At 38.9% G+C, this 67417-nt stretch overlaps 11 protein-coding genes across 27 annotated transcripts in view; 2 read left to right on the top strand and 9 right to left on the bottom strand.

Annotated features, from left to right (window-relative positions):
* Positions 1-16670: 16670 nt before the first annotated feature.
* On the bottom strand, positions 16671-17622 carry LOC121999825 (homeobox-leucine zipper protein HAT14-like). The gene is made up of 3 exons (XM_042554458.1): positions 17278-17622; positions 17123-17202; positions 16671-17043 (listed from the first exon to the last, which is right to left on the bottom strand). Exons 1-3 carry the CDS (start codon positions 17551-17553, stop codon positions 16764-16766), a joined length of 636 nt encoding a protein of 211 aa, XP_042410392.1. The 5' UTR covers positions 17554-17622; the 3' UTR covers positions 16671-16763.
* Positions 17623-18718: 1096 nt separating this feature from the next.
* On the bottom strand, positions 18719-21425 carry LOC122000651 (glutaredoxin-C8-like). Its single transcript, XM_042555050.1, has 4 exons — positions 21148-21425; positions 19905-19978; positions 19128-19226; positions 18719-19036 (listed from the first exon to the last, which is right to left on the bottom strand). The coding sequence occupies exons 1-4, from the start codon at positions 21306-21308 to the stop codon at positions 18963-18965; spliced, it is 408 nt and encodes a 135-aa protein (XP_042410984.1). The 5' UTR covers positions 21309-21425; the 3' UTR covers positions 18719-18962.
* A 3165-nt stretch (positions 21426-24590) lies between these two features.
* LOC122000650 (transmembrane protein 230-like) lies at positions 24591-26059 on the bottom strand. Of its 3 annotated transcripts, none has more exons than XM_042555047.1 (3): positions 25788-26059; positions 25530-25691; positions 24591-24809 (listed from the first exon to the last, which is right to left on the bottom strand). In XM_042555047.1, exons 1-2 carry the CDS (start codon positions 25978-25980, stop codon positions 25570-25572), a joined length of 315 nt encoding a protein of 104 aa, XP_042410981.1. In that variant the 5' UTR covers positions 25981-26059; the 3' UTR covers positions 24591-24809; positions 25530-25569. The 3 variants fall into 3 exon arrangements, with proteins under 3 accessions (XP_042410981.1, XP_042410982.1, XP_042410980.1); XM_042555048.1 differs by having other exon boundaries at positions 25568-25691; XM_042555046.1 differs by lacking the exon at positions 24591-24809 and having other exon boundaries at positions 25301-25691.
* A 2651-nt stretch (positions 26060-28710) lies between these two features.
* LOC122000649 (FCS-Like Zinc finger 13-like) lies at positions 28711-34666 on the bottom strand. Its single transcript, XM_042555045.1, has 4 exons — positions 34540-34666; positions 33149-33674; positions 32087-32917; positions 28711-29133 (listed from the first exon to the last, which is right to left on the bottom strand). Exons 2-3 carry the CDS (start codon positions 33631-33633, stop codon positions 32794-32796), a joined length of 609 nt encoding a protein of 202 aa, XP_042410979.1. The 5' UTR covers positions 33634-33674; positions 34540-34666; the 3' UTR covers positions 28711-29133; positions 32087-32793.
* Positions 31953-32456, bottom strand: LOC122001901. The gene is made up of 2 exons (XM_042556884.1): positions 32087-32456; positions 31953-31984 (listed from the first exon to the last, which is right to left on the bottom strand). The coding sequence occupies exons 1-2, from the start codon at positions 32454-32456 to the stop codon at positions 31953-31955; spliced, it is 402 nt and encodes a 133-aa protein (XP_042412818.1).
* Positions 34667-34692: 26 nt separating the features above from the next.
* Positions 34693-40245, bottom strand: LOC122000647 (RNA polymerase sigma factor sigB-like). Of its 6 annotated transcripts, none has more exons than XM_042555039.1 (7): positions 40046-40245; positions 37412-37486; positions 36660-37294; positions 35951-36181; positions 35543-35683; positions 35152-35352; positions 34693-35077 (listed from the first exon to the last, which is right to left on the bottom strand). In XM_042555039.1, the coding sequence occupies exons 1-7, from the start codon at positions 40107-40109 to the stop codon at positions 34796-34798; spliced, it is 1629 nt and encodes a 542-aa protein (XP_042410973.1). In that variant the 5' UTR covers positions 40110-40245; the 3' UTR covers positions 34693-34795. The 6 variants fall into 6 exon arrangements, with proteins under 6 accessions (XP_042410973.1, XP_042410972.1, XP_042410975.1 ...); XM_042555038.1 differs by lacking the exon at positions 37412-37486 and adding an exon at positions 38803-38969 and having other exon boundaries at positions 36660-37250; positions 40046-40244; XM_042555041.1 differs by lacking the exon at positions 40046-40245 and adding an exon at positions 38803-38936.
* A 2763-nt stretch (positions 40246-43008) lies between these two features.
* LOC121999824 (trihelix transcription factor GT-3b-like) lies at positions 43009-44812 on the bottom strand. 2 transcript variants are annotated; one of them, XR_006116809.1, is made up of 3 exons: positions 44292-44803; positions 43337-43955; positions 43009-43235 (listed from the first exon to the last, which is right to left on the bottom strand). XR_006116809.1 is itself a non-coding variant. In XM_042554457.1 (2 exons), the coding sequence occupies exons 1-2, from the start codon at positions 44640-44642 to the stop codon at positions 43392-43394; spliced, it is 915 nt and encodes a 304-aa protein (XP_042410391.1). In that variant the 5' UTR covers positions 44643-44812; the 3' UTR covers positions 43009-43391. The 2 variants fall into 2 exon arrangements, 1 of the variants encoding a protein (XP_042410391.1); XM_042554457.1 differs by having other exon boundaries at positions 43009-43955; positions 44292-44812.
* Positions 44813-46291: 1479 nt separating this feature from the next.
* On the top strand, positions 46292-50674 carry LOC122000646 (growth-regulating factor 5-like). 2 transcript variants are annotated; one of them, XM_042555036.1, is made up of 5 exons: positions 46292-46754; positions 47185-47343; positions 47784-48153; positions 49949-50382; positions 50464-50674. In XM_042555036.1, exons 1-5 carry the CDS (start codon positions 46478-46480, stop codon positions 50469-50471), a joined length of 1248 nt encoding a protein of 415 aa, XP_042410970.1. In that variant the 5' UTR covers positions 46292-46477; the 3' UTR covers positions 50472-50674. The 2 variants fall into 2 exon arrangements, with proteins under 2 accessions (XP_042410970.1, XP_042410971.1); XM_042555037.1 differs by lacking the exon at positions 47185-47343.
* A 7986-nt stretch (positions 50675-58660) lies between these two features.
* Positions 58661-61067, top strand: LOC122000642 (protein MODIFYING WALL LIGNIN-1-like). The gene is made up of 3 exons (XM_042555025.1): positions 58661-58978; positions 59681-59883; positions 60571-61067. Exons 1-3 carry the CDS (start codon positions 58883-58885, stop codon positions 60887-60889), a joined length of 618 nt encoding a protein of 205 aa, XP_042410959.1. The 5' UTR covers positions 58661-58882; the 3' UTR covers positions 60890-61067.
* A 101-nt stretch (positions 61068-61168) lies between these two features.
* Positions 61169-62536, bottom strand: LOC122000643. Its single transcript, XM_042555026.1, has 4 exons — positions 62282-62536; positions 62122-62188; positions 61738-61812; positions 61169-61464 (listed from the first exon to the last, which is right to left on the bottom strand). Exons 1-4 carry the CDS (start codon positions 62441-62443, stop codon positions 61397-61399), a joined length of 372 nt encoding a protein of 123 aa, XP_042410960.1. The 5' UTR covers positions 62444-62536; the 3' UTR covers positions 61169-61396.
* Positions 62537-64119: 1583 nt separating this feature from the next.
* LOC122000644 (protein LSD1) overlaps positions 64120-67417 on the bottom strand; it is a 7575-nt gene continuing 4277 nt past the window's right edge. Inside the window, exons 2-8 of one of the 8 annotated variants that reach the window (XM_042555029.1) lie at positions 66462-66574; positions 66148-66350; positions 65920-66068; positions 65310-65423; positions 64915-65028; positions 64542-64651; positions 64120-64456 (exon numbers count right to left, since the gene is read on the bottom strand). In XM_042555029.1, coding sequence (XP_042410963.1) covers positions 64427-64456; positions 64542-64651; positions 64915-65028; positions 65310-65423; positions 65920-65974 — 423 coding nt within the window. In that variant the 5' untranslated portion in view covers positions 65975-66068; positions 66148-66350; positions 66462-66574 and the 3' untranslated portion in view covers positions 64120-64426. Of the gene's footprint in view, positions 64457-64541; positions 64652-64914; positions 65029-65309; positions 65424-65919; positions 66069-66147; positions 66575-67417 lie in introns of all 8 variants that reach the window. The other 7 variants (XM_042555027.1, XM_042555028.1, XM_042555031.1 and 4 more) reach the window with 7 other exon arrangements.

The following is a 67417-nucleotide window of genomic DNA, read 5'->3' as shown; positions in this document are numbered from 1 at the left end:
TTTATTATGGCCGACCCTCTCTAGCTTGGGTTCAAGCTAGGGTCGGCCACCCATAAACCAAGCTTAGGCTGGCCCTAGCTTGATTCCCAAGCTAGCTTGGCCGACCCCCTTTAGGTGGGTATAGAAGGTGGGTATAGGTGGGTATAGTACTCTATAAATAAGAGGCTACGATAGGGACCGAGAGGAGGAATTGGTTTTGGTCTCTCGATAAATTTAAGCATCCCGTGTTCGCCCCGAACACACAACTTAATTTTATCAATAATAATTCATTCCACTAGAGAACTATTATTGAACTACCGCACCAATCCCAAATTATATTTTTAGGCTCCTTCTTATTATGAGTGTGTTAGTCTCCCTGTGTTTAAGATATCGAATGTCCACTAATTAAGTGAGTTACTGACAACTCATTTAATTAATATCTTAGTCCAAGAGTAGTACCACTCAACCTTATCGTCATGTCGGACTAAATCCACCTGCAGGGTTTAACATGACAATCCTTATAAGCTCCTCTTGGGGACATTATCAACCTAGTATCTCTAGGACACAGTTTCCTTCTATAATCAATAACACACACTATAAGTGATATCATTTCCCAACTTATCGGGCTTATTGATTTATCGAACTAAATCTCACCCATTGATAAATTAAAGAAATAAATATCAAATATATGTGCTTGTTATTATATTAGGATTAAGAGCACACACTTTCATAATAATTAATAACTGAGGTCTTTGTTCCTTTATAAAGTCAGTATAAAAGAAACGACATCAAATGGTCCTACTCAATACACTCTAAGTGTACTAGTGTAATTATATAGTTAAGATAAACTAATACCTAATTACACTACGACCTTCCAATGGTTTGTTCCTTTCCATCTTGGTCGTGAGCTACTGTTTATAATTTATAAGAAACCGATAACATGATCTTCTGTATGTGACACCACACACCATGTTATCTACAATATAAATTAATTGAACAATTACATTTATCATAAATGTAGACATTTGACTAATGTGATTCTTATTTCTAGATAAATGTTTATACCAAAAGCTAGGCTTTTAGTATACATCCTAACAGTATCGGCAACGAATGAAGCAAAATTACAACAGGTGAGTAATCCCCAGAGCATTCCAGGTTTATGACCTAGTGTGGAACAAGGTGAAGTCGGTCGGCGACGTGAGCAAGCTAGAGGCTCCCTGGGCGGGACCCTTCAGGGTCATCGAGAAGCTCTGAACGGACGCCTTCTACCTGGAAGATGAAGACGGATGACAGCTAGAACGACCATGGAGCGCTATCTACCTCCAGCCGTACCAGGCTGGGTAAAAGGTGTGCCAATGTAATCATTTATGTATTTTTCATTTTGTTGTACCCTTTGGTTGCAGGAAAGAAATCATAAAACACAAGGGTATACAAATTTTCGCAGAACGGCAGAACCCCATCAGACCGTCGAACAACGACGTTAAACTCTAGAGTCGAACCGGCGACTATAAACCCCCCGGCCTGAAGACCGTCGAGCGGCGACGTTAAACTCTAGAGTTGAACCGGTGACTATAAACCCCCCGGCCTGAAGACCGTCGAGCGGCGACGTTAAAATCTAGAGTCGAACTGGCGATTATAAACCCCCCAACCTGAAGACCTTCGAGCGGCGACATTAAACTCTAGAGTCGAACCGGCGACTATAAATCCCTCGGCCTGAAGATCTTCGAGCGGCGACGTTAAACTCTAGAGTCGAAACCGGCGACTATAAACCCCCCGGCTAAAAGACCGTCGAGCGGCGACGTTAAACTCTAGAGCCGAACCGACGACTATTAAAAATCCGGCTCGAAGTTTGCCGATAGGCAACTATAAAATTCAGCCTCGGCATCGCTTAAACTTAGCAAGACTCAAATGGTCTTGTGCTCGATTACCGAGCGGCAGCTCGAAGATCAAAAGATGAAGGCTCTCACGAATTCAGTAACGATCAAGGGAACAGATAACTTGCCCAAATACACACAGCAATAGAGCAAGCAGACGAGGAAAATTCATTAATCAAAATAAGCCGAGCGGCTAGTACACAAAATGAAATAGGCCGAACGACCAGTACACAACCGCGACTTCACTCTAAGTAACCAAAAATCTCATCCGAAATCGTGGTTAGAAGATCAGCATGATCACGGACAGGAATAATGAAATCCTCAGGAAGCCGACCCTTCGTCTTCAGGTAGTCAACCGTAGCAGTGATGGCCAGCTCGAACGCGTGGACCAGCCGAGCACAGGTTTTCTCTACAAATTTCTCCGAACGGATGTAGTTCTGCTGCATGACCGTGACTCGGCTAGGCTCGGCCTCTTGATATTCTTTGAAGGTGACTCGGAAGGCCTCCAGCGTGTCTTGGAAGGTCTTCATATCAACTTGGAGGGCGGCCACCTCCGCCAAGTGGCCAGTCTTCTCAGCGGTGAGAAGATTAGTCAACTCCTTTACCTTCAGCTTGAGCGCTCAAGCCTCAACATTCTTCGCCTCCAGGTCGGTGATGGCTTGATTCTTCCTAGTCGTGGCCAAACTGATTTTCCTATCATAGGTCTTGACCAGTTTCTCAAGCTGGTCCACCCTAGTCTGCAGGCCCAAAGATTTATATTGCTCGGCCTCTAACAGTTTCTGGGTCTTATCCAGGTCAGCCCTCAACTCGTCATAAGAAGGGCCCTGAGGGGGAGCCCCACCAGAGATCTTGAGCTTTTTGAACTCCTCTTCAAGGAGCGCCAAGCGGTTGCATACCGCAATGCTTTCCACCAATATTGTAACCAGATCAGAAGAGAAATAGTTAGTACCGAATGGAAAGAAAAAATGAAAGCTTATGATAAAAATTACCCCGGTGGCTTGTTGTAGGTGGTTGTTGGCCAGCAAACCCGAGGGCATCACAGCGATACGTGCACGAGCGTCCTCCTAGACCTTCGCCCAGCGGTCCCAGGATGGTTATCTGGTGTACCGGGCTCATCAGTCGATCGACCGCCTGTAGATATTCCTCCGTCGAAAGGTGAAGGATGGCCTTGATCGTCCTGCGTCCGCTCGGTGCAGATTGTGCAGACGCTGAAGGGGCAGAGGACTGGCCGACCAGCTCAGAGCGAATAAGAGTTCACCTGATTGTCCGTGGAGCCGGAGGGAGCGAGCCGAGGGTCTGAGCAGCGACGGGGTCGGAAGGCCAATCCCCTTGAGATGGGGTCCGGTCAGAAGATAGAGCTTCCACCGTAGCTGGAGCTGGTGGGAGGTGATCGCCCATCTGATCGGACAAGTGTATGGCTGAGGCTGCTGAGCGGATTGGTGTGCCCGTTCGGCGGCGTTAGCGTCCCACCAACGGAAGTTCGTCACCCGAAGACTCAGCTTCCTCGGGCTGAGTGGCCGGTTGAATCCCCGACGGATCAGTCTCTCCCGCTGCATCGATAGTAACGGTCCGAGCAGCAGACGCATCGCCTGCCGTATGTGCCTCTTCGCTCTCGCCTTCATGATAGCCGACCGGGGCGATGCCAAGTCTTTCCGCCTCCTGCGCCGCAGCTGCCTTTATCTCGGCAGCCTTGCGTCTTAGCATGCCAAGCGTCACTGATTTCATCATGGTCGTGGCTGCAAGAAAGAGAAAGGAAATCAGTTAGACCCAAAAGAAAATGAGAGAAAGTTATTTCTTACCAGGGTTGTTCGGAAGCCGTGTTCGGATCGGGCTTAATCCAAACAAATACAACATCCCTTCGGGCAGCAGCTTGTGGATGTCCAGCTTCAGCACGGCTAGCAGGTTAGCCGCGTGTAGAAACGCATGCTCAGTCCTATACCTCTTCAGGTCGGGGGGAGGTGGCAAAGCAGTTTGCCATCGGGTTCGGAAATGTGGCGACTCGGGAAGACTCAAAAAGAAAAAAATATGCTTTCCAGTGTTTGTTAGAGGTAGGCATCTTATCAAAGAAAACCAAGCCGATCCGAGATTGAAACAAGAAAGTGCCTATCTCAGATTGCTTGAGATAGTAAAAATAATGAAAAATCTCAGGCTTGAGAGGGATGTTGTGCACTCAGAAGAGCACAACTACGCCGCACAGTAGCCTAAAGGAGTTGGGCACGAGCTGACCGAGCGGAATGCGAAAATTGTTACACACTTCAGTGATAAATGGGTGAATAGGAAACCTAAGGCCAGCTACGAATTGGTCACGGAAAAAAGTAACCGTGCCGATCGGCGGGTCATGGGGTCGGTCAGACGGCTCGACCAGGATAAGATTGTGGTCGACAGGGATACCATAGGCATTAACCAGATTATAGGCATCCTCCGAGTCGAACCGACTCTCCATGGCTTGATACAAGAGGCCAGGGGAAGCGTCAAAAGAGCTGGCCATGATCGGAAAATGAAAACGCAGAAGCTTCGCCGGAAAATTGACGGAAAGAACAACGAAAGAGCGACGCCAAGGAAAGCAAGGAGAAGCAAACGCGAAAACGAAAGAGGATCAGAGAGCTTACAAAAGGAAACATAGGAGAAGAGGGTGGAAGATCGTCGGAGCACTGAAAGCCGAGGAAGTCGATGGAACACGCGGAAGTAGCAACAATGGAATAGTTGTCGGTGCTGGTGCTTTATAAAAATCGGTCTCGGCCAACCCTAGCCGTCCGATCCAGGTCACGGGATTCAAGAAGCAGATCTAACCATTGAATTCGAACGGCCAAAGGTCACATCGGCCCTGGCAACGCGTGTAGGCAGTGACAGCTGCATGGACATGTGGCATCAACTCATGGGACGCATTTAAGGGTCTCCATTACGCAAGTATGGTCGTGTGTTCAGGATTAATGGCGAGAATTTGTACGAATTCCGAGGAAATCCTAAGGACGTCAGCATTGACCGGCGTTGGGTCAACAAGGCGATCAGCGGCAAGCAAAACTTTTCCAAGTTCTAGCGGGCATGTTGCTGAGCGACCATTGTACCTACATAGTGCCTGATCGGATAAACATTCACATTAGGCATCAGAGCGGACGCCGTGTCATCTGGCTAATGGTCCAGTCAGTCGGACTTGCAACTTCCTTCGATTAGACTTGAGGGGGAGGTACGTGATCCGGTAGTAAAAACGGAGTCCCGTACGGAATAGAGCCCAATGACACGTGGAGGTCAAAGCCAAGATAGTCAGCATAAAGGTATGACCGATCGGAAGGCCACCTGGCTGATCGGCCACGACGGCGCCCGGAACGGCGTAGAAACAACTCGACCACGGATCGTGTTTCCGACGCTCATGAGTCCAAGAAAGTTGAGGTGCCGAGCGACCTATTCGCTCGGACGAGCTGCGGATCAACGAAGACGACATTCCCGTCCAAGTATGTGGCCGAGCGGCCTTCTCGCTTGACCCAATACATGTCCCCTCCCGGACAGCAGTGGGTCCAAGCATCCCTCCCGCTCGGGCTAGTAACAGACAAAAGGTTCAAAAGAGGACGGAGGGGACAACTGGTGATATCCTTCTCGAGACATGTGTCGCCGACGAACAACATGGTCGGCGACTAGACCGGACAGATAATCGTACGATGGAAGTTTCCACTATCATGTCATAGATATGCTCGGACGGTTGCGGTATGACGTCAGACGTACTTTCCTGATACATCCATTTTGAGGTATGTCTTGGGAAGCGTGCACACCTCGAGAAGCATGCACGCGCCTCCCAGGGGTCTTATATAAGGACCCCCAGACTTCGATGGAGGTATGCATTCTCATCTACTGTAGCTCTTTGCCTCGTTATTCTGCTTCGATTTCTTCTCGCCTGACTTGAGCGTCGGATGGTCGTCGCCGGGATCCCCTCCCCGGCTTGGTTTTGTTGCAGGTTCACCGAAGTCCACGCCATCCCAGAGTCTACGCGGAGCCAGCAGAGAGCGCCACGTCCCCAGTGTCCGTCGACTCGACTCTCGGACAGGATCAATACTCAAACTCATACTCATTCCCATTCTATAATACTATGATATCTATTTTTAAAAATAATATCCAAATTCATACTTATATCCATTTAATAATACTATGAGGGTTAATTCTTAGTTTAGTCCCTCGTTATTTAACGTGGTGCTGATTTCATCCCTAATTTTTCAATTGACCAAATTTAATCCTCCAATTTTTGAATGTTTTCCCAAATTGATCCTTCCATCTAAATCTCTGTTAAAATAAATGGGAAGACTTGTTTAACCAGTGGAAGTGACCTATGTCTTGCTGGATAATTCCTAATTTAGTCCCTCATTATTTAACGTAGTACCGATTTCGTCCCTAATTTTCCAATTAATCAAATTTAATCCTCTAATTTTTAAACGTTTTCCCAAATCAATCCTTCCGTCCAAATCCCAATTAAAATAGACGGGAAGACTTATTTAACCAGTGGAAATGATCAGTTGCTTTTATTCTTGCGTTATTTCCCTAATCCTGACATTGATTAAGTTCGAGATTTAGAAACTTGTTTCCTTTGTTGGTTTATAAGCTGCAAAGAAGAAGCACTGACCGTATCGAAGTCTTTGTTGATTGTTATGAGAAAATGATCGGAAGGATTGCGCAGAGAAGGGCAGGCGAAACCGTTGGAAGCAAAGAACTGGAGAAAAGTTTGAGCAAGGCTGAATTTCCATAGGTCGAAAGAGAGAATTCAAGTCTTAATTGAGCTTTGAGATTGAGTTGGTACCTCGGCAGCCACCGGAGTAGGGTCGAAGAAGATGGTGCTGCCATAGGCGAGGAGACAGAGGCGATCGAAGAGGTCGAACACCTCGCTGTCGGGCTAGTGGACAGTGACGTCGACCGTCATCCTCTCACGGCGGGTGAGGCGCGTGATCCGGTGGACGACGTGATAGGCGGTGGCGCTGTCGAGGCTGCTGGTGGGCTCATCGAGGAAGAGGAGCAGCGGCCGGGGTGAGGAGCTTGACGCAGATGCTGACGCGCCGCCGTTGATGCCTTTGACGTGCCACCCGCCGATTCTAGTGTCCATGGCGGCCGCCAATCCCATCTCCCTCATCGTCGCCTCTGCCCTTGCCCGCTTCACAGGCGTCGACATGGAGTCCGGCAGTTGGAGCTGCGCCGAGTAGACCTCCATTTTAAAACTATCCTTGGACGAAATCGGGACTACGTCAAATAATGAGGGACTAAATTAGGAATTGTCCAACAAGACATAGGTCACTTCCACCGGTTAAACAAGTCTTCCCGTTTATTTTAACGGGGATTTAGACGGAAGGATCAATTTGGGAAAACGTTCGAAAATTGAAAGATTAAATTTAGTCAATTAAAAAATTAGAGACAAAATCAGCACCATGTTAAATAACAAGAGACTAATTAAATTGAGAATTAACCCATACTATGATAACCGTTTTAATTTCATTCCATATGGTTTAATCGGTTTTTGAATTTCAAAATTTTGACTGAATCAAATATATTAAAATAATTGAGATTTAAAAAACAAATCTCAAATAAACTGAATTGAACTTCCGAATTAGATCGATTTGACGATTAATTAAATTCAGCCGATATTTTGTTGACCGCCGGATATAATCGAAATGATTGATGATCTAAACATAAACATAACTGAACAGAGATTAACAAAAATTAAATAGTGATTGATTATGATTGATACCTGTTTGGTTTGGTAAGAAGTTCCCTTTATAAATCATACTTTGTATTAAATAAATATGATAATTGAAGGGGAATAAAAAGGATCGATTGTTATCCCTATTTATTAATATTTGAAATACTACTTGAACACCAAACTTCTTCTTTAGATGATGTTATTATTGTTGAAAGGATGTGTATCCCTAAATGTCATTATTTATAGGGAACTCATTGCTATCATTTAGTCAATAAAAGATATGATAAACATATTAGGATAAAATTTTGATTAATTATACACATTTAAATCTTATAATATATGATCTCTTAATTAGGATAAAAAATTATATATAATTAAAATCTTAACAGATATATATTACTAAGATATATTTAATTTGTAACCAAAATAAAATATTGTACTAGATTTTCCTTGACTACTTCGTGCTTTGCTAGTAGACTTTCAACTCGATACTCTCTTCCTTTTTATCGAGTTTGAGATTCTTCAGTGGCGGACAAATTCGGCCATCTTAACTGAGTCTTTCAATTCCATTGAAGTGCAGATTTGAATTTATATATATATATATATTATTATTTTTAAATTTTTTTAATTGACATTAGATAATACTAATAAATGATCAATCTAACCCCACATATAGTAGTTTAGATTCTCTATCCCGAAATTTCTTTATCCCCGTATCTTTTTATTGATTGGATGGATCAGATTACATCTTAAGGATATTTTACATATCACGAGGATACTGTACACATCTTAAGGATATCACGATATCTTAAGTGTAATTTGATTTATCCGATCGATAAAAACATATGGAGACAAAAAAAAATTCAGGATAGAGTATCCAAACTTCACGGATTGCATTGTTACTCTGTTGAACATTGAGCAGGCCTAATTAATTTGTCTGATCTTTCTTTCTAGAACATGTCCCTCCCCTCTGGTCAAGAGGAAAGAGGCTTAGGTTTGGCCTTCAGCGTCGTTAGCCTTGGAAACTTGGGACAAAAGCAAGGACGTATTCAGACGATCATTAAATTCCGGCCATCTATTTATTATTTATTATTTATTTATTTAGGATAAATTTTATTGGTTAGAATCTGGGTAAATTTCATCCTGTCTATACAGACAATGTCCCAACCTCTCACAATAAGAGGATAGGATCCACTACTTAAGTGTGGGTCCCACCATCCTAGTGTGAGAGGTTGGGACACTACCTATACAAGTAAGATCGAATTAATTAATCTGGACAGTTAAAAATTTTTATCTCCCAATTATAATATATACATATATATATATATATACACATATAATTAATATCTACATATAATATTATTAAAATGTTCATATATATATATATATATATATATATTAATGATCAGACTTATTATTTAGTATTACCTATTTATTTATTACTGTGTTGTCATCATAATTATTTTTCCGGTGACAAAGGTACATTGATTTTTGGTGCCGGAGCATTGATTAGGTCGCTTTGGTTTTTAGCAGCCAAAGTTCTTTCAGCAAAAGTCTTTGCATTACGAACGAAACGGCTTTTAGCCTACAGGTTGCCTTTAATGCTTGCCGTGGTCAATATAGTCAGATTTTCTTAATATTTAAAATGTATATTTAGATTTTTTATATTTATCGAAATACATATATAATTTTGTAATATTTCATTTTTTTTAATTAATAGTCGATTAGCCATATCTCATCCACACGGTTACATTTTTTATACTGATCCTGTTATCATATAATGTCTAATAAGCTCGTAATAAAATACTTTAAAGCAGCTCTGGTCCTTTTACCGAGGAGATCCGAAACGAAAAAAAAATCTAAAATAAATTTAGGCTCCAACTACTCAAGGTCCCAATTACATGTCTAAAAAGATAAAAGTAAAAGATAATATTAAAAGATTCTGAAATATGAATTTAGACCCAACTATTCAAGACCCCAATTACATATCTATAATATATAATACTAAAAAAAAAAAATTGAACCCTCTCGAATCATGGGTCCAGAGTCATCGCCCAGTGTCACCCTCCTCCAAGACCGGCCCTGCTTTAAAGTCATATCGATTTCAAAAAAAAAACTCATAACTCTCTACTTATGTTATAAAATTCATGTACGAAGATACGATTATACCTGGCATAGTTGATAATTACATATGTGGTTATTTAAATAAATTTTTGGATTGATTCTTACTGGGTGCAAAAATTTTATATTGATTGGATGTTGACCCACTTCGTATAAAGGATTATTGTATTAAGATAAAAATAACCTTGTAATTTATTTATTTATATTTAGTTAGAGAATTGATTATATTAGACGGCCTGGAGTGAGCATTATCAAATTTGTTATTATACTCAGGATGATGTAAAAAATATAATAAATTTAATTTTAAGAATTTTTTGAAAAAACATATGGTTATTGGTGAATTCTGATCTAAACTGATTGATGATCTTAAAAGTTACATGCCCTTAGATTTGACTTCCACAATCTAAATTAAAAGCTATGCAGTTTTAGAATCTTTACATCTCAAAATAATTTGAACAAGCTAATTTTATTAAAAAGTCCAGGTTTATCATATTTAATTACACGTCAACACCATTAAACGCCATTAACTAAGAAGTCCTTTGATTATTATCATACCTAGCTTTTAAAATTTTAGATACTATTAGACTATCAATTAATGTTGATCAAAACTCACAAAAAAAACTTAGAAATCTCATAATCACTTCGAATTAAGTTATACTCCTTAAAACCTTATGAGTATAATCATATACTCAGACATAGATTCTATCGTCTAAATTAAGAACTATACATTTTTAAAATATTCACAATCTCAACACATGTTGGCATAAACTATTTACACATTGATGCGGTGATGAAGATGACCCTATCAGTGGATTAAAATAGAAAAAAAAAGTAACGAACATGGAGGTCAAAGTCAGAGCAGTCAAAGTCCTAGGCCCATGAAGCAAACCAATTAAGCTGAGCGGTGACATCGTCTGTTCGGCCGAGCGTGACCACTTGGTCGACCGAAATTGTGTTCGGACGGCCACTCTCGGAAAGTCCGCGATTAAGGCTAATAACCAAGTAGGAACTTCCCCGGACCACTACCCCAAACAAGAGGTATGTCCGGTTAGACAAAGGGCAACCCTCCGACAATAATACGACCGAACGAAAAGCAGGGCAATAACTTTGTTCATTACGTCTAGGCTAGGACTACTTGGCCGAGCAGCGGCTGGTCAGCCGCGTATGGGCTCACTAGCTATCTTGTCATGTCTTTTTGGGAGTTTGTGTTGTTGATAGTAGAACATATCTAACAGACAAATCGTATTTTAAAAGCTTCTAGACTATCACATCATAGAGTTGTATGGTTGTTTAAGGAATGGTATCAAGGATACTTTTTGACTTGTCTTTTCCTAGGATGCCTATGAAAATGTGTCTACCCTTTGAGATGCGTGCATGAACACTATAGTGGCACTATAAAAGAAGGTTCCTATCTACAGGCAGAGGTATGTACAATTTCGTTTTCTGCATGCTTTTGCTATAATTCTCCATTTTTCCACTCACCGAAAACTAACTTAAGCTTCGAAGGGTCATCACCGATAACCCCTTCCCGAATCGGCACTAACGCCTCTTGTGTTGCAAGTCTACAAGGAGTCCTCACCTCATCAACTTTCCAGCCACATCCCCAGCTTGCAATTATCTCCGTTTTCAACATGATCATATTTAGCGTAGTATAGAATTGATATCCCATGAGCCCTCTCCTCCCCTTCTTTTATAATACTTGTCTAAGGCAAATAAGGAAAGATTTTTACAAAAAATTAAAATCTTCCTCTTGTTTTCCTTTTCCCTTTTATTTTTTCCTTTTTCTCCTCTTGATTGATTTTAATGGCCATCCCCTTGCTTGGACACCAAGCAAGGGTGGCCGGCCACATCATTATGAAGAAAAATAATTTTTATAAAAGAAGAAATCCTCTTATAAAATTTTACAAGCATTATTTCCTTTTATGGATGTTAAAAAAGAAAATTTTTAAAAATTAAAACCATGTTTTAAAATTTAAAACTTCTCTTCTAAAATTTCTTTTTTTAAACATGGTTACAAAAAAGGAAAATTTTAAATTTAAAACTTTCTTTTTAAAAAATCATGTGGATGGTTAAAAAAGAAAAGTTTTAAACTTTTAAAATTTTATTTTAAACCATGTGGTCTAATTCAAATAAAGAAAGTTTTGTAAATTTAAAATCCTTATTTTAAACTTGTAGTTTCTACAAAGAGAAGATTTTAAAAATTCAAAACACCACTTCTAATTTGAAATAAGGTGGTCGGCCCCCTCTTGCTTGGGCACCAAGCACCTCTTGCTTGGGCACCAAGCAAAGGGTCGGCCCATCCTTAAGAAGTTAGTGGCCGACCCTTGGCTTGGTCACCAAGCCTTGGGTCGGCCCCCTCTTGGATACCAAGATGGGCTTTATATGGATGGATTTGAGGTTTCATTGAGGCTACGACAGAGACCTAGAGGAGAAATTGATTTTGGTCTCCCGACGAGCTCGAGTATCCCATGTTCGCCCCGAGCACACAACTCATGTTCATCAATAATAACTCATTCCACTAGAGAGTTATTATTGCACTACCGCACCAATCCCAAATTACATTATGGGCTCATTCTTATCATGAGTGTGTTAGTCTCACTGTGTTTAAGATATCGAATGTCCATTAATTTAATGAGTTACTAACAACTCATTTAATTAACATCTAGCTCCGAGAGTAGTACCACTCAACTTTATTGTCATGTCGGACTAAGTCCACCTGCAGGGTTTAACATGACAATCCTTATGAGCTCCTCTTGGGACATTCTCAACCTAGATAATTAGGACACAGTTTTCTTGTATAATCAACAACACACACTATAAGTAATATCATTTCCCAACTTATCGGGCCTATTGATTTATCGAGCTAAATCTCACCCTTTGATAAGTCAAAGAAATAAATACTAAATATATGTGCTTGTTATTATATTAGGATTAAGAGCACACACTTCCATAATAACTAAGGACTTGTTCTTTTATTAAGTCAGTATAAAGAGAACATGCCTTAATTGGTCATACTCAATATACTTAGAGTGTACTAATATAATTTATTAGTCAAGATAAACTAATACCTAATTACACTACGACTATTTCAACGATTTGTTCCTTTCCATCTTAGTCGTGAGTAACTGTTTATAATTTATAAAGAACTGATAACATGATCTTCTGTGTGTGACACCACACACCATGTTATCTACGATATAAATTAATTGAACAATTACACTTAATCATAAATGTAGATATTTTTGACCAAAAGCGATTCTTTATTACAAAATAAATGTTTACAAAAGCTAGGCTTTTAGTATACACTCGAACAGTCAGATCATAGTCGAGTAATGACTATAAACCCTTGAGACAGAGAATATCATAGTGGAGTGGTGACTATAAACCTTTGAGCCAGAGAACATCATAGTCGAATGACGACTATAAACCCTTGAGTCAGAGAACATTACAGTCGAGCGGCGACTATAAACCCTTGAGTCAGAGAACATTATAGTCGAGCGGCGACTATAAACCCTTGACCTAGAGAATATCACAGTCGAGCGGTGACTATAAACTCCTGAGCCAGAAAATATTACAGTCGGACTGCGACTATAAACTCTTAAGCCAGAGAACATCATAGTGAGCGGCGACTATAAACCCTGAGACAGAGAATATCATAATCGAGCGACAATTATAAACCCTTAAGCCAGAGAATATCATAGTCAAGCGACGACTATAAACCCTTGAGCCAGAGAACATCACAGCTGAATGGTGGCTATAAACCCTTGAGTCAAAGAATGTCGAAGGCGAATGGTGGCTATAAACCCTTGAGTCAAAGAACGTCAAAGCCGAATGACAGCTATAAACTCTTGAGTCAAAGAACATCGAAACTGAACGACGACTATAAGCCCTTGAGTTAAAGAACGTCGAAATCGAACGTCGACTATAAATCCTTGAGTCAAAGAATGTCGAAGTCGAACAGCGGCTATAAACACTAGAGCAATAGACATCACAGCCGAGCGACAGCTCTGAGCCTAAGCATAGCAGGTTGGGAAGAAAGAATGATAGGCCACACTAAATGTCCAGTCAGTCAGACTTGCAAACTCCTTCGACTAGACTTAAGGAAAAGACTTGTAATACGGTGATGAAGGGGGCCCCATGAGTGGGTCAAAATAGAAGAAAAGCAGTGGACATAGAGGTCAAAGTCAAAGCAGTTAAAGGCTAAGGCCCATGAAGCAAACCAATTAAGCTGAGCGGCGACATCATTTGTCCGGCCGAGCGTGACCACCCGATCGGTCCAAATGGTGTTCGAATAGCCGCTTTGTGAAAACCCGCGATTTAGGCTAATAGCCAAGCAACAACTCCCTCGGACCACTACCCCCGAGTAGGAGGCATCTCTGGTCGGACAAAGGACAACCCTTCGACAATAATACGGCCTAACGGAAAGTAGGGCAATAACTCTATTCATTATGTCTAGGATGGGACTACTTGGATAAGTAATGGCTGGTTGGCCGCGTATGGGCCCACTAGCTATCTTATCATATCTTTTTGGGAGTTTGTACTCCTGACAACAGAGCATGTCCAGCAGACAAATCGTATTTTAGAAGATTCCAAACTGTTATCTCAGAGAGTTGCATGAGTGTTTAAAGAATTATGTTAGAGATACTTTTTGACTTATCTTTTCCTAGGACGTCTAGGAAAATGTGTCTACACTTTGATATGCATGTACGAATACTATAGTGGCACTATGAAAGAATGTTCTCATCTATAGGCGGAGGTATGTACAACTTTATTTTCTACACACTTTTACTACAATTCTCCATTTTTCTACTCACCAAAAACTGACTTGAGTATCAGAGAGCTATCGTTGGGATTCCCTTCCCAACCTACCATTAACACCTCCTATGTTGCAAGTCTACGCGGAGTTCTTGCCTTGTTAACTTTTTAGTCACATCCCAAACTTGCCATCATCTCCGTTTTCGAAGAGGATCGCACACCAACACCATCAAAGGTTCTTATGATTCTCTTGATCATAGCAAGATTTTAAAGTCTTAAACATTATAGAATAATTTGTAAGTTTTGATAAAAACCAACTCATAGCCCTATGAACCTTGATCCGGTAGTAAGGATGAGGGACCCTCGGTAGCGGAGGGTCAACGACACGTGGAGGCCAAGGGTCAATGCCACGGTCGTGCCGAGCGGACTAGCGGACCATCCCCGGGCACCCGGCTCGGGTCTCACAGGCGGTCGAACGAAAGACAACCCGACCATGGGGTGGGTTTCCGATGCTCAAGGTAAAAAAGTCTCTAAGCCGAGCGGCCGTGCCACAAGGCGAGAAGGCGTAATCCCATCCAAGCACACGAGCATGGCTTTCCTCCTGGACTGAGGTACCGGAGCATGCCCAAAGGCTATGATGGCCGAGCGAATGGTTCGCTCGGCCCGGAGATAAGTAATGGCGCAAAGAGACAAAAAGGACAACTGGTAACTTCATCCTCGAGACACCTGCCGCCGACAAACAGCATGGTTGGCGGCAGGAGTAGATAAACTATCGTACGGGGGAAGCTTCCACCGTCACATTCGGGATATGCTCGGACGATTGCGGAATGACGTTAGACATGCTTTTCTGACACGACCTACTGAGGTATGTTTGGGGAAGCGTGTACGCATCGAGAAGCGTGCTCGCGCCTCCCCGGGGTCCTATATAAGGACCCCCAGACTTCGAAGGAGGTATGCAATCTTCATCACTTTAGCCACAGTAACGTTATTCTACTTCTTCGTTGCCTGACTTGAGCGTCGGAGGGTCGTCGTCGGGAAACCCCTCCTGGCTCGGCTTTTTTGCAGGTTCGCTGGAGATCTACACCGCCAGTTGGAGGTAGCAGAGAGTGTCACGTCCCCAGCGTCCGTCGACTCAGCGCTCTGACAAGATCAAACCTTAAAATCATTTTAATTCATGATCATTACACTATTAGGAGCTTTCCGAGTATAAATATGCCTTTAGATTTAGTTATTTAGATTTAGATTGAGATAGGTAAATTTTTTAAATCTTACAACTTTGAGATAATTTATCATAAACTCATTAAAGTGCCTAAATATGTCTTACTTTCTAATACCATGTCATAATTTTAAAATTCTAAACACCATAGCACAGACAACGAGAGTTTTGATTAAAATTCACTGATAGTTTTCGATACCGCAAAAATATTTCAAACAAAATTCATTACACTTCTTACGTCATCCTAAATATAATCATGCCCTCATATATATATATATATATATATATATATATATATATATATATTTCATAACCTAGATAGAGACGTTTTGTCATAAAGTTCATTAAAAGTTTAGTACATTATGGACAAAAGTTTAGCAGTCTATTGATAAATTAAGGACAATCGACCGACCGCTAATAAAAGAGAGGAATGATAGAAAATAATCATGTGCTTTTAGTAAATATGAAAATTGAATATGTATTTTTTTCTAGCAAAGTTTCCACGAGAAATAACAGTTGGAACACCTGCTGCTGCTGAATTCATGTCTGTGACTAGGTTTCGTCAAATTCTTCTAGCTGTACTTTGAAATCATCATATGCTTGTGCTGTGGCATTTATGTACACCCACCTCTGCTTAATTATATTTATTCCTCATTTAAGCATCGATCAAAGCCATAATTTTCTCTTAATTAATTTGTTCCATGGCAGAGATTTTCAACCTTTAACATCATCTTGTTCCTTTCCCTCAAACAATTAATCATTTGTGGTGTAAACTCACTGGATCTTCTTTCCACACGAATTGTTTTGAGTTTCCACGTGAAGATGGGTGGATCAGACTCGAAGGACGACTTTTTTTGCTTTCTACGTTGAATTCTTTATAGGCAATTTTGACTAGTTTAATCGTTCTTATGGAGTTAATCTCGTATTGAAAATTGAATCATAGTACATGCATGTATTGTTTAGGAAGAAATCTGGCCCATTTTTCATTCTGCTGTTCTTGCTGTTCTTCATTCCTATTTGTGACCTTAATTAGTTTAATTTAGTTCCTTGGAAATCAGATTTATTCAGAAAGTAGACATATAATCATATTATGTCTAACATTTTTTCAAGACAAAAAAAATATATACATATTATTTCAGACAACATATTACTGGCCAGTCATGTAGAGACTCCAGTTGTTCTGTCCCTTCTTGACACTATTGCTTCTGTTGCCGCCGCCGCTGCCGATGAATTCCGCCGCCCTCCGCCGTCGGCACGACGGGCACATGTTCAGCGCCGGCATCTGCACGTGGATCGGCGATTCATGAGTGGTGTTTCTGCTCCTCAGCTCCTCTATCTCCTCCCTCAGCTTCTGATTCTCCTCGCGGAGCTTCTCGCACCACTTCTTCAAAGACTGGCAGTGCCCCTCTGTTTGCTTCAACTTGGTCCTGCATGCACGCACGCGTGTTGCGTCCAGTGAATTGCAAATTGAGGACTACTTAATTACTGTGAATAGAGATTAATTACCTTGCTCGTCTGTTCTGGAACCAGACCTCCACTTGTCTCGGTTGAATGTTTAACCGACTGGCTAAATCTTGCTTTTGTTTCTGTCAAAATACCAATTCTCTATGATCTATAATCTATGTATATTGCATGCAATTAGCAACAAATTATGTACTGACCGAGTTGAGGATGTTGTGTTCAGTGAAGCTGTCTTCGAGTAATGCTACTTGTTCTTTCCTGAGCCTCAGCTTCTTCATCCTGCTCGCCTCCTTGGCTTCTTCTTCTTTTTCAGTGTCCTCCGATCTCGACGCACTTTGCGGCCGCTTCCTGGCTCGACCGTCTGCCTCTTCGCCCTCTTGGCTGCTCGGGAAGAAGGCGAGACAATCGGAGGGCTTCTCCTCTCCTCTGCCTATTGAGAGTGCGAGATTGGTATCGCATTCGACTGCTAATTGCATGATGATTGAAGGGGGAGATGGAGGAGCTTAATCTCCTTGCGGTTTGATATAGAGATCTAGTAAATTAGAGAAAGCAAAGGCCTTGGAATGTTTCATTGGGGTATTTGAGAAGGTGAGTTAATTACTCGGTCAGCTGTGGAATAAAAGGTCAACCAACCTCATTAAAGTCTCCATGGCAGTTTCCTAATGCCCCATCATCCTTTCAAATGGGTGGTATATATCATGATAGCATTCCCATCTCAACATTTTCTTAGAAATTAACTCTACTCTCCCAGATTAATTGAGCTCAAGTTCTAGACACTTAAATTATATATAATAAAAAATTATCCTTAGGATAATATAAAGAAGTAAATCATAGATGACTATTAATCATTAGTACATATGTGTTCAGACAAGCCAAGCTTCCATCTCAGATCAAAATTTTCTTTCTAAATGAACCTATTTCATGTGGTAAAAAGGCGATTTGCTCGCCCCAGTGTCCCCACCAATCCGTCCCTAGGCCAACACGGAGGAGGTAAATCACGGGTGACTACTAGCCATTAGTGTAAATGGCTAAGACATGAGGGAGGTTATGCTCGGTCACGCCAAGTTTGGACCCCAAAATTTCATATGATAATTTCTCATGTTTTAACTATCGCACCGTCCTGAGGGGACTAAATGAACCTGTTTCAGTACTTTAATGCTTGAGATTTAATGATGTTAAATTTCTACAGACTTCATTATTTTTTGACGCAAACTTTGACAATGAATGTGGAATGACGATTTATTGGATCGAGTTGGGGGAAATAATAAAAATTGTGATGAAGAATTTAGGATGGAATTGATGATGATTGACCAAATTAGTCAGCTCGGGCATTGACTGTCCGAGGAAGGATAAGGATGGATCCTTTTTTTTTTAAAAATAAATAAATCAAACTTGGCAAGTTTCTTTGAAAAGAAGGTGGTCCCAATGTTCAACTTTCCAAGAGCATTCAAAGAGCAGTGATTGCTAGGACTCGATTAACAAGTTGATTACTCAAGTAGCAAGTTCTAAGTATGTACTAAATTTTATGTCTCAATAGCATTTTTGTATAGCAAATTTACTAAACAGTTTTAGATATATGGTCTTCTAGTCTAGGATTATTAGTATTTATAACAATAGCACATCCAATTTAGACACAAGAAGTTTTAAAAAAAAACGCATGTCCAAAAGAAATCTTTACAAAAAATGTGCAAAATTCAGTTTATTTCTTCGAAATTAGGTATGAAGCATTCTATAAATTTATTGTGATTACAAGATCATCGAGCATACACTTGAGGAGTCGACATTGTTCACATAGTAACTTGAAGATTTTGTAGTGATATCGAGCCATAAATTCTGAGAGTCCTACAACATCCACGTAATGATTGTAGGAATGGAATGCACAACCTCATCTAAGATCTTCTGTTGTGTCAATACCTAAAAGAGTCTGAAGCTTTCCACTTTCATATGCTTCCACAGTATCTTAAAAGCATTAAGAACAACAATTCGTATGTGAATAAGAAGACAATTCCTATGTTAAAGATTGAAACAAAGCTAGAGGAGCATGTTTTACCATCAGAGCCACCTAAATGCTTTCCATGGATGAAGACTTGAGGCACTGTACGCCTACCGACGAACTCGGACAAGGCATCTTGAATCTCAGAACCATCATCTGTTAATAGTTACAATAGTAAGTGGAAAATTGAATAAAACTATGGGTTGCTCAAACTTGTGATTTGCTAATATTTTCAAGGCATCAATGCAAGAGCAGATAGTCAATCTTTGGATACACAAATCAAGTGCGAAATGAAAGTGTAGCAAACTCATCATGGTGTTGGAAAGTATATGAGACTTGAAGTACTGTAAAGAGAGAAAAAAAAATTGATACTTATTCTTCACATAACATAAACCAAGTGCCAAAAGAAAGAGCCTAGCAAACTTATTGTTGTGCTGGAGAGTATATGAGACTTGAAGTATTGTGAAGAATTTTTTTTTTTTTGACATATGTTTATTCAATAAAAATAACCAACAAATCTTGCTTTGGGTGATTCTTGAGATTTAAATTAAATGAGTTCAAAATGTAAAAGGAGCTATTGTATTTTGAAGATTCTTTAATTTCCATCATTTGCTTATGCTTTTTATCTAGACAATCCCATGGTGATTTGAGACATAAATGTGTGGATTCCTTTAGTGTATTTTAGTGCATAATATTTGAATCCACATCTCATTCCCCTTATATATAACTGCAGGAACCTTCCTATCTCACAGGTACCTAATTCGTCAAATAGCCATAACAGAGTAAATGTTAGCCAAAAGCTAACATTAAGAAATGAAAGTTCAACGAGCAAACCTCTTTGATCTAACTCCACAACATAAGGTTCCTTTTCCAGTTCTTTAAAAACACCTTTTGCTCTTCGGCAATACCTGTCAGCCAACATATTAATAGTTGAGAATGTCAGTGGTGAACTGAGTCCAAGTTATCATTGTTTAAACTACTGTGATCCTAGAATTACACAAGAAAACTATATTGCAGCACTGCACTAACAAAGCATGTTAAAAATTAAAACCATATTTTCTGGGTCGAAAAGTTTGATGAGGATTATAACTAACCCCAATTGCAAGACCTGGATCATAAATCACAGTCCAAGACAATTAACATATAGAAAGCTCAAAGGAATAGGAAACTGAGTAAGAAATAGCAATATTCAAGGTAAATTACAGTTCAACTGACAAGCCAAATCTGTGTAAAAAAAAAAAAAAATCAAATAGTCAAATACCAAACAATCATGGCATACAATAGATAATCGTCATCAAACAATTACGGCTAAAAGAGTAAGGAAGGAAGAAGAATTGCTAAACTTTGGCCAGACAGCTTATATTTAACAATTGGCTTAAGAATAGTTGCTAAGCTTGGAAGTTAGTGATCTCTCTCTTATTCATCTACAAATGTCAACCAACTTTGGGAACTTGGGTTATTAAGCTATTACAGTAAATATATTTAACTAATAAGTAAAGTTTGATGGTGAATTTCAATATAGAGGAATATGGAAATCTAGATCTAATTTGAAAAAAGAATAACATAAGATCAAGTACAGCAGGTACAGTCTTGAAAAGAATCGAACAGCCCTAACTCATGAGCATCTGCAGTTAACTCCCCCTGATGGAAAATCTAACAACAAAACAAATGAACAAATAGTGTCCAGATCTGCATACTAATTTATGTAGAACTTCCTAACCTATCATCGACAAAAACCTAATAACCATCAAGAATGTCTGCTAATTTTTCAAATCATATATTAAGGCAATATTTTTATTATTTTTTTAATACCAAAACCAATTAATTTGTGACATCTATAAAAGATTCATGGGGATGCCGACTAAGCCCAATCGCAAGCCCTAGATCATGAATACCCGTTCTAGTAAATCAGCATGCAGAAAGCTCGAACGATCAGGGAATTGAGTAAAAAATTGCAATATTCATGAGCAAAATAACAGTCATTGTGTGCAAAAGGTCAAACAAATGCCACCACACGTAGGGTAAACCTATTAGCTTCATCAAACAAATTAGGGTTTAAAGTGGGAGGAAAGTTTACGGGCAGTAGGACTTGGAGAAGATGACGATTTCGTGTTTCTTGACCGTCGTCTCGACAAAAGCCAACTTTTTGGCGTCGGAAGCGTCCGACGGGACAAGGAGAGCCACCACCGCGAGCGCCGCCACCGCCATCACTCCGATCCGCCGGACGATCGCTGCCATAGTCCCCGTCGCTAAGTTACGCCTCGCCAAAGTCTCGATCCAGATGCAAATTGGCTATCAAAATGTAGACTTTTATCGTCTGTGACAAGAACGGAAAAAATTTAATAAACGTAACGCATCAATAATTATATCGTTAAAAATGTTTTTTAAAAAATAAATTATGTTTCATTTTGATTTTTTCCCTTTTCAAAAAACACCCATTCTCGTGTATATTTACCTAGCTATCCTCCACTATAATATTTATATTATTAACTCCCATTTATATTTTCTATTTAAATCAAGAACCGACCGCACATACATAGCTGTATAATTAGAGCATCCATAATAATATTAAGAGTGTGTTTAATTGAAAATTATTTTTGATAATTTTAATTATTCATCTAAGATTATCAATTAAAATTCTATTTAATTTAGATAATTAATGATTCTTCAGTAATGTTTCATGTCTGACATATCAACAAAAAAGACATGCAACCCGGAATCGGAAAACTGAGATTTTTCTTGATGCTGGAGTTAACAAAATTTTTTTATCTAAAATATCCTCAAAGTGATAAAAAAGAAAAATGTAAAGAAAAATAAAAAATAGAAAAAAAAATAGAAAACTTTAAAAAATAAAAAAATTTAAAAAACATAAAAAAAAAATAAAAAATTAAAAAATAATAAAAAAATAAAAAAACATAAAAAAAATTAGAAAAATAGAAAAACACATAAAAAACTTTAAAAATAAAAAAAAGTAATATATATATATATATATAATAGAAAAAACATTAAAAAAATAAAAAATAGAAAAAATTGTAAAAAATAAAAAAACATAAAAAATTTTAAAATGAAAAGAAATAAAAAAATAAATAAAAACATAAAATAAAGAAAAACAAGAAAAAGAAAAAATTAAAATTAAAATAAATGTAGAATTTAAATAATAATAATAATAATAATATAGAGTCCGTTTTGTAACTAAGAGTAATATAGTAAAATATTAAACTATGTTATTCATTAAAACGTTCAAACAAATAAATTTTGCGTTGCATTATCTAGGTTGAACCAAATAACATTTGGTTATGTTTTATTCCCCATAACCTTAGTTATGTGATTACTTGGTAATCACATACCCAAAGTTATACATGATAACTTGAACCAAACGCAACCTAAATATTTCTCCTAAATATTTATGGTCCCCACGTTCATATCATCAATCAAATATCTCACTATTCAAATATCCCAAATTTCACCATCAAATATCCCCTCAACTAAATATTTATGGATTCCACCTATTAAATATCTTACTCTCAAATATCTCAAATTATATAATAAAATATTGATTGTCCCTTATGGGGCTTACTTGCATGCCACCTAAAATGGAATCACCGTGATTTCTATTCACCTCTCAAATATCCCCACAATAGGGGATATTTGAGAGGGGGGTATTTGGAGAAATATTTCTTCCAAATATCCCCCATTGGAGATGCCCTTATAGTCGTACAAATATATAACTACTATATAATTTAAGCAGCTATATATAACTATGATTTCGTAACTGTTACCGTATAATTATTTAGATAAACTTTAAGAGGTCAACACTTTGAAAGCAGATTCTCTGGTCCCCTTTTCCCTGATCCCCTTTTCTCCGATCCCCTCCTGGTTTCTTCCACAATTTACACATCGGATTGCGACAGGAATTCGGCCAAAATTGGCTATGATCTTCCCTGAGTTCACCTTCCTATCCAGGATGTAGTTTGGATCGAAGCAGACAGTTGGAGGTCGTTGGCACTGAACGGACTATATGGCGCCAAGAAGGGGAGAGGCCCGTCCACCATCGGTGGCCTCTTGCCACCTGCCTTTAACCGAAACTACAATTTGGATGGGAAGGTAAACCCATGGAGGGATCGCAGTCAATTGCGACCAGATTCCAACCGTGATCTGACCACAATTGTGGAGGGGACCAAGAGGGGACTAGAGAATCTGCTCTCCATCACTTTTGACTCAAATTAAACACGAGACACACAATATATTAAATCAAAACTCGTTTAAAACTCTACATTTATTATCAGGGGTAACCCGTAATATCCTAATCTTAAATCCAAAAAATATCGTTTAAAGTCTAACAAGAGACTCTAGAAAATTTTAATCCTCTCTTTATTAAGATTATTGATTATTTTCCATATAGTAGCAATTATTCATAGTTAGTATTTTGTAACAGCTATGCCCTTTTGATAAACAAAAATTAAAATGGTGACCATTTAGGGGGAAAAAAGTGCAAACTTGATTTTTGCCCATTTTTACAAAGATATTCTAAATCTCTCTCGCCCCTACCTATGCTACTACAAGCCCACAAAGTTGTTTGAGGATTTGGACTGATACAACAATGCTTTCCCTCAAGGATGGCTTCTCAACTCTCCTCCGGATGTTTTTGGCCTAACTTGAAAAAACTTATATATTTCCCCCAATTTCAAAAACATGATGCTTGTGTTTTATATATGTTTTATAAGGTTAGTTAAACTTCCTAAATTCATATACATAAGAAATCATTTGAATTTTTAGATTAATAATTTGAATAATTCGAATCGACTTATTTTATTGAAACTGCATCGCGTTGTAGACACAACAATCGAAGGGTATTCGAGCAACTCGGTTGATCAATAGATAAGGAATACATAAACTTATTTACTAGCCAGTGGAATAATAAGAAAAAAAAGGAAGGAATTCAAGTTCCTAGTTGTTTGTCTTAACTTTCCCTGGGCAGTGTGGTCCGATTGTAGTTAGAGTAGCTCAGAATTCTTCATGGATTTAAATCCACACTACTTGAAAAACTTACCAAGTATACAATTAAGTCGCATCTCTCTGAAAAGTTAAAATACTTAAATTCCATGAGCTATATTTTACTTGCACAATTAATACTTAGAAATCAAGTCGGTCCTTTGCTTCAGTGGCTAAGAACCAGCTAGCACATCATTCATTAGCCTCACAATCACAGAGAGAGTATTATCCAAGGGTTTTAACTTTTAACTGAAGAAATTAGAGATTGTTCAAAAGCCATCGGTAGGATTTAGGACATAGTAACTCCATTACACCTAATGATGGCATGTTGGTTTTTATGCTCAAAACTCTGGTTAAAAACAACCCAACTGATAATATATTGGAGAAAAAAATGTGGACAATAAAAACAACCCAACTCAACGGTTTGACGTTTTCTTCCAGTGCAATGAAATTTAATCAACTCTGGATAACATATTGGTTTTGTCAAACACCTGGAGATGCACATAAATAGATTGACATCAACTAATAAAAGGAGAACATAGTTTTTATCAGTTGACATTGTGTCTACCGCAATGAGAAAGCATTAAAGAAGCATACACAAGAATGTTGAGTACAGGCTCACATCAAACTAACAACTCAGTTTATATTTCTTATCCACATCCCAGATCATTATATATTCGTTTTAATCACAAGATAGCCTCTAAATTAGGCCCCAAGTGAACCGTGAGCCATCTTTTGTTTCTAAGCCTGGAAAAAGTAGGAGGGAAGTGAAGCAGTTTAGAGGAAAGAAAAGAAACATTATTGTATTATTTCCACTCCATTTCATCCATCTTATTTTATTGGTGTAATCATAAAGAAACGATCCTTAAACTGAAAAAAAAAAAAAAGAAGAAGAGAACTTTGGATGAAATTAAATTCCTTCCTAGTCCTCTTTAATTTCTTCCAAGTAAATAAGAGAAATCAATAACTCGTTTCTCTTTTCTTGTCCCAAAGAACACAAGCATTCTAGTCCAAACAGTGAAGAGATGAATCATAATTGAGAGGATAACAAAGAATTTAACTGCTTAAATCACATTTAAAAGGGACAACATGAAGAGAAACCATAGCAAGACACATACAGCATGATCTGTCAAGAAAATAAGCAGGATTGCAAACTAAATCAAGACAATTTTCACTTGTCAAAGAATAACTATAACATTTGATAGTATCTATCAGAAACTTCCTTTGGACAATTTAACTAGTGCTTAAAAGGCTTGATTTGATTCAATGCTAACATGTGATTGACGAACAAACAGACTTAAAGTATTTAACATGCTAAAGAGTGTTTTATTTGACAATGTGGAACCACAGCATTTCGACATTATATCTGACCAGGATGTGCATACCAATTATAAAATGGAACCAGAAGAGAAGATAAAGACTTAGTATAGCTTCGAGTAAGTAATTTATACAGGGAAGAAGCCATACAGAGCCGAATCCCTAACGATTGAAAGATTCAGAACCACCTTCAGACCGTAGGAATGTTGTCGAAGGTGAAGCCTTTATAACCCTTGTACGCGTAATAAGCTATCCTCGTGTAGTAGAACCCTGGCAGAAACAGCACCGACCCCAGTATCGCAAAGAAAACCCCTAATCGGCCCATCCATCCAAATCCAACCCACAGAAATCAGAATTCAGCTAAAGCAGAAGGCGAAAACAAATTGGCAGTGCGAAAATGAAATTCACCGTGGGCGCGATCGCCGCCGATGCGGTCGGCGGCCATGATTGAGCCGACGACGATGCCGACGAAGCCGAAGACGAGGAGAGAGACGGCGAAGGCGATCTCCTTGACAGGGGGGCGGTTGCGGTTGGCACGGCCGGAGTCGCCCATGAAGATGTCCTCGTCGGAGATGGAGAAGGCGTGATCGACGTACGCCATGAGCGCCGAACTTGTTCCTCGAGTCGAATCGATACGTCTCCTTTCTCTGCGAGGCGTGAGAAATTGGGTGAAGAAGGCGGGCCTTAACGCGTGTTTTAATAAATCAGCGACGTACCCCGATTCTGCACCCAAAATTGAAATCCCAAGAACCGGTCGGAGCAAGGATCCGACCCGGTCAAGCATTTGGATTTGACCTGATCTGATCACTTCAAGGGGATTAATTCATTCAATTACCAAGGAACCCATTTACCTGTTTTTTTTTTTATTGAAATGTATCTCAATATAAAAAAATATTTTTCATCTATAACTCAAAATCAATTACCGGTGTCAAAAGAAATAAGTCGAACCAAAAAAAAAAAAAAAAAAAAGAGTGAGAGAGATTAGGGTTGAAGATTTTTGAATTATGTTAAAATCGGATTAGATTCGAATTAGATTTGAGTTGATCCAGATTAATCTGAATTTATAATTTAGAATATTTATTTTAAAAATTAAGATACTTTAAAATATTAGTATAAGAAAAGGTAAATCACATGTGTTTAAATAAAAAAATAGTAGGATAATGATGAAATATTAAGATAAAATAAAAATAAAAATATATGTAAAATATAATAAAAAAATCTTTTGTTATTTGTGTTGGTTGAATAATCTTTTAGAATTTTCAGATTGTTAATTTAGGCTCAGATCAAATTCGGGTTTAGAATTTTTATAATATCCTTATTATGTATTGATCCGATCCGAATTCACCCCAATTGATATCTCTAAAATCTACCTCAAATCATTATCAATTACAAAATGAAAAACAAAAATCCAAACAGTGCGAGAATTCATGTGCATGAACCCAACGACTTCGACAAAAAGCATGCCAGCTTTTCCTTCACTTGTCCATTGCATTGGGAACACTGTAATATAGTAGTTTACGATAGCAGCCAAACATGGGAATACTAGGAACATGATTCTATAATCACTGATTATATATATATATATATATATTATTTCACTGTAATATATTTTAGGATTCTACATCTTCTTCTGCCATTAAACTTCTCTTAAACGCCATTAGTTTAAGAGTGATGAACAATATTTTACATTATGATTTTATTTTGTTTATATTACGAATGATAATATAATTTACATTGATGGCATCTACCTTTTGGGGTACTTTCGATCTGTGCAATAATAAGTGTCTCATCATCTTTTACTCCATCTCCTGCGGAATTCTTCTGTATGTGCAGTAACTATTTTTAGCTCAGAGCCAGGACATGCATGCAATAAATTTGATGGTCACACACACTTCACAAACATTAATTAATTTGATCCAAAAGAACAAAAAGGAAAAAAAGAGAAATGTTACAATAATTGGACAGGGTGGGTCATCATCGCATTATGATATGAATAGCCAGGTGTCTCATGCATCCATCCACTGATAGGGATCACTGCATGAGTAAGTTAAGTTCTCATAACAGTAAATTACTATCCCAATCACTCACGGCCATGGCAATACTGCAGGATCTGGCTATTTTACTGTAACTCAACGCTTAATGTGAAGGAGCATTAATGGAAAATTGAATGAGATTCACTACAACGGATAAGAGAGAAAGAATTCAGAATTTTGAAAGGTTGATCTAGATATCACTCGATTTTTTGAATCATAAACTTATATATATAGTTAAATTCACCTTCAATTCTTGTTTTTCTTGACAAAAGAAGTACATAAAGGGAGATTAAAGAAAATAACAGTAATTTATTTTTATTTTAACAAAAATGATTCAGTTTATATCAGGATTAACTCTGTTTTTTACCCTGATAATTGTAGACTAACATGAATATAAACACAGAGCAAGAAATCAGATTTTCAAGATAAGAAAGCTCTTAGTTAGTTGATAATGAACCACATTAACAAGGCAGAAGTTTAAGAACATATCTAACACAGAATGCTTAACGAAAAAGAAAAGATAATCTCTTGTGAACGGGGACTGATTTTATTAAGGAGTTTAAAATAAAAAAATAATGTGCATGCGAATTGAATTACTTGATCGAGCTTCTCTTAGCTTTCTTGGCCCTGATGGGTATGAAGACCATGGCGAGATCGTCCGGCACCGGGAAGTAGTTATCAGCGTTGTGCAGAACAGATTTGCGTCTTCTTTTCGCAGGCTGCAGACGGCAGGGCAGTTTCCTCGGCGCCGGTGGGCATACTGGATCGGCGCCGCCGGGCTCCCCTGACTTGGGCGTGAGACAGCAGTGCTCTACGACTGCTAGAGCTTCACGGCTAGAAGTTTTGTTGGTGGACTCCAATGGCTCTTCTCCGTCGTCGTCGTTGCCGACTGCAGAATTAGTCCGAGTCGAAGGCAAGTCTCCGACGACGGATTCCATCATGCACACAAGTACTAGATTTGGCTTATAATGAGAAGAAGGCGATCGAGCGAAGGAAGTGAATAAGCAATTGGAGTTGGGTGATGGAGCTTAATTGGGAAGGAACGGATTGGAGAGGAACAAAAGATCTAATTGATTGATACGATACATGTAGCCCAAATTTGCCCCTTGAATGTTGCGTTCGTGGGCGCACTCTTGTCCCATAGAGTCATGGAGAGAAATCTTACACCGTGATTTTTACTGCATTTTTCTAAACATTTCCTATTACCCATTCTGCCTTCACATCTTCACCATGATCCCAGAAATTTAATCACAGTTCGAACAGATAATTTAATGACTGTAAAATGTTTCATCAGGGGGTAAGGGCAGAACTGACTACATCTCACATTTTCTAAAAAAAACAATCGTTTTTACAACAACAGTAAGGGAAAGAGCTTCGTTCTTACAACAATGGAAATGGAGTGCTTTGAATAGACACTACTATTCTATGGAAAGAGCCTTCCGAACAAGAAACCAATAATTTAGATATGGAATCTTAAGAACACGCGGTTTGACATTTATATAGCTTAGGTAGTGAGCAAATTGGTATTCCATCAGTATATTGCAGTCAAATACTTGGAAATGGAATAAGTTTAACTTGGTTCTCTGGTTTTATGATGTATAACAACAACTAAAGCTCTCACCGCAAATGAATAATGTTAGGTAATAGTTAGCTTTCTTCGTCATCCTCCGACTGGGCATTGGTCCTCTCCTGGGTCTTCTTTCTTGAATGTAGAGGCGTACCTGTTTTTCACAGAAGGTGTAGTTAATGAGGTAAGACAAAAAGCAGGTCACGTGGTAAATAGAGATTTTGCTATATTGACCATTTATTTAAGGTAGTCAAACAATCTAAAGATCTTTTTGCTTCTGGAAAAAACTTTGTAAGGCATAGATGGATTTTAATTGCCTCAATGATGGGGCAAAATCAGTAACTGGTAAAGAAACATTTCCAGGAATGGTGAATCACTTCTTCCTCCGTGGTTTATTTACATTTTATCTAAAAAAATTAATCACTCTAAACAAATTGTTTCAAGTGCTAAATTTGTGAAACAATGGAGCATGTATTGTTAGCCTGGCTTCCATATTTTATCTGATTCATCTTCCATATTTAACTCACAAGGATAGAATGAGAAAAGAAAGCTTTCAGTGCTCCAAACAAGATAGAGAAACATACATAATATGATTGAAATAATGTCAAATGAAAAAAATGGTAATATATGTTTCATTGTACATAATTCAAATAAAAGTATAATGGAGTATATATAAAATTAAAGATCTGATATCAACAGTCCAAAACAAACAAAAACTCCTTCGGTGGTGGTTAGTGGTTAGAAAAAAAAAATCCTTCAGTAATACTAATTATTGAACAGTATAAGATATAGCAAAGGAAAGCTTATCATTAACACAAACAGGAAGAGATGACTTAAAGGCCTGGCAGTTTGGTAACCTAATATGCATATGATGCCATGATGGTAGCTAAACAAGTAATCCTACCTAGAAGAATATTTGCTGAGATTCATACTTCCTAAGAATATAAACTAAATTATTCTCTTCATTAGCACATTAGTCAATAGTAACAAGATACTTATTCTGCCAAACTAAATGAACATAATAGAGAAGAAATGACAAAAAGAAACACAAAAGCTCTACAAAAATTCTGAGATCAATAGAAAATAAACATAGAAAGTAAAAAAACAAGATTTGTCGTAATCTCACATCACCTAATTGGTATATTTATTAGTCGCCTAAGTACATCTTAAATGTGTCTCTCAGAATTTTTCCTCTATAGGTGCAATCCTAACTTTCTCTTGAATATTATGATTTCTTATCATGTCCCTTCTCTTAAATATTAATAATGAAAATTATTAACTTATTTAAACTAATCTAAAATTTATATGTGCAATTAAATCACAATAATAAAATAAAACAAAAAGGAGATCAAATGTATGGATAAACATATCAAGTCTTAGAAAAATATGGCCAATATGAAAAATTAATAAGATAAAATTACATGAATAAGTGAGAATAAGAATAACAAATTTGCTAGAAATCCCAAAGTATTTTACCCATTTAATACTTGGCAATCATGCTAACACATTGTGCACATTAATTAATAGGGTAGTAAAAACTCACGGGCAATTAAACAAATGAGCATAACACATGGATGTCTTCATGTGGACATCAATTTTGAAGCTGCAATGCACATTGGCAGCAAAGTAGGAAGCCAAGTTATAATGGTTTTAATATATATTATAGATTAGTAAGTTATTACTGTGTAATTGTATTAAAATTTCATATACTTAAGATATCAACTTGTCAACCTATTGACACCTCCCATATAATATTAAGTTTACATTGTTAACTTATTAACCCCTAATATATTCACCCTATTGACCCAACTCCTTTCCTCCCGCACAAATCACAACACAAAACACACAGGAACTGTAAACTCGAACACATTTAACCTTCTTGTCAGCAGCAGCAGTCATACCTTCTTCATCCACTTCTGAAGCTAAACATGTCGTTTGGAAAAACTAGTAGTCTGTCAGTGAGCCAAAGCTTCTCATAGGCAGTTGAAACTGTAGCAAGGCCTCCATCCCAACCAGTGGATAAGACAAGGTCAGTATTGTCTCGTACCACAATTGACTAGCAGTATCAATGATCTCTTCATGCCAATCCATGCCAATTTCAATTAGTACACAAGATTTCAAACAGTGGACACTATATCTAGTATGTTGGGACTCCAAGTCATTATATCTGATAAGTTGCACACATGCTCATTTATACTTTGTATTATCATTTACAACCTTATCTTGTCTAAACGTTATTTAAGATTTATTATTCTTGTAAATTAACCGTTTCTTCAATTTTGACAATTATATTCATTTATTTAGTTTCTTTTGCTAAAAGATGCATCCTGTCGTTATAATACGCATCATTGAAATTTATTTCCCTCTAGTGTATTTTGAAGAGAGGCCATCTTGTTAATCAGGTTTTAAAAGTGTATGTAGGTGGTATACAATTGACCCATTGTACACTGCATGCGGTATACAATTGACACCATCCTATTCATACTTCCGCATAAAAGTAATATAGACACACACACACCCACCCGCACACACGCGCGCACACGCACACGAGCGCGCGCACACACACACACACGAAATATAATAATCAATAAATCGACAATATAAAATAGATGATATACACAAGTAGAATTCATATAATTGCCATCTAAAGTGTTTATCACTGATAAAAACAAATGTTTAAGTTAACATTTACAAGTTACAAGCTGCCAATAGGGTAATTTAGGATTTCAAAACAATTCGGCTCCATCTAAATTGGTTCAAATGAATCAAATAAGACATTCTTAACAGCACATGCTAACCATATATGTCAAATGCAGTCATAGGCGGCTGTTATGCAGTCCCCATCTAAGGCGGTTGGATTTGCAGCCCTATCACGAACTTTTAAATTGATTTGATCATTGTATAAGTAATAAGATGGGATTTAAAAAAAAAAAAAATCACCCAGCAACTCCTGGTCCCGAATCAATTGAAATTTCAATTGCTGGAATTACTCCAAGAAAAACGAACTGGATTCCAAAGAACGCAAACTTGAACTTTACAAAAAGAGGCCAGCAAATGGAACAAGAGCTAGTTCGAAACACGAGCCAGAAAATGACTTGCTTCGTTACCTTCATAAAAGTAGGCGGCGGATGGCGAGCCACGAGCAGCGATGGAGGGCATCATCTTCTCATCGGCGATCGGATTACTGCGGGGCGGCACCCAGTAAGAGGAGCCAGGGACGAAGGGCAGCCAATCGGGAGCAGATCTACGGACTATAACGGCACGGATGGCATCCTCGAGGCGGCGCATACCCAGAACCTCCACCTCCGACGCGGAGCCCTCCCCGTCGATCTCCAGTTCGAACAGCTGCACCTTCTCAGGACGACTGGAGAAGCGGCGGAGGCCGAGGACGACCGAGACACAAGATCGGTTAACAACAAGGCCGGAGGACGACGCCAGAGCTCCCGCTAGGGCTCCGGCGGACAGGAATCGAGCCATCGAGAAGGAGCGACGCGGATTAAAACAGATCGGGGGGAAAAGATATAAGAAAATGAATTTCAATATTCCGAAAGGGTATAAAAACTTACGATTAAATGAGAAAATAAATTTAAAAAAAGAGAGAGAGAGAGAGAGAGAGAAATTGATAGAAAATATTACTTTATTATAAAACATTATTAAATTATATTAAAAATGTATGATCAAATTGCGCTGTGAACAACGTTTTGTCCCGACGGGTCAAAAAAAAGCGGAACCTTGACAAAAAGGAAATTCTCAAAAAAAGGGCTTCTTTTGGGAGGAACCGCACGAACACTTCTCTGTAAAAATCGCAGTGCCCTCATGAACGAAGAGGAGGAGGATCGATCTTCTTCGCCGTTTTACCTCCTCTCCTAAAACTCCTTTCGAGCTCATCGAGCACTATGGCTTTACCTCGACACCCCTCGCTACAGAAAGCTTCCGCTCTGCAAGACAATGAAATCAGCAATGAATCAATGCGACCTAATTATAGCCAGCCCCATTCAGGGATGGATGGCAACTTAGGTTAAGGGGATTAGTAAATGCTATCTGAAGACAAAATGGAAAGAGGGAACGATCTTATGGAAAGGAACAATCTTATAAACTTTTTTTTTTTCTCTTTCTGCAATTTCTGATTATATTGATGGAATTAAAAGTTCTCCTGATTTCGTAGTTACCTGTACATGTAGATGTCCTTGCCGTGGAGTTCGCCCTTGCACCGGAAGCATTGGCTGAGGAAGTCGGCGGAATGCGGCGGAGTCCTCTGCAACTGCGGCGGCGGCGGAGCCGGCGACAGCTCGAAGGGCACGAGCTTGTCGCGGACTTCGGCGGCGTCCCCGTAGTAGACCCGCTTCCTCACGGGTTGGCCTTCCCGGTACGCGATCACGCACGTGTACGTCTCCGATTGCTCGTCCACGATCTCCCCCGCCGTCGGCAGGCGCCGCTTCTCCCCGGCCACGGGCAGGGGACCCGTCCGGTTCCAGGAGTCGTCGATCATGGAGGCGATGATGCCGAGTCCGACGTCGGAGGCCATGAACTTGTGGTTAGCGCCGGCGGGGGCAGAGGAGGAGGAGGAGGAAGAACCGGCACCTCCGCCAAAACCGAAGGTAAAGAGGATCTTCGCGATGGAGCTCCTCCTTTTCTGGTCGCCGGAGGGTGCCATGGAGCGAGCCTTCACTTCCTCGCCGTCGAGACTTGCTCAACCTGAAGAGCAAATGCGCGATTTATACAGTGGGAAACGAAACTTTGCAAGTTTTTAAAAGGAAAACTAATTATTCCTAATTTTTATAATAATATTAATTATTATTAAAATAAGGTTTTGGTAGACTAATTGTTGATTATTAATATGCTCTTTAATTAATCGGTTCAGTTATTTTGTAATATTCCTGCTGTTTTGCCCATTGAAATATAGTTGTCTATATTTTAATCATTTAAATTCTTATTTGCGCACAATATTACATACATGCTTGCTTTATTTAGCATTTGACAATTGCAATTAAATTTTTTTTTTTGTTTGGTTTCATTTAGGTGTACTTATTAGCTTACAAGATCTATGATTCGGTCGATCGAATGTTGGAACATTAGTTATCGTCTGCGGCGGGAAGTTTGAATCTAAGTAGACATTCCATTTAACGTGCTAACAACAAATTATCGCGTAAATGACATCGCGATAAAGAATAATTTAAAAGCAAACTACTCATTGAATTATTGGGATGTTAAAGATAAATGGAACATCATTAGTAGTTCTTTAGGGATGAAGTAAGAAATATTTATGAAAAAAGTAATTGTTTTTATTGTATCTTTAGATAATAAAAATCTAAGAATGGTTGAAAAAGTGACAAATGCAGCTGACGTGGAGAGTAGAGGATACTCATTAATCAACTAGATTGTCTGTGTAGACATTCTATTAAGAACACTATATTTGTGATTTTAACAAGATTTTTATTTTATGCCTAATTGCTTAGCAAGTGCCTTTATTAAATTCCTTATATTCATGCCTAGTGCAGTAGTAAAATATTCTAAAAACTAATAAAAGAAATCAGATTTGAATTTCAGACTAATATCTCACCGGTCAACTTCTGAATGTAGATCGAATTTACTCAGTAGGTAAACCAAGAACATCGTCTACCTGGAGAATTAATCTGATAAAATCCCTGGATTATAAAAAAAAAATCTCACATTAGGAATTAATAATATTAATAAAAAATTATAGATTCTGTAATAGTACATAAAAAGATTGAAGTTAAAGAAACTAGAGGTCTGATATATTGTTGCAAGGAAAAGAATGTGCTGCAACTACATTGGGAGCTTAAACAAATGGGACTCTAAGTAACTATATATCGCCGCAAATTATTGGTTCTCTTTTTGCTTTTTAGTTTTCTCAAGGCACTAGACTCGATCTGCCGGACCCTCTCCCTGCTCACTCCCATCAACTCTCCAATCTCTTGCAGTGTCTTCATCCTTCCATCTTCTAGTCCAAACCTCCACCTGACGACCTGCTTCTCCTTTGGATTTAGAGTATCCAGCACTTTGTTAAGATCCTGCCTCATGAATTGCTTGATGAGCATGTCTTCGGACGTCTCAGCATCAGGATGAGCAATGACGTCCTATGGAGTGTGAAGAAAGGATAAAACAAGACTACAATGTACAATGAGGTTGAAGCAAAGAAAATGTGGCTCACTGTAGGTTTTAGGCTCTCATTGAATCCAATCTTCTGATCCAGAGAAATCGGAGCTTTAGGGGTCAGCATCACTGCCTCAAGTTTCTTCATAGATAATCCAGTCGCCACCGCAACTTCTTCAGTACCAGGATGCCTTCCGTTCTCTCTATGCAGTCGTTTTTCAGCCTCTCTTACTCGATAGCTTGCCTCCACCATGTGATACTGTAAGAACATATCAATAAATTTTTTCCTTTGTCTGGATAATCAGAGAAACATTTAAGCAGACAAATATTATTTTCAATTTCAACACAAGTATATGGATCATTTTGATCACATTCAGTTTACAATTTTTTTCCACTAAGATATGCTTGATACCATTTTTTTTAAAGAACAGAGTTTTCAGTGAACCTACCGGTAAGCGGATTGTCCTGGAATGTTCTGAAAGAAATTTCCGTACTGATTGTTTTATCCACCAGTGTGCATACGTTGAGAACTTGAACCCCTTGGAAGCATCAAACTTCTCAGCACCCCTCACCAGGCCTCTGCATCCTTCCTGCTTAACACTTTGGACACTTCATCACAACATAACCAACGTATCAAGTAAATTAATAATACCTTTTACATCATATAGATTGTATTTTAATATATATACATACATAAAGTTCTTCAAAATGTTTAGCTATGTTTATATAGTAAATAATTTTTTTAAAGAAATAATAACTAGCTTTATATTGAATCAAAGTGACGTGAGGTAAAACATACAATACAACACAACACAAAGTGAATTATTAACTGTAAGAGCAGCAATATAAGCAAGCACCTGAACGAGATCCTGAATGTTCAGTCCTGTGCCAAGATAGTTTTTTGCTATAGAAATAACAAGCCGAATGTTACTTTTGATCATTTTATCCTTGGAAAAGGTGCCAAGGGTTAAGCGTTTCCTTAGAGATTTTCGGTCAACACCAGCAGCTGCAGCCCATTGAGCAAAGGTTGGTTGACAACCATGTCGCTCAGCAAGAGTCTCTTTCAGCCTCTCTAGTTTTAGCAGATCCTGATGAATTCAGTACAAAAATAGGTTAAATAAGAATAACATATGGGAAAGGTAGTTTTATTGTCCGAGATAAATATTTTGCTAGTCTTCAAAATGTTAAAAGCTGCCACTATGCTACCCCTAAATCCTAGACAAGCTTTGTTCTAGTTCCTAAATGCCAGAACGTGACTATTTCTAGCTCTTCAGAAATATTAAACCAGGTGAAGAAGATTCTGTTTTCACCATAACTAGATGAAAACTGAAAAGTTTCATCGTAATCATGAGTGAAAAAAAGGAATTCCTGTTGTTCGGATATTATGCAAATATATCAACACATGAAACTGAACCACAACTACTCCATGAAATAGCATTGATTTATTGTAACTCATGACAAAGATAACCACCAAAAGAAGATAAAATCAAAAAGTTATGTAATTCAATCATCCTCGACATTTGCATTAATGAAACATGTCTAAATTTCTGATGCATTAACTTGTACCTGAATTCCTTCTGACAATCTTATCTCTTCAGCTGCAGTGAGAAGCCTTGTTGTATTTGTTGTTCCCCTTAAGTATCGCAAGGGATCTGAATAATCAACCTCCTGCATACTGCGCTTTTTCTTTCCGGATAACCCAGATTTCAGAGAAGTAACACCAGCAGTAGCCTTCTCTGCTGCCCTTGCTCTTCTGGCTCTTCTTTCAGTCAGACGCGCAGAACCCACAGCAATGCTTTCAGCATGCTCTGTTATCTGGGACTCACTATATGTGAAACTGAAACAATCTGTATGCAAAAATTGATCTGGACTAAAATTAGCTTGAGGATATTCAGTTTCAGCATCAGCAGAATGGTTGGTGCCACCCAATTCTGTTCCTATAAGGCTCATCCTCTCAAGCCATTTTATCTCAGCATCTGAGGAACTTTCTAAGTTCTCAACTTCCACAAAAGGATTCATCCCCATCATCTTAGCTGCATTTTTTGCAAGTTCAAGTGCTTCTCTAGCAAGGGCAACTGCTTCAGCAGCAGCTGCAGATATTACAGCCTCCTCATCCGAGAGCAATTTATCTGAAGCCAAGGTCATTTGAATTCCAGTCTGGACACACCAAGTGGAAGAGATGTTGCTTGTGAGCAAAATTGCTGCAGAAATCTTAATCAACTTAAGAGAATAAAAAAGGAACATGTTCAGAAACAAATAGTGCTAATAGCATGATCCACTTTCTTCCAGATAACGAATTTAAATCTCAATCTTCATACCAGTCACAATCCTAGCCTGGATCATCCCGTAAAAGCATTGACTTGTATCACCGCACAATACAGGTAGGCACCAATCTAACAATGCTGACATATGTTAAATTAACATTATATAACTTCTTATAGAAATACTCTCTTGACTCTCCAATCAACCACATACTAAACTATCTTAACAAGACAATATTCTCTATAATTTGCTTCCATAAGGTTATAAATTGATTTATATTCTTGTTTATTCTACTCTTCCAGTGACTTACAATACCTGTCAACCTCCTCCCACCTTCCATAAGAAGTCTCAGGCCTCAAAAATTTCAAGACTAATTTTTCTTAAGTTACATGCAGATTACAAAATGATAGGCAAGGCTATATTGATTCATTCTATAACTATTCTCGATAAACTTATATTACTTTTGCTTTGTAACTCATTAATGCGGCCTTTTATTTTCCTTTACATTAATCTAAACAAATATGTGAAAAATCTCAATGTGATGAATCAACTTCGAAAGGATTAATATTTGAAACTTGAAATATGAGATTATATTCATGTTTTTAATGTTAATTTCTGAAACGTAACTGCAGTAAAGCTATATATATAATCAAAATAATTTAACTTTCTCTTTCCAGATTGGTTTTACTTACAACTCTGTTTTGTGTTTGATATATATAATGATTGCATTCTATTTGTATCAATTATATCAGGCTGCGTATCAACCAGATAGATCCTTGTATTGCTTGAATCGGACAACACATGCAAATATCAAGTATCACCACTGCCTCCAATGTTTCGGCCTTGACATAATTTCAACCCAATCAATTGATCTCACCTATGCCACTTTATACAAAAACAAGATTTAAATTCGTGTCTTAGACTTATTCTTGAAGGAATACCATAAAGTAAAATTCCTCAAAAGGATTTTGCAAAAAAACAACCATGAATACTAGCACACAGGTATCTAATATCCAATTTGACAATTCAATTTGGACCTCTTGAATCTACATAACATGGAAGTCAGTCATAGAGGCTACATGCTATGAAGTTTTTGCATAATCTTCATTTTCCTTGTATGATTAGTCAGGCTATAGTTTGAGGAACATTTTCCTTGATGAAGTTCTTCTCAATATTGCCACACAAGGTTTTACTATCCAGATTAGCAAAAAGCAAAAAACATCGACAAAGTTAAAAGATTTTCCTTTCACCTTATAATCTCCAAGTAAATTCTCAATTATTCATTCACCATTGGAATTCCTATTCCTCTATTTACACCTCAAAAAAAATGCCAAAGCTTCGATGTCACATCCATAGTGACCAACCTTTAAAATTGAATCTTTCTTAAAATCTTGGGAAATGAAAATTTATTTTCATAACTAAAGTACCTTGCATATCAATCACTGACCTTGGTTGGTGGGCCAACGGCTCCAACATATGTTAATGGTTTAATGACACATGAAGGAGAGGAGGTTGAACGAGCTTCTAACTTATCTATTTGCCCAAAATCAATTACAGATGTGGTAGGGGATAAGAGACAGTGAATCTGGAGATGGACAAAATCTCTGGCCTTAGCTGCAACCAGAATTGGAACCAAAAAAAAAAAATGTTACAAACTAGATCAAATAAGGCAATGAACTCAATAATAAAAAAGTCAACAAGTGTTGAGATAGATCCATGGGGGGGCCTCAGACTTTAAAGGACAGCATATAGATCCTTGGTACCAAAAACAAGCAGTCGTCTAACTGCTAGCTAACATAGGTAGGTGGATGAATAGAATGTTTCCTTCAAATGATTAAATTACATCAAAGCAATGTTAGGCATCGTAATTAATTAAACTAACAAATGAGGAACTGCAATGCTCTAAAAATTGTTGCAAATAAATGCATCGATTATATAAATGAAGGACGCAATTTTGAATTTTCTTAAATTAATGCATTTTAGGAAAAAAAAAATTACAAAGTTACATTTGAATCTACACTCTGCACTGGTCCAAACACATGATCTGGGGAAGTGCAATGCGCTATAAACTTGCACAGATAAATTCATCAATTAGTTTAATAAGGTTATTTTGAATTTCCCACGATTATGGTCACATGGGAAAATCTTCCAAAGTTGGCATTCTCAATAGGCTCAAAAACTGCATGTTTCTAAGTATTACTACAACAATAATCTCAAGAAAACATGATTGTCAACTATTTGAGACTAGCCACATTAGAAAGGCTGTTAACATTATTTTATGCTAGCTCCCTATGCCCAACACAACTCTCAATATTTTTCACGTACACAGACATTTTTGCTTTGTAACATGTTCCTATAATACTAATCCAAGTTTCTCAGTGCACTGTTATTTGTTATTTGTAGTATGAAAACCTAATTTGTCCTTCATCTATTACTTCATAGTCATCGCCAATTAACCAACCTTTTTAGCAAATAGTGCATTAGGGCAGTCAGAATGGACAGACACAATAACATCAGAGGTCGAAAAATTACGCCCGTGCTATACTAGTAAGAAACATGAATCACAAATCAAGCAGACTACTTCGAGTTGGAAGATGATCTTTTACAGTTCGTAGATCGGTCTCTTCTACAAATTCAAAACGGAGACATCTACGCGGGACATCTCAAATCAAAGATTGCGTTTCGCTTACGGTGTAGTGCGGGCGGCCGTGGACGTTGCAGGGGCAGAGGGAGCGGAACTGCGGAAGCAACCATGTCATCGGAGCAACCCGTCCGCTGGCTCCGAACGCGTCAGACGACGAGGCAAACTGAGCAGACTCCTCGCCCTCCCTCTTTCGGTGAGGCAAAGCGAGAGCGAGGGATTGGATTAGAGGATAAGACCGGTCGGTCTGGCGAACCGGGTCGGTTTCGCCGCCCGGATCCATGTTTTCAAGAGGCAGACAGGGCTAGGGGGTGTCAAAGAAAAATAAATAAATATATAATTAAATTTTATTTTAAATATTAAGATATTTTATATCAATATTAATGTTTATGATAAAATTAAGATAAAAGTGAAAATAATAGAGGAAATTATAAAAAGTAAATATTTTTAATCAAATTATTTGGATCAGATTCAAATTAAGATTTTTTATAATTTTTTTTAATTCGATTTAAATTGACCGACTCATCCGAATTGACTCACTTAGTGGAATGTGGCATTTTTCAAGAGCAGACGTGACAATGGTGTTTGTGCATATCAACACGTTCTTGTGCATGTTCCCGTTAATTCAATTATACTTAATTTTTTGTCCTAACGAAGTGCTCAATTAATTGGAAGGGGACAACCTTCTTATAATAAGATAAGCGATTAATTTTTGACGGACGCATGTTCTTAGTAAAAAAAAATTCCTCCTAATTTTTAAAAATGGTAGACTATAAATTAATCTTATAATTTGATCTTCCTTTTCTATAATTTAGAGAGATATACTGTGACAAATATTTGAGATGAACACAGGATCGCTCTAGAATTTTAAATTTGGAGGCCAGATTTAAATTTAGAATGCCAGATTAATATGTGTTCCCAACTGTACGGTGACTTAACGAAGTCAACGTCAAGCGTAGCGTGTTATCGATCCGTCGAGTGTAGCGTGTAATCAATCTGTCGATGACTGTTAGTCTAAACTTTTCCTCCTCTTCTGCGGGACCATGATCCTCTGATCGTAATCTCTTCCGGCCATAAAGTTTGATATTCGAATCTTAATAAAATTGAGATATATTTTTTTATGTGTTAGTTATTATTTCAAAAATTAATAGTTAAGGTATTTTCAATGGTTAAATCTTTCAATAAGATTTTTTGTAGTTTCCAATATGCTACATCAATATCACATCACAAGTATAAAATTTTTTTAAAATATCTCCAATGGTTAAACTTTTCAATGAGCTTTTTTATAATTTTCAATATGTCACATCATGTCACATCACAAGCATAAACATCTACTATATCTCCACAATGAAAAAACTTTCATACAATTTTTGGTGTGTGTCCTATACATATATTGTTATTTATTAATTTTTTATTTAATATATCTATATATTTTTCATTTAATATTTTAATTAATTTATGATTTTGATTTTATTTATTTATAATTTTTAATTAATAAATTTATGATTTTAGTTTAATTATAATCATTTCTATATTTTTAACTTATCTCAAATATAGTTATTTTTAAAAGGAAAAAATCATTTTAATTATTATTAACTATTTATGAAATAAAATATTATAATTAAACATTACACCAAATAATTTATTTTTAATTATTTAGAAATAATCACTTTCAAGAAAAAAAAAATAGATTTAAAAACTCAAATATATTTTTAAATTAAAAATCCTAAACTTCACTTACACAATCATAAAATCTCTTTTTAATTAGATTTTTCAATTTTAAAAAATCTTTCACAAAATTTGCATCGAAGATTCTCGTTATACGTAAGTTACTTAATTTGTGGGTCCTACATTACAAATCATACATCTTTATTTTTATTTTTTCATTTAATATCTCTATATAATTTTTACTTAATATTTTATTTAATTCTCATCTTTAAATTAATTTATTTGTAAATTTTAATTAATAAATTAAAAAACTTATGATTTTTAATTTAATTTAATTTGTAATTTTTATTTAATATTTAATTAACTTATGAATTTTAATTTAATTATAGTCATTTGTATTTTTTTTTAACTTATCAAATATGATCCTGTCCGAACGATGAATCAACGGACGTTGGGCACGTGGTGCTCTCAAAACTGCTGACGTAGATCTTCGACCGGTCGTGTGGACCTCCGGCGAACCTGCAAGGAAGTCGGGCCGGGAAGGGGTTTCTGGCGACGACCCTCCGACGCTCAAGTTAGGCAAGTGGACAACAAAGAGGTGGCTTCGAATGTCAAAGAACGCGTACTTCCGGTGAAGAATGAGGACCCTTATATAGAGCCAGGAATAGGCTTATGTACACGTACCAAGACAAATACGTGTCTTCTCACCATATCTTAGTATGAGCTTGTCAAAAGAGCTTACCTGACACCATACTGCTACAGTCCGAGCACATCTCTGATGGGACGTTGAGCATATCCGCTGTCAGAAGCTGTTCCCTTGTCCTTTTGTCTCTTCTTACCCTATGCCGAGCGTCCGGTCTGTCGGCAGTCCCCTCACGTCCGGCCGGTCGTATGTGCTGGTCCGCTCGGGAGATTCTTGGTCGTGTGCTTTGTCGACTGTTCACAGTAATGCTACTTTAGGCTTTCGCCCGAGTGGGCTCCCTGATCGGCCCGACGACCCTGTTCCCCATGAGCGTCGGAGACCCGACTCCCAGTCGGAGACCCGACTCCTAGTCGGGTTGTTTTTGATTCCGCTGTGACCCCGTTCGGCCGACCGGTCTCCCCTTCTCCGGTCGACCGTTTGACCCTTTGACTCCCACGTGGCGTTGACTTCCCTGAGAGGGGAGTCCCTGTTCTTACCACCGGATCAAAATATATTTATTTTCAAAAGAAAAGTGTATAATTTAACTATTAAATAAAATATTTAATGATTTTAAAAAAATCAAACATGCAATATTAATTTTTCAATGATTAATAGCTCCATCTTGAAGAGAAAAAAATAGGTTTGAAATATCAAACATGCTCTTAAAATAAAAACCTCAAAGCTTATGTCTCCACTCATTAGAGCTTTTTTATTAAGTTTTTTCAACTTTACAAACCTGTTAAAAAAGCTACATTGGAGATGCTCTTATTCATGATTTACTCCTCTGCATTGGTCCCGAAAGAAGTTAACGAACACGTTAGGGACAAACGTATTCTTCTTTTGTCATCGTAATCCTGTGCCACCGTAATCTTCTTTTGTCATCGTAGTCCTGTGCCACCGTAATACCTTGATCGTATCTAGATCCGTAATCACGTTTTGCTAGAATTATACATAATTTTCTGCCCATAAAAAGTTGTAAAGATTACTTACGAAATTTAAAGATAATTTTTGTCGTATTTTTAAGAATTGGTCAACTTTTTGCCGATCAATCGTCGTCCTTGACGAGCTTATCGAGCAGAGAAGCGAGCAATGCCTCCCGCTTCTCCGCCCGACTCTCCTCCCTCGCCCTTCTCTGCTCCTCCCGCTCCCGCTGCGCCGTCTCCAGCATCACCCGCTCCCTCTCTAGCCTCCCTATCGCCTCCCGCAACTCCTGCTCCATCGCCCGCCTCTCCTCCGCCCGCCGCTTGGCCGCCGCCAGCCACTCCGCATCCATCCGACGCTGCTGCTGCAGCAGCTCCCGAAGGACCTCCTCGAGGCCGGCCGCTCCGGCTTTATCCATCGACTTCCGGGCTGCCGCTCTGCTTCCGGACTTCTTCCTTTCCCTCTTCGGAAGGCGTTCGCCGTCGCTGCTGTTTTCGTTTTCGCCCTCGCCGGATAATTCGTCGACGAATCGCTCTCCTGTCACCTTCTTGAGTCTCTTGTTTGATTGGGAGGCGCCGGACTCAGACTCGTCGAGGAGCCGCCGCGTGTTCTTGGCCTGCTCCGCGAACACGGCATGTAGCTCGTCGTAGAAAGGGCATTGCTGATGACGGGCCTCGGGATTGGCTGTCTGAGAACAAAAACCAATTCAAGAATTCAAAACTCAGGTAAAATAGATCTTCAGTTTGGAAATAATGTCTAGCCCTAAATTTGCGACGAACAATCCGCCAAAGTCGAGCCCTTTCAAAATCTAATTTTGATGATGATAAAGCAATCCGTGGGATCGGATCACTACAATATACCTGAAGAAATGCAATCAGATTCAAACCAGGCGAAGATGACAAGCAATAAGGAGGAGAGATTAAACAATTTAGTCCTACTTCAAAACCCTAACTTCCGAAATCCAATCGAGATCCCAAAGAGAGTCAAAAGGGGGGAAAAAGGAAGAGGAAGAAGAAGGCTAGACCTTGTAGCGATTGGTGAGGTTCTTCCACTTGCACTTGCACTGATCCGGCGTTCTAAAGTACCCTCGCTCCCTCATCGCGGCGGCCACCGCCTCCCACAGCGTCTTGTTTCCTCGCGCCGCTGGGAAGCCCTGCTCCAGCTTCGCCCTGACGGCGATCAAATCCCGCGTCTCCTGCTGACTCCATTGCAGAACCCTATCCTCCTTCCCCCTCGCCGGATAACTCATCCTTCTCTCCCCTCCGCCGCTCGTGCTGAGCATCTCCGCCGCCGGCGGATTAGGCTGGAATCCGACCGCCAGCATCGCCATCCGGCAGCCGAAGGGGTCATCACCACCACCACCTCCGAGCATCATAATACACCCACTGATTTAACGCCGTTATCTTCCCCTCCTGCCTTTTCTATCTCATCGGCGTCGAGCGAAAGCTACGGTCCCTTCGTCGGCGATCTGTTTAGCCTTGAATTTATAGCAGCACCATGCCGGAGGAGGGCGCATAAACGGGCTTGTCTTCGGGCTTATATTACCTCAATGCCATTATCTGTTTCTAATTTTCTAATTTTATTTATTACATTTGCAATAAAAAAAGAGATAATTTTCAAATCTAATTTGTAATTTAAAGTCAACATGAACTTTTAATTTCAATAAATTAGCATTTATTTTTTTTATAAAAAAATCATAAATAAGAAGGCATGTACGTAATTTCATTGTGAAGCCATGATCCATGACCACTTGAGCGTCGAGAACACGAGAGAGCTGGCGTGGACCATGATTTGCTGACATCTGACGAAATCAGCGACATGGAATCTAAAAAAAGTCAAACTGATCCCAACTTGGAAATTAATTACGGTTACGTTGGTCAAGATTTCTGTCTGTCTGTTCTTCTGTTCCCACGTATTCTAATCATCCAAAATTTCTACGGCTTTATCTTTAAAATAGTTAAAACGTCAGAATCCATATAAAAAAAATAATTAATATCGATCGGATCGGTTCGATCAACATGTGGTACATGGTCAGTTATTATTCCACAACCGAATTAGGGTGTTCTGATTATGACACTGTGCTGTTTGATTGAGATGCTCTTTGATTGAGATGTCAAATTCGAGTACTCTTTAGGTAGACTCTTATTAATTAAGTGATATCGTTCATCAAAAAATTTCTTCGGGAGTTTTTGATAAAGGGTTGTTTTGGCGGTGGTATCGATCACTATAAAAAGTTTATCCATATAATTTTTTTTGACAACCGAACTAGGGGTGGTCTGGTTATGACGCTGTGCTCTTTGACTGAGGTGTCAGGTTCGAGCACCTCCTGCGTAGGCTCTTATCAATTAAGTGGTACCGTTCACCCAAAAATCCCTTCGGGGGTTTCTGATAAGGGATCGTTTCGGCGGTGATGTCGGTTACTATAAAAAATTTATCCATACAGTTTTTAACAACTGAACCAGGGGTGCTCTAGTTATGACATTGTACTCTTTAATTGAGGTGTTAGGTTCGAACACCCCAATGCGCAGACTCTTATCAATTAAGTGGCACCGTTCATCCAAATATCCCTTCCAGGGTTTCTGATAAGGGGCTGTTTCGGCGATGGTGTCGATCACTATAAAAAGTTTACCCATACAATTTTGTCCCCTCGGATGGGTCTAGTGGCTAGCACATGAGATGTTGTCACTAATGAGGTCTGAAGTTCGAATCTTGACAAAGTCAAGATAAATGCCTCCCTTATGTGCTAGTCACTATTCTACAGGCTAGTAGTCATCCATGATTTACCTCCTCTGTATAGCGTATTCGCCTTTTGCAACTAATGGTCAGTTATTATTCCAAGAATAACTTTATTTTTAAAAAATACTAAAAGATTATTTTTTATTTTGAAAATATTTTTATTTTTTTAGCTAAAAGCGGTCCGGCCTTTTCAGCCCAAAGAGAGCGTCCCAATTTGAATGATGTAGTACGGCCCAGGTTTGGATTAAGTTCATTTTGCCCCTTGTAGTTCGTCAATTTACAGGCTTCACCCCCGGCCCGCTCTCCCATCTGAGTACAGTAGAAATCACTGCCACCGTCCTCTCTCTCTCTCTCTCTCTCTCTCCACCGCACCTTTCGAGGCTTTCCTCGTCCCTGATCCCAGATGGCGAAGCTTTACATGGTCCACTCGCCGCCGGGTGAGGACGAGGTGGCTCGCTCCGCCATTAGCTATGAATGAACTCAAGGGGGCTTCGTCCTCTTCCTCTTGCTTCTTTAATCGGTCTGTTTCTCGACTTCCTCTGGGCCTGTGCTGTGCTCGAGGAGCAGATGAACAGCTTCTGTGCGGTGGTAGGAGGCCGTCCGCCTTTCACGGCGGCGCAGTGGCAAGAGCTGGAGCACCAGGCACTGATCTTGAAGTATCTAATAGCAGGAGTGCCCGTGCCGCCGGAGCTCATCGTTCCCATACGGAGGAGCTACGAGGCCTTGGCTGGACGATATTTTCAGTCTTCGAGTAAGAGATCGGTGCCAATCTTTTATTTTTCTTTCTCTTTAGGAATGCCATTTGTTGAAGTTTAATTTTTTGATCCGAGCGTTGATTCGAAAGTGGATCTTTTGTTTGTCTCTTGGCCCTAGATTGATAATCGTTTTACCTCTCAATTGATGAGATGCTTTGAGCAATCGCTTTCAAGTTCGCTTAGTTTTATTCGCATAAAAGTTGCGAACATATTCGTATATATGCCTTCCCTGGTGTTGGTATTTTTGATGTTGATAGTTTCCTGTAAGTCTTTGGGTTCTGATTCATTGTTTACTGTGCTCTTTTTATATTGAAGCTTCTTATACTTTAAAACTGCTACATTTCAATTTTCTGAGTTAATTAAGCCAAAGCTAGGACACCATTTTTCTGTTGGGGCAACGAAGATGACTTTCTTGTTGTCACCCAGGCGTATTTGCAGGAACCCAGGCACCCACAGTTCAAACCCTAGTTACGGCGTATTTGAAGGAATTTTTCCTCAACCAAAGGATGCTGGGCTTCTGGGCTGGTCGCCACGTGCGCTTCCCGATTTACCCTGGTGACCGGTGGGAAACTTCCGTAGGGCCGGGTCAGTCACCCCAGAGATAGTCAATGAGGTTAACTAGGATTATCTTTTTTTTGTTTTATTATTTTCTCGGAAACTCTAGTATTTGTAATGTTAGGGGTTATTATGCATTGTTATTTCTCAATACTATTTAATCTCCAATCTCTTGTTACTGCTCATTTATTATATAAGATCAGTTGTTCTTTATACCTTCTCACATAGATGATTTCCAGATATACTTGGTTTAGTTTCTGTGATCCTTTTTATAGACTTTGGCAAGTTTTGGTTCCTTTCCAATTGCTTGGGCATTTTGGTCAGTAACAAACTACTGGGTCTGAATATTTTAAGGTGGAATCTTGCCTCAGTTCAACCTGCCAATTATAATATAGAAATCACTTTTCGTTATTGTTTCTTCTCCCACTACAAGTGCAACTTATTCTATAAAGTTACTCTTTTGAATTCAGTGAGCTACTATTCCTACTACGGGAAGAGTCCAGATCCAGAACCAGGGCGTTGTCGCCGGACCGATGGAAAGAAGTGGCGCTGCTCCAAGGATGCATACCCTGGCTCCAAGTATTGTGAGCGCCACATGCACCGTGGCCGTAACCGTTCAAGAAAGCCTGTGGAATCACAAACTGTGTCCTCAACACAGACAACCTCGTCGACCTCCACATCCCATTCTCCCTGCGGTAACAATGCCAGCAGCAGCGGAGTTAGAAATTTCCAGAATATTGCCCTGCATTCAACTGCTGGTCCTAGCAATAGTAGTAGTCCATGCCTCAGTGTCCCCAATGTATCTCAGCTACCCTTGGACACCTCCACCCTGGGCAATAGGTACATGTTGAGTTGCATTTTGACTTTGAAATAGTTATCTGCCTTTACACTATGAGAGTGTTGAGGTGGTAAATTATGCTTGCTAGATGATATAACAATTCTCTCATGCTTGAGTAAGGTTGGCTTGCTGCTTTTGATAGGCTCATTTTTAGTTCAGTTGCTCGGTAAGTTTTATCTTGGATTTGTTGGCAGTACATGGTTCCATTCTGCTATAAACTTTGTTTACAAAATTCCACATAAATGTATTGACAACTTCACCAATGAATTTGGATGATACCTTCCATTTGTGACCATGTTGATCAAAATGTATACTGAACAAAAGCAATCTTTCTGTTGTTGGCTCTGCAAGAACTGGAAGCTTTTCTCTCTTGAACTGATGGAAGCTTCAGAGAATATTCTTGTTCTTTCTAGCACAACCTTTGTGGGGGTTGTGCATGTTCAGAGAAAAGATTAGTTGCCAATTTAATGCTTAGTATGTCCTAGATGTGCCCTTTATTCAGAGAACATCAGAGTTCTCCCTAAGAAAAAAAAATCCTCTTTTACACAAGTGATTTTGTGTCCCACAGTTTTCACACACATCTCAGTGTCTTCTTAACTTACCCACATTGAAGAAATTTCTATCCTCCTTTTTATCAGTTCGAATCCCATTAACACTATGTTAAATTCAATATTAGATAACCCTAAACTAGGGTTTTGAAATTTGGGCTGCAACGTTTGTTCTAGATCATACAAATTACCAACTCTGGTTGCTTTTATTTTTTACCTTTATCTTTTGAGAGGTAGCAGGATCTAGGAACTGTGTTTTCTTGTAGTTCAGTCAGAAGCTGAAAACAAGATCTGTTTCTATTTATATCACATCGATGAGCTCTGAATCAAGAAGAAAGCCTCCCTTTTACTCACCAAGGACTGAAGTAGCAGAGCAGAGCAGTGCAATTTCATCGAATAGGTTAAAAAGCTAGAACTGTACATGTAAAAGAAAGCATGGTTTAATTTGAAGATGCGCTTCAGGCGCTATGCACTTTTTTGTTAGGTCCATCGAGAATGCACAAAATTCAAATTCTTCTACAAGTACAACAAGCACAAAGCTTAGGTTATGGATGGATATAGATTACCGGGTGTGGTTGTTTATTTTCTCTTAAGTTAATACTTTGCCAAGACTGTTTTTCTATGTTTGATTTTGTCTCTTGACCCGAGTCTGGTGTGTTAATAGATTCCTTATTTTAGTAGCTCATTTTCATAAGCGGTTCTCTAAAGAAATACTTGCCAGAGTTATTATTGTTTCCTAATGTTACGGCTTTGATGTTTGTCCTATTCCGAACTTTCCACTGATTTCTAATGATTGATCTCCGTTACAGTCATTGAAGTTCCATACTTAGATAATTTGAGTTAGTATTCTAATCATGTGAAGTTTAAGAAGTCTTTTTTCTTATAGCATCTTTCACTTAACTTTCTTGCATCATCTGCTTGTATGAAGGTTGCTATGCTCTTGTAAGTGCTAGCTTTACTCAGTAAATTGATTAGCAACAACAAAAGGTTCTTTTCTTATCCATATAGAGCTTATGCATCTGTTTTCATTTTCTTAATAGAGACAATTGATTGCTATGTTGTGCATTTGTTATTTCTTCGCAAAGCTCCTTCCAATGTTTGGCTTTTTATGTACTTGATGAATATTTAAGTTTGATAGGATTTTCATTGTCTTTTATTTATCTGGTGCATCTGTCTTTAAGTTTTGTGAAAGATTTATAGTCCTATTGTTGGAAATTTGAAATGGTGTGTAATGGCCTGAATTCTGCAGGTATTTCACTGGATTTAAAGCTGAGGTGGATGAGCATAGTTTCTTTTCTGAAACTCCTGGAAGTGAAAGGCACCTTGCGGTAGATAACTCCTGGCGCCTTTCGACACCGGCATCTATATTTCCGCCGTCAAAATTCCAAGATTCCTCCACTCTGCAGAATGCAAATGCTCAACTTCAGTCGGCAAGAGAACTTGGGCAGGTTACTCTTCGCAAATCATTTGGAAGGGATTTCAGTTTGACAGAGCCCACGAAACACGACACTCAGTTCCTCCGACCTTTTTTCGACGAATGGCCCAACGCAAGAGAATCATGGTCAGACCTTGAGGAAGACAGATCGAACCACCACCCAACCTCATTTTCCACAACCCAGCTTTCCATTTCGCTCCCCATGGCCTCACCAGGCTTCACCAACACCTCTTCCAGGTCACCGAACGGTGAGTATCATCTCGTCTCGGAACCATGTAGCTCTAAAATTTCTGAGATCACCATCTTATTCTTAAATTTTATTTCCGCAGAAGACTGAGACTGGAATCCTAAATCCTTGTTATCTTCACTGAATCCACCAACAACTTGCTTTCAGAAAGGTCTCAAGGTGAACTACAATTGTGCTGGGAACTCATTAATATCGCATAGGAACTGCATACAGGAAGTTGTCTATCTGGTTAAAGACACAGATGTCTCACTTGCAAGCTTGTTATGTATGAGTTTTTTGTTGGTTCCGGTAAATTCCGGAGTATGCAAACTGATCGTCGAGGTTAGTGTTCGACACTATCTCCGTAAACGATATTGCTCCGCTACGGTGCTTAACGGATTGTTGCAATTCGTTTCCAAGATACAACGACGACAATCGTCTCGGAATCGTAGCACTCCGACTTCCGAGACCAGCGAACCTTCTCGTAGGCTTCTTGGACTCTTGAATGCACAAGATGAGTGAGTAAATACTTGAGGAAGAGAAGATTAAGTTGAGTGATTTGATTCCAATCTGGAGGGTTCTATTTATACAGAAGGAAGAGGCTTTAGGGAGGGGTGTGACCTTTGGGTGGATTAATCTGGGCCGTCCGGACTGAAGAGTTATAACCCTTCACATAGCCCCTTTAATCTCATCCATCAGATCTAAGAGTTGTGATCCTCAGATCTATCAGCCATCGGATCTGGATCCATTGATCCGATGCTTCAGATCATGTCTCATCCCAAGCCGTCAGATCGTGACTCATTGTGATCCAACGCTCTAGATCGCATCACAAGCGATCCACCATACTTCTTTGATCAACGTTGATCAACGGCTGCCATCCGTTCGCCCAACCAACTGTCCAGTCATCTCCCTTTGCCCACGAGGATGCCACATAGGCACTGCCATGTCAGGTACTAGCCTGACACGTCACCCGAGTGCCATGTAGGCACTGCAATGTCACCTGGAGCATAAATTTAAGCTCCTCAATGCGAAGTGCAAAGTGCGCCTACAAAGCGCCCATTGCGCACGTGCGCACGTGGCGGGCTCACAGGTGCGAGCACCTGCTCGCCCCTGAGCAAAGAGTACCTGGTACTTTTCTGAGTTAACTCCAATAACTCAACATCATTAATAAGCAAAGAATGCACATCGAAAATTTTCGATGTGAGACTATTCTCCCATGCATTTCCTTATATATCATTAATGAGTAATTAATATTTATTTAGGCTGACTTTAAACAATTAATTTCTCATTCACCTTTAATCGGTTTTGAGCAAATTAATAGTCTAAATCTATCTGCGCGAAACGTAGATTTCAATTTTGAAGTCAATTATGACTTCTATCTATTGATGGCATTCCGATTTTTCCATAAAACCGATATTGGTCCATTAAGACTCCAATATCCAATAATCCCCCACATGAATGGAAATTAATGCAATGCGTGTATGCATGCTGACACTTTACAAGAGTCCAATCGATAAGTCACTGCATCGGGAGAGGTAGCTTGTGGCTTTGAACCTTCCGTAGTGGAATGCTATCGAGTATACTAGGCTGCGCAGTGAACGTGATGTCTTGAACTGCTCAGCTGTTTGTGTATACTAAGACAATAACACCCACACAGAGACCTATCTCACCTACTTTAGGTTCTCATGGTTGGTTCTGTTTTGGCCATGGACACCATCTTGGATTCATGAGTGTTTCATTGAAGCGGCCTGTCTTCACATTTACATAGGTGACACTTCTATCAAGAGTATCCTACCATACTCCACCTTATAAGGTATAGAAGTCACTAAAAGCATAAGCTTAACCTCACTACATGAGGTAGGACAGCACAAATTCATCCTAGGATTGGGATAGAGATAAACTATCTCCTGTGCTGAACCACAACTTCTGAAACTTTGTTGTCCCATTGAACCAAGATCTTGGGATCTCCAGTCAACAAGGTTGGGTTTTCCACTTCAGTCGTTTTCAGTTGTAGATTTTTTAATCCCATTCCTCTTGATGAGCAGTATACTTGATCTCGACTCAATCCTTTCGTAAGAGGATCTGCCAAATTATCTTTGGATTTAACATAGTCGATTGCAATCACTCCATTCGAGATCAACTGCCTAATGGTATTATGTCTACGACGTATATGTCTTGACTTCCCATTATACATACTACTCTGTGCCCTTCCAATCGCCGATTGACTATCACAGTGGATCAGTACGGCAGGTACAGGTTTTTCCCAGCTCGGAATATCTTCCAAGAAGTTCCGCAGCTATTCAGCTTCCTCAGCTGCTTTGTCTAGTGCTATAAACTCGGATTCCATAGTTGACCGAGCAATGCACGTCTGCTTAGTGGATTTCCAAGATACTGCTCCCCCACCGATCGTGAATACATATCCACTAGTGGATTTGGAGTTTTTTGTATCTGATATCCAATTAGCATCACAATATCCCTCCAACACAGCGGGATATTTTTCATAATGTAATCCATAGTTCATAGTATATTTCAAATATCTAAGAACTCGCATCAATGCCTTCCAATGGACGTCGTTTGGATTACTGGTGAAACGACTCAGCTTGTTGACCGTACAGGCAATATCCGGACGTGTGCAGTTTGTAAGATACATCAAACTGCCTATTATCCGAGAGTATTCCAACTGCGATATGGTCTCACCATGGTTTTTCGCTAAGTGTTGACTTAGATCCATAGGTGTTTTTACAGTAGAAAGATCGTACGTATTGAATTTTTTCAATACTGATTCTACATAATGAGATTGTGTTAGAACTATCCCCTCTGATGTCCTGAGAATTTTAATTCCCAATATAACATCTGCTTGACCCATATCTTTCATATCGAAATTTTTGGTCAACATTTTCTTTGTAGTCATGATTACATCATGATTACTGCCCATTATTATCATGTCGTCTACGTACAGACAGACGATTATATAGCCTTTGGGTGTGTCTTTGACATAAATGCATTTGTCACATTCATTTATTCTGAATTCGTTTGACAGCATTACTTTGTCAAATTTTTCGTGCCATTGTTTAGGCGCTTGCTTAAGTCCGTATAACGACTTAACAAGTCGACACACCTTTTTCTCATTTCTTGGAGCTATGAACCCTTCGGGTTGCTCCATATAAATTTCTTCTTCCAACTCACCATTTAAGAACGCAGTCTTAACATCCATTTGATGTATTTCAAGGTCATACAGTGCTGCAATGGCTATTAGCACTCGTATGGACGTAATCCTTGTCACTGGTGAGTAGATGTCGAAGTAATTAAGGCCTTCCTCTTGCTTGTACCCTTTGGCTACAAGTCTGGCCTTATACTTGTCAATTGATCCATCAGCTTTATACTTGCATTTTAGTATCCACTTACAACCTAATGGTTTATTACCAGAAGGAAGGTCTACTAATTCTCAAGTATGATTATTCATGATAGACTCAAACTCACTATTGACAGCTTCTTTCCACATTGGAGCATCGGGACTAGAGAGAGCCTCACTTAATGTTCTTGGTTCCATTTCTGACATGAAAGTCATGTAATCTGGCCCGAACGATTTCTCAACTCTAGCCCGTTTGCTACGACGTGGCTCTTTGTTTTGATCGTCAATAGTTCTTTTATAACAGCTAAGTTCGGTAACGACATTCTCGTTTGAACTTCCGTTGTTATCATTTTCAACATTTCCTTTCTTATTTGGGAATACGTTTTCAAAGAATATTGCATTCCGAGATTCTATGGTTGTTCCCACATGAATATCAGGAATGTCTGATTTGTGAACTAGGAAACGATATGCACTACTATTATGGGCATATCCGACAAATACCGCATCGAACGTTTTAGGTCTGATCTTTACTTGTTTTGGTTTAGGTACTTCGACCTTTGCCAAGCACCCCCACACTTTCAGGTATTTGTACGATGGCTCGCGGCCTTTCCATAGTTCATATGGAGTTTTATCACTTTTCTTATGAGGGATTTTGTTGAGAATGTGATTTGCCGATAATATTGCTTCCCCCCACAAGTTTTGAGGTAAGCCTGAATTTATCAACAAGGCATTCATCATCTCTTTTAGTGTCCGATTTTTACGTTCGACAACACCGTTCGATTGAGGTGAGTAAGGTGCCGTTGTTTGATGAATAATGCCAGATTCTGAACAAAATTCATTAAACGGTGCACCATATTCTCCACCTCTATCGCTACGAATTATTTTAATTCGTTTGTCAAGTTGATTTTCAACTTCTGTTTTATAAGTTCTAAATGCCTCTAGGGCTTCGTCTTTACTTCTTAAAAGAAAGACATAACAGAACTTTGTGCAGTCATCGATAAAAGTAATAAAATACTTTTTACCTCCTCTAGTTTGCACAAATTTCAAGTCGCATAGATCACTATGTATTAACTCTAGAGGAGTCGTTGACCTTTCCACCGAATGAAAAGGTAGTTTCGTCATTTTTGCTTCCACGCACACTTCACATTTGTGTGTTCCGTCAACATTGACGTTTGGTAATAAATTTAATTTGACGAGACGTTTAAGAGTATTATTATGCACATGTCCGAGTCGATCATGCCACAAATTAAAACACTCAACAACATAGCTGGAAGCATTTATTTTATTACCATCAATATTTTGGAGTACAGACATTACAACCATTTTGAATAGACCCTTTTCTAGGTACCCCTTTCCTACGAAGATATTATTCTTCGTAAGTACAAAGTTGTCTGACTGGAACACTAGCCTAAATCCGGCCTTAACTAGTGCCGCTCCAGAAACTAGGTTCTTACTGATGTCGGGAACATGGAGTACATCAATGAGTGTTAGCTCCTTTCCGGACGTCATCTTCAGAACAACTTTTCCGAGTCCGACAATTGGCGACGTCGTGGAATTACCCATATAGAGCTTCCTGTCATTTATCGGAGTATACTTGGAGAACATCGCCTTATTGGAACAGATATGACGAGTTGCTCCAGTATCAATGAACCACTGCTTCGGGTTGGTATCCACCAAGTTGGCTTCAAATACAACCGCAGTGAGATCCAAGTCCTCAAGAGAGGTTGCGACGTGGTTCGCAGCATCCTTTGGCCCTTGGTTGGCTTTTTCTGCGGTCCTTGGGCAGTGTCCCGCCTTTCCACGATTGTAGCAGATCCTCGAACTTCTTCGCCAGGCCTTCTTCTTGAACTGCTTTGGCTTTTTGCTCGGCTCGACCAGGTTGGACATATCGTCTATAGTCCGCTTGGTTCCTCTGCAATGGATAACTTTCGATTATCCTCCTCTATTCGTAGCCTCGGGATCAGGTCTTGCAGTCCCATCTCCTTTGCTTGTGCTTTAGGTAATTCTTGAAATCCTTCCATGACGGAGGAAGCTTCTCAATTACCGCAGCAACTGCGAATGACTCGTTCAGCTTCATTCATTCGGCGTCCGGATCATGCAGTATTAATTACATATCTTGGACTTGAGATGAGACGCTCTTTGAGTCCACCATCTTGAAATCCAGAAATCGGCCGACGATGAATTTCTTCAGTCCGGCATTTTCGGTCTTGTATTTCTTCTCAAGCGATTCCCACAAAGATTTCGCTGTCTCCAATGAACAATACACGTTATACAACGTGTTGTCCAAGGCGTTGAGAATGTAGTTGCGACACAGAAAATCTCCGTGCGTCCACGTATCGCAAGCAGCCTTGCTACCGTCCGTAGCGACTGGCGGGTCTTCACGCAAAAACCGTACAAGGTTTAGCGTTGTTAAGTAGAACAGCATCTTCTGCTGCCATCTTTTGAAGTCGGCTCCGGTGAATTTCTCCGGCTTTTCTCCGTGCGGAATGGATGTCGGAACGGCGGTCGGAACGCCGTTGGAACGCTCGTTGGTAGCCATATCGGTTTAACGGAATATCGCTTACGATCGCTGGTTCCGTAAATTCGAGTATGCAAACCGATCGTCGAGGCTAGTGTTCGACACTATCTCCGTAAACGATATTGCTCCGCTACGGTGCTTAACGGATTGTTGCAATTCGTTTCCAAGATACAACGACGACAATCGTCTCGGAATCGTAGCACTCCGACTTCCGAGACCAGCGAACCTTCTCGTAGGCTTCTTGGACTCTTGAATGCACAAGATGAGTGAGTGAATACTTGAGGAAGAGAAGATTAAGTTGAGTGATTTGATTCCAATCTGGAGGGTTCTATTTATACAGAAGGAAGAGGCTTTAGGGAGGGGTGTGACCTTTGGGTGGATTAATCTGGGCCGTCCGGACTGAAGAGTTATAACCCTTCACATAGCCTCTTTAATCTCATCCATCAAATCTAAGAGTTGTGACCCTCAGATCTATCAGCCATCGGATCTGGATCCATTGATCCGATGCTTCAGATCATGTCTCATCCCAAGCCGTCAGATCGTGACTCATTGTGATCCAACGCTCTAGATCGCATCACAAGCGATCCATCATACTTCTTTGATCAACGTTGATCAACGGCTGCCATCCGTTCGCCCAACCAACTGTCCAGTCATCTCCCTTTGCCCACGAGGATGCCACATAGGCACTGCCATGTCAGGTACTAGCCTGACACGTCACCCGAGTGCCATGTAGGCACTGCAATGTCACCTGGAGCATAAATTTAAGCTCCTCAATGCGAAGTGCAAAGTGCAAAGTGCAAAGTGCGCCTACAAAGCGCCCATTGCGCACGTGGCGGGTGGCGGGCTCACAGGTGCGAGCACCTGCTCGCCCCTGAGCAGAGAGTACTTGGTACTTTTCTGAGTTAACTCCAATAACTCAACATCATTAATAAGTAAGGAATGCACATCGGAAATTTCCGATGTGGGACTATTCTCCCTTGCATTTCCTTAATGAATAACCAACGTTATTTTGGGCCGACTTTGAACATTAATTTCTCATTCACCCTTAATCGGTTTTGTGCAAATTAATAGTCTAAATCTATCTACGCGAAACGTAGATTTCAATTTTGAAGTCAATTATGACTTTCAACAATTGATGGCTTCCGATTTTTCCTCCTCAAAATCGTATTGGTCTATTTAGGTCCCAATATCCAACATTTTTAAGCTAATTTGATTTCTCAAGACACTGAGCAATTTGAGTGAGACGAGTTTAGCAGCTGAAGAAAATCTCAATCAAATCCAAATCCTATCTAAGAATCGTTTTGCTTCTATTTTTTTATTGGTGGGTTGATATGTGAATACACGAATGTAATGGATCGGTCACTTTTATCCTGTCAACTATCATCATTAAATGAACTTCTGAATTATCAATTAGATTGAGCGGACTTTGACTTCTGATTTGTCTCCTCTCGAACGACCATTAGATGTTCAAAAGTCAAGATTATGGTCCCACGTAGAATATCAACATTTTGGACTAAATGATCACACTTTTGACCATTTGCAACCTCGAAAATCCATGCAACTATGATTTGATTCTCTCGTAGTAAGGCATTCGCGATGATAAAAAGACGATTATATTTACTCCTAGTATTTTCGTTAATTTATCTCATGTTTAATACGGAGAAAATAAATCACGGATGATTACTAGTCTTTAAAAATAATAATTAACACATAAAGAAGTTATTTATCTTGGCTTTATCAAGATTCGAACACCAGATCTCATGGTGACAACACCTCATACGCTAGCCACTAGACCCATCCGAGGTGACTCATAGTAAGGCATTCACGCTTCTGTTAGGGTGTGTTTGACTAGGATTATCATTGATAATTTTAGTTATCAATTTAAGATTATCAACGAAAACTCTATTTGATTTAAGTAAAAATGATTTCCGAGTAATGTTCCATAATCGACATGTAAGCAGAAGGGGCATGCAATCCGGAATCGAAAAATCTCGAAAAACTAAGATTTTTTTTGATTCTAGGATTAACGAATTTTTTTTATCCAAAATACCCTTGAATATGAAAAAAATGTGATAAAATATAAAACATATAAAAAATAAAATAAAAAACTTTTAAAAAATAAAAAAAATAAAAAACATTAAAATTTTTAAAAAATAGGAAAAACGTAAAAATAATAAAAAAAATAGGGGAAAAAAATAAAAAACCATTAAAAAATAGAAGAAATATAAAAAATTAATACCTAATTATATAAAAAAGGTTTATTGATTTTTTTTAGACAAAAAGTTTATTCAAATTTTATCTTTTTTTAAAAAAAAGATTTTTTTAAAAAATTAAATCATTAAAATGTATTTAAAATTTTAACCCCTTTTTTTTTTAAAAAAATAATTTTACCTCTTAATTGTTAGAAAATAGAATAAAGGAGAGAGAAACTTTGCTTCTTTTTTTTTGTCTCACTTTTCTTCTTCGTTTGGTGCGTTTGCTCGCTTCCCAATCACAGTCAACCACTCTGCGTACGAATCCGATCACGGGAGAGAATAATCAAAGCCGCTTCGCTTCTCTCGATTCGTTCGTTTCCTTGCTCGCGGAGCGTCGCACGCCGGGAAGATCTAGACTCCAGGGAGAACCCTGGGTTTTGGTGGGCGGTAATCGGACATGGAGAGGAAAGTGGTGGCCGTCTGTGTCGCCGTTGGCCTCCTAGGTTTCCTCTCCGCCGCGCTCGCCTTCGCCGCCGAAGCCACGAGGATTAAGGTCGGTTCGAAAAGATCGGTTCATATTCCCTCACCTGTGCCTTTCTTATGATGATTATCATTTTTTTTGTTCGCCGTCGTTTGTGTTCGTTCTCGTTTGGATCTAGCGCTAGCTTCTGACATGGAGTTGATGCTTGTTGCTTTGTGGTGGAGTTCGCTGAGACCAAAATAAGAACATCTTTGTCGTCTTCAAATTAGCCCTGTTGTGATCTTCCTTAGAGTGTTAGGTCGGTCGATTGCTGCTTGTTCCTCTTATCTTAGTCGTGTTATCAAGCCTCACCTTGCCCCCATTTGTTCATTCGCCTTCCACCAGCGTTATGGTGTTGGGTCTGTGCATCTATCTCAAGGTTGGTTACCAGATACACTTGACTCTTCTTCGTTCAAGTCGATCTGTTGATTTTGTGAAAACTGGAACTCGAACCCTAAATCCTTCTTTTGGTAAAATACACTAAATGCTTTGTTGAAGTTCATATTTGGCTTAGAATAAGAACTGGTGCTCTTCTTTCTGAAAAACTTCTTCTTCAAGTTAGGATTGAGACTGAAGTATTTCGTGGTGGATGGAGCATCTAGTATTTTTGATTCCATATCCAAAAGCTGCAGCAGTAAACAAGTTCAAAAGACAACCCATTTGTGTTCTATAACTTTCATGCGCAAAATAATCCATTGAGGTGTCTATACACTTAGTCTGTTCATGATTTTGCAGGCTTCCGATGTAGAAGAAACTAGACAATTTAGATGCACATATCCTAAAAGCCCCGCGTTGGCGCTAGGGCTACTATCAGCATTTGCTCTTATAGTGGCTCAGGTGATAATCAACACCGTAGCTGGATGTATCTGCTGCACAAAACATCCTCGTCCATCGGGCAACAACTGGATGGTAGCATTGATATGCTTTATTACTTCTTGGTAAGTTTCCACTTTGCAAATTACTTTTTAAGATTAAATATTTTAAGAACTAATATAGATTAGAACATTTTTTTGGAGTATCATCTCCATCTTTTGGAAATAATGTCTATATTACCTGATCTTCTTCTGAATTTTGCTTGGTTTTTCTTCTGTTGTGTACTCTTGTAAAATAAACAATTGCCAATAATATTTGGTGGGCATTAACATACAAGTTCAAATCCTCTGTTCCCAAATTTCTCTGTCCCCGTGTCCCCTTACCGATCGGACGGATCAGATTACATCTCAAGGATGCCTTGCACATCATGAGGATACTGTACACATCTTAAGGATGTCATGATACTTTGAGATGTAATCTGATCCGTCCGATCGGCAGGGGACACGGGGATAGAGTAATTTGAGGACAGAAGATTTGAACTGTTAACATATTGAATGATAGTTTCATAGTCTAATACTTATTATCCATGTAGGACTGAATTAGTAAGTATTCTTCTTGCCGTATGTTCTTTGCCGCCTCCTATATTCATCTACTTGATTTTAGTCGTTTTGGCAGCGTAAATGATTACCTGTGGCATGCCAAGTCTTTTTTTTCCTTGTTCAGCAATCATCCTGTTCCATAGTCTTTGCCCTCTTCCATATTTGCCTCTCTAATCATCTCTGAGCTGTGTTCTGTTGGTTGTGGTCACGCAGGGTTTCTTTTGTACTAGCTTTCCTTCTGCTGCTGACTGGTGTTGCCTTAAACGATCGAAGGACTCTAGAAAGGAGGTATTTTGATAACGATGAATGCTACGTTGTTAAGCCTGGAGTATTCGCAGGAGGGGCAGTGTCATCGTTCACAAGTGTCGCCCTAGGTATAGTTTACTATGTCGCTCTCTCATCAAAGAATGCACAAACTGGGAGCTCTCGGCAGAACCAGGGCATTGTGATGGGGTATCCACAGGTTGCACCCGACCAGGCAACTCCTGTTTTTGTGCATGAGGATACCTACAACAGGCAGCAATTTCCCTGAGAACACTAAATCTGCTATCAATCATAGATTATACACTCATCGTCGGCGGTCAGTGGTCGATACGCCATTCGATTAACCTTAGTCTTTGGCCAAAATTAAATACTAGCAATTAGGTTGCTGTATTTCACCATATTTGGTAGTGTTACCATGTAATATATTCAGTTATGCTTGGTCTGTATCTATATGGGTTAAGATGGCTGTTGAAACCGAACATGGTAGAAAAATGCAAAACTATATTTGCCACTCAGATAACAAATATTTGAATCCATACAACACAAATGCGAAACTAATAAATCGAAATTGCAATACGCCTCGATGCTCAAATAATTCTACAGTATGCTTGAGTTTAAATGAGTTGATCCTTCGTAGGGAGACTGAGGCACTCAATACAAACTTCTTAAACTTTACTGCCAAATATGAACACCTAGGCATCTAGACACCAAGAAGTTCTAAAAACATAGAAAGCGCAAATAATGGCAAGATACTAAGCATGATGACAAAAGCAAATCATTCAACCATGGCGTCGACGGGTGCAGGCAATGATGGGGAATTGGATGGTTTTCGTTTTCTTTTACCTACAAGATAGAAGTAACAGATTATTTTCTGCTCTTAAAACTCACATTTTGATCACATGAACGTATCCTAATGCAAACAACTTGTAGCATGTTTTCCAAGGTAAATTAAAAGAAAATAAAAAGAGAGTAAAAAATGATCTTCAAGGTTGGTTCTGCTTTTGTTGTGGGGATACAAATGTACTTCGAGTAGTAGCAGTAGTAGTCAATTAAACAGTGATCGAAATTACTTGAAGAACAATTCAAATTAAAATCACGTCTAAAATAAATACTTACCTTTGAGTTTTAGCTTGGGACTCTTCTTCAATTCGAATTTCACCTTTGACTTCTCCCTCTTAACTTCAGAAGATCCTAACAAAGTACAAAACGAGACTACATCTAAGAGCTCATCCAGTCAAAAATGGCGAGCAGGGCATGCTTTAAGAAAGTTTCATCAGTAGAATGAAATTAAAACGCTAAGAAACTTACAATCACTCCACTAAAGTTAAAATTTTGAAACAATAAACAACTTGACATGATCCCACAAAATGGGCATGCCGAAACTAACAAACATCAATATAATACAATTAATTCAATGTCATGATTCGTCTAAACTCGTGATCACCTTTGGTGAATCAATTTCTGAATCATAAGAATTCATTAATCAAGTAAATTACTTACCCTCGGCCACCGCCATCTCGACGTCCTCCATTGTGATCAATCCCTTCTCCATCGCCTCCTTTTGGTCCTGGCCACCGAAAACGAAATTGAGCCATAAACGAACACAGAAGGCGGATAAAAATAGCTAAACTAGTATGATTTGAGTCATCCGAAAGATCACCCTTCTCCATTTCTTGAAGATCTTTCGCTTGCGCTTGCCGGAGATGGAGACGGGGGGCTTTTGCACCTTCAGCTTCCTGGTGTTAGGATCCCCATGCAGATTCCGCTTCAAATCCTGAGTCTTCGCCCGCCGATTCTTCACCACGACATTAAATTTGGCCATGGCGATGAGACTGATGAACACCCTCAAAACCCTAGCTCTCCGATCGCCGCCCCTCCCCCCACTAAGAAAAAACCAAGAGACCAGCCAGCAGGTCATTTATGCGTGTGACTCCATAACCATTTTACCCCCAAAACTTTAAAATTTATGAAACTACCCCGTAAATTTTCTAACTTCTTCAACTTATTTATCAAACTACTTTTGATAGGGTGTAATCTGCCTTGTAATATAATCAAAATTATCTTACAAAGCTTATTATTTTATTTGATTTAACTTTAAACTTGTAATATAATATAATCTCGTTTACAAAAGGTAGTAAAATTTTATAATTTAAATAACAAAGCAAATACTATGTAATCTGATTACATTACGAGGTAACTATTTAATTAAAATTTAAATGTCGAATATACCCCTAGTCAATCTCCGCCTCTCGCCATTGCTCGCGGGCGGTGGCGGCGGGCGGTCGACCCAATTATATTACGAGGTAACTGTTTAACTAAAATTTAAATGTCAAATATACCCCTAGTCAGCCCTCGCCCCCCGCCATTGCTCGCCACTCGCCATTGCCTATCGTCGCCCGCTGTCGCCACCGATTGCCGGTCGGCGGCGGCGACCAACGGCGATGGCCGCTAGTTGTCAGTGGCTACCGCAAGCTCCGACAGAGGTGCGGCGACCCATTGGTAGAAATCGCATGATATTTTTATCATTTTATAATAATACGAATTACATTCCTTATATCAAATAATGTACACCAAACAAAAGAATGTAATCATTCTTGTAATCAAAGATTGCATATATTATATTACCAAACGTAGTAATGTAATCAAAATTATATTATATTACAAATTTAATTACATTACAAGCTTCATTATATTACACCCAAGCAAACATAGGCGTTGTTATATATGGATTCGGGTTAAGATGTTAAAATGTTTGTACCCGATCCGCTACCACTCCAAAGATATAATAGCTTTATCATTTTCTACATCTTTTTTGTTACCTTTTCTCCTTTAAATAAACAAAAGGGGAAAATTTGGATGTAAACAATAAAATGAAGAAAATGATTTAAACTTTTATCATATGGGACAAACGTTTAATTAACTCTTTAAGAATTGATTAGGCTATGGAGGGTTGTAGGGGTATCAAAAATGAATCCGACCCGATAATTCAATCTGAGTCGATCCGAAAAAAATCAGGTTCGGGTTGGACATTTTCGAATTCGGGTCGGGTTCGAATTGGAGAGTAAAAAAGTTTCGGATTTGGTCGGGTCGGGTTCGGGTTGACCCGAGTTGACTTAAATATAGGATTTTGTGGATTTTTTTAGAGTTAAATCAAATTTTATTTTAAAAATTTAGATATTTTTATGTATATTAATATATGTTTGTATGATAATGATGAAGTATTAAGATAAAAGCGAAGAATTATAGGGAAAATAATCTAAAAAAGTCGTTTTGAATAAAATTTTCGGATTATATGGGTCAGGTTCAGGTTGATCAAGTTGGTCGGGTTCGAATTCGGGTTGAGGTGTTTTGGGTTGAACTCGGATTCGGGTCGGGTTCGGGTTGGGTTAAAAAAAAAAAACTCAACCCAATTCAATCCACCCGAATTGACACCCCTAGAGGGTTGAGTAGTTTGGAGTGTAACTCTCTGCATTTGATATATGACACACTTGGAGATCATTGAAGAAAAAAACAATGAAAGATCGAATGTTTTGACACATGAAAAAGGTCTGCATTAGAACTGCTGATTAAGTGAACAATCATGAGCACTTGGCATAAGCTATAGACAATACCATCCATGCAACTCTAGTTATAACATTTATTTATACAATAATCTTCACCAAATAGACATCCTCGGATCTTCTTGTGTTTGAAGGATGTCTTGAGAATTGGATTCGCCAAGGAAGAAGGCTCTATACAATCAGTGGAAAAGAAGATCGATACTCAACATTTTCTTGCAAAGAGATTGAGGAGGATCTCTTACTAGCTAGGCCTTTTGCTCAGTGCTTGGCGAAGCCTGCAAAGAGAAATCATTAATCAGGGTTTTTGTATAATAGGTAGCATTCTTATTTAACCATATTTGAGATCTATTTGATACTAACACCAATCGAAGTGACAAAGTTGCAGACTGCACATTTCACTGATCTTGCTCCATATTGATACATGAGCAGCATATGGCAGTTCCCACAATTCACATGAGCTACCTGATTTGCTGTTAACAAGCATGTTTTTGCTATGATATGCTTAGTAGTAGTAAAAATAAGTCAAAAGATGTGTATATATCTAGATTATTTCTTCCCTGAAGAATATTGTAGTGACACATGGACTCATGGCTGGTTCACAAAAATATATTGAGATCAAGATGATGCCATATTTTAAGCTAAAAGAATAGCAGAGATGAGTTTCGTTAGCTTCGTTGATTAAGAGTTTTCATGGTGCTTCCAACTTTGAAGTGAAACAAGAAAAATTGCTTACCTTCCAGAGCCAGATTGACCGTGTGACAACAAGAACACTGGACGCTACTGGCTCCCCTTATGTACATCAACAGAGTGTGACATCCTCCACAAATTAGTTGTGCCATTTCTGTTCCTGCAGAGAAATCCTCTAAGTTCAATTCAAAGTTGGATAAGAAAAACAAGATCATAATAAGTCAGAGTGCTTATCTAGGTTTGGGTTTACTTGGATAAATAACTAGGTGGGAGAAAGGGAGGATGAGTGAAAGCAAAAGGCAAATATACATGGGTTTTCCATATAGGATTTTGTGATATCTCTCTTGCTCTCCCATCCCAAATGCCAATATGATCACTTTCAGTCTTGTAAAAGAAAAACTTTTCCACTAATTACTGATGGTGAAAAGAAGAGACAGTTACCGATAGGTGGAACGGTTGTCACTGCACTGCAAACAGCACAACATACTGTCGTTGCTCCTACTGGATAGAGAAGCAGATTTCGGCAGCCCGAACAAACAAGTTGGCTCTGACCACCTGAAGAATGCCTTGAGGTTCAAATGTATCTATATAATGATCCATCACAACATAATATTTAAGAAACTATATATAGATGGCTGAAACCTTCAATAAATTAAAACATGTTCAGATAGAAAGCAGCACAGGCACTTGAGGCTTCAGATGTTACAAGTTTTTCTTTTTACTTACAAATAGGAGCTTAGAATTTGACACGGCCTGCAGATAGAAGGATTTGTAAACCATTTGTTTGTTATTTGCTAATCAAGGTTTGTGCTTTACTATAACTATTTGTTTATATGTCGTAAGCATCATACAGTGGAAACGTAAAGGGGTAAGAATAAACATATTTAATTAATTTGATTGCTACTGGTGATGATTGATGCAATTAAGCATCATATTTTGCTCATGTTCTCTATTTTCGAGGCTTTTTATGGATATTTTTGTCATAACATATTCAGACAAGTTCAAATGGCAGAAGCAAAAAGGTACTCTACTACTCTAGGCAAAAGGATACCGCTTGGGGGTGCAGGTGGAAGTGGAGTGGGATAAGGAGCAAGAGGGACTGGCATTGCCGTATTGCTCGCCAATCTCCCTACTCAAACCCAGCAAACCTTTAACTTCAAGCAGCCAACTGAATTCCCCAATCAGCTCTCATTCCCTGCACTAAGTTATCACCATGCCAAGTCAAGAATAGCAGGAGAAGACTAATTGATTCACACTGCTATGTTGATAGTTGAATCACCATGCCAAAAAAAAGAAGAAGAAGAAGAGAATAGTTGAATCACACTGCTATGTTGATTCACGAGGATTTCATCAAGTTGGATTTGCTTTACTGCTTCCTAGATCTCTTATCTTCTGAGTATACTCCTCCTTTTTCCAAGTGCTGTGACAACTCGGGAGAGATGTGATGTGGGAGCAGGTGACACTGAGCATTCCCCCAATTCACTTTGCATAAATAGAGCAATTAATGGTGAGAAATCGAGATCGTTGCGTTTCCTTTTCATCGCTAGCTCTTGCTTCATGTAGTAAGAACAGAGGCTGTCTGCTTCTTTTTACCTTTGTGTTCTGTGGTACCCAAGACCATGCACGTGAGCTCCTCGAGCCAAAAACAGGTGGTGGAGGAACCTCCGCGTGAACCAGGCACCGAGCATATCTTTAGTTATATTATCCTAAATATAATATATATCACAATCAATTTAGCAAGAATTGCAAGGGCATCAATGCCCTACTGCGATTATTCTTCTCTAGAGAAAATTCAAGGCTGTCACATCATTATTTGTTCATCATACACTGATTTCTAGTGTCAAGGAGTTATTAAATGAGTCTGTTTGGATGATTTTAAGAATCCAAAAATAAATCAGCAGTGAACAATATCGTATTATTATAGAGTGAATACTAGATAATGAAAATTTTAAACAGATCTAGAGTGACTAGAACTCTAAGTGGTGAAAAAGTCTTATAAGAAAGGAGTGATCTCGATTGACGATTAAGGAGAGGTTCAAAGTAGATCAATAGTGATCATATGCTTGAGGGAAGACCCAAAATAAGTTAATAATGGTCGGATACTTGAGTGAAAGATTATTAGGAATACAATCAAAATCTCATATTAAAAATACGTTAAAAAATCATGGATTTATAAAAGAGAAGATAAAGATCTTTTGGGTAGAACCCAAAGATAAATCATAAGAACTTAAGTTCAAAATGAATAATATCATATCATAGAGCCAATTGTAACCTTGCAATCATTTAGCCTTCGCTATCAAGGCCCACAAGGCCAACTCTCCTTGAAAGCATATTATTGCCTCATCTCTTGCCAAACAAGAATGCAAAGAACAGAAAACCATAATGCATTCTGCAAAGAGTTAACCTTCTCAAAAGTAAAGTTACTCAATAACGAAAGGATCAGCGTGTTAATCATCTGCTAAACTTCATTCAATTAATTTGCCAGTTGAAAAGAGGCCGTCACAAACAACCAATATGCCTTGAACTACAAAAGAGAGGACGACACTGAC

Source organism: Zingiber officinale, chromosome 7A (genome assembly GCF_018446385.1).
Source record: "Zingiber officinale cultivar Zhangliang chromosome 7A, Zo_v1.1, whole genome shotgun sequence".
In the NCBI taxonomy this organism is placed as follows: Eukaryota; Viridiplantae; Streptophyta; class Magnoliopsida; order Zingiberales; family Zingiberaceae; genus Zingiber; species Zingiber officinale.
Note: the sequence above shows the minus strand (reverse complement) of the source record. Positions and strands in the feature narration are given on the sequence as shown.

Excerpts from the sequence above, each read along its gene's own strand:
- LOC122000642 (XM_042555025.1), top strand. The coding sequence starts at position 58,883 with ATGGAGAGGAAAGTGGTGGCCGTCTGTGTCGCCGTTGGCCTCCTAGGT. Across the intron at positions 58,979-59,680 it reads CCGAAGCCACGAGGATTAAG|GCTTCCGATGTAGAAGAAAC; the intron begins GTCGGTTCGAAA and ends ATGATTTTGCAG. Across the intron at positions 59,884-60,570 it reads ATATGCTTTATTACTTCTTG|GGTTTCTTTTGTACTAGCTT; the intron begins GTAAGTTTCCAC and ends GTGGTCACGCAG.
- LOC121999825 (XM_042554458.1), bottom strand. The coding sequence starts at position 17,553 with ATGCAATTAGCAGTCGAATGCGATACCAATCTCGCACTCTCAATAGGC. Across the intron at positions 17,203-17,277 it reads AACACAACATCCTCAACTCG|AAACAAAAGCAAGATTTAGC; the intron begins GTCAGTACATAA and ends GTATTTTGACAG. Across the intron at positions 17,044-17,122 it reads TTCCAGAACAGACGAGCAAG|GACCAAGTTGAAGCAAACAG; the intron begins GTAATTAATCTC and ends GCGTGCATGCAG.
- LOC122000647 (XM_042555038.1), bottom strand. The coding sequence starts at position 40,109 with ATGGTTGCTTCCGCAGTTCCGCTCCCTCTGCCCCTGCAACGTCCACGG. Across the intron at positions 36,182-36,659 it reads GATTGTCAGAAGGAATTCAG|GATCTGCTAAAACTAGAGAG; the intron begins GTACAAGTTAAT and ends TGAATTCATCAG. Across the intron at positions 35,078-35,151 it reads ATGAGAGCCTAAAACCTACA|GACGTCATTGCTCATCCTGA; the intron begins GTGAGCCACATT and ends CACACTCCATAG.
- LOC122000649 (XM_042555045.1), bottom strand. The coding sequence starts at position 33,633 with ATGGCACCCTCCGGCGACCAGAAAAGGAGGAGCTCCATCGCGAAGATC. Across the intron at positions 32,918-33,148 it reads AAGGACATCTACATGTACAG|AGCGGAAGCTTTCTGTAGCG; the intron begins GTAACTACGAAA and ends ATTGTCTTGCAG.
- LOC121999824 (XM_042554457.1), bottom strand. The coding sequence starts at position 44,642 with ATGATGCTCGGAGGTGGTGGTGGTGATGACCCCTTCGGCTGCCGGATG. Across the intron at positions 43,956-44,291 it reads ACCTCACCAATCGCTACAAG|ACAGCCAATCCCGAGGCCCG; the intron begins GTCTAGCCTTCT and ends TTTTGTTCTCAG.
- LOC122000643 (XM_042555026.1), bottom strand. The coding sequence starts at position 62,443 with ATGGCCAAATTTAATGTCGTGGTGAAGAATCGGCGGGCGAAGACTCAG. Across the intron at positions 61,813-62,121 it reads CGAGATGGCGGTGGCCGAGG|GATCTTCTGAAGTTAAGAGG; the intron begins GTAAGTAATTTA and ends GTACTTTGTTAG. Across the intron at positions 61,465-61,737 it reads TCCCAAGCTAAAACTCAAAG|GTAAAAGAAAACGAAAACCA; the intron begins GTAAGTATTTAT and ends TCTATCTTGTAG.
- LOC122000646 (XM_042555036.1), top strand. The coding sequence starts at position 46,478 with ATGAACTCAAGGGGGCTTCGTCCTCTTCCTCTTGCTTCTTTAATCGGT. Across the intron at positions 46,755-47,184 it reads ACGATATTTTCAGTCTTCGA|GCGTATTTGCAGGAACCCAG; the intron begins GTAAGAGATCGG and ends GTTGTCACCCAG. Across the intron at positions 47,344-47,783 it reads GGAAACTTCCGTAGGGCCGG|TGAGCTACTATTCCTACTAC; the intron begins GTCAGTCACCCC and ends TTTTGAATTCAG.
- LOC122000651 (XM_042555050.1), bottom strand. The coding sequence starts at position 21,308 with ATGGCAGCGATCGTCCGGCGGATCGGAGTGATGGCGGTGGCGGCGCTC. Across the intron at positions 19,979-21,147 it reads TTCTCCAAGTCCTACTGCCC|GTATTGCCGAAGAGCAAAAG; the intron begins GTAAACTTTCCT and ends GTTGGCTGACAG. Across the intron at positions 19,037-19,127 it reads GCATTTAGGTGGCTCTGATG|ATACTGTGGAAGCATATGAA; the intron begins GTAAAACATGCT and ends AATGCTTTTAAG.
- LOC122001901 (XM_042556884.1), bottom strand. The coding sequence starts at position 32,456 with ATGGCTCGATTCCTGTCCGCCGGAGCCCTAGCGGGAGCTCTGGCGTCG. Across the intron at positions 31,985-32,086 it reads CGCCGCCTACTTTTATGAAG|TTCGTTTTTCTTGGAGTAAT; the intron begins GTAACGAAGCAA and ends TTTGGAATCCAG.
- LOC122000650 (XM_042555047.1), bottom strand. The coding sequence starts at position 25,980 with ATGGCGTACGTCGATCACGCCTTCTCCATCTCCGACGAGGACATCTTC. Across the intron at positions 25,692-25,787 it reads CGGCGGCGATCGCGCCCACG|GGGTTTTCTTTGCGATACTG; the intron begins GTGAATTTCATT and ends TGGGCCGATTAG.